Source organism: Balaenoptera musculus, chromosome 9 (genome assembly GCF_009873245.2).
Source record: "Balaenoptera musculus isolate JJ_BM4_2016_0621 chromosome 9, mBalMus1.pri.v3, whole genome shotgun sequence".
Lineage (NCBI taxonomy): Eukaryota > Metazoa > Chordata > Mammalia > Artiodactyla > Balaenopteridae > Balaenoptera > Balaenoptera musculus.
This window is the reverse complement of record NC_045793.1, coordinates 55,012,956-55,085,044: the sequence shown is the minus strand read 5'-3', so window position 1 is coordinate 55,085,044 and position 72,089 is coordinate 55,012,956. Positions and strand designations below refer to the sequence as shown.

Sequence of the window (72,089 nt, the reverse complement as noted above, 5' to 3'; positions counted from 1 at the left end):
TTCCCCTAGAAAGTATAGATACTAGTGAACATCCTTTTATACCAGTACAATTCCATAGTTCTCTTCCTACCGTATTTAAGTACAGTTACTACTTTGTGTTCTTATTGTTTTGTGTGTCTTAAAATGTACATAAATGCTGTCATATTATATATAAGCATTTCAGCTTTCCTTTGGCAATCACTTATATATTTAAGATTACCAAAAATACATATAGATCTAGTTTCTTCATTTTCCTGGTAAGTAACATTATATTGTTTGAGTCAAACACAATTAGTTTATTGATTTAATCTCTATTCACAGACTAATTTTTTTTTAACATTTATTTTTATTTATTTATTTTTATTTCTTTTTGGCTGTGTTGGGACTTCATTGAGGCATGTGGGATCTTCGTTGAGGCATGCGGGATCTTCGCTGAGGCATGCGGATCTTTTGTTCCAGCGCTCAGGCTTCTCTCTAGTTGTGGCATGCATGTTTTCTCTTGTCTAGTTGTGGTGCACAGGCTCCAGGGCACGTGGGCTCTGTAATTTGCGGCATGCAGGCTCTCTAGTTGAGGCACGTGAACTCAGTAGTTTTGGTGCACAAGCTTAGTTGCCCCGTGGCACGTGGGATCTTAGTTCCCTGACCAGGGATCGAACCTGCGTCCCCTGTGTGGTAAGGCAGATTCTTTACCAGTGGACCACCAGGAAAGTCCCAATAATGTTTTTTTATGCTTATAAAAAATACATTAGTGAATAATTTTTGATTCCCTCCACATGCACGTGTATTTAGGGAAAATCCTTCGAAGGGAAATAACTGAGTTAGAGGCCATGAATATTTTAAGCTTTTGTTAGATATTGCTAGATAATTGTCTGGTTAATCTACAAAGTGGTGGTCCCAATTTACTTTCTGTCTAGAAGTTCTTATGTTAGCACATCCCTGCCAAGACATATATTGTCAAAATTTTGTTTTTCCCAGTCTGATGAATATGGAATATTACGTGGATATAATCTCACAGATTAGTAGTGTTGGTAAGCATCTTTTCATATGCTTACTTGCCATTGTGGATTATTCTGTGAATTGCCCCTTTGTAACCTCTGCCCTCTTTTCTGTTTTTAAAAAAATATTGCTTTATAGTTATTCATTTTATATGATGGGTACTAACTAAGCTTTTACATACTGCAAATCTTTTCTCTATCTTTAGCTTGTTAATGAACTTTATTTATTATATGATGTATTTTGCTGAGAAAAGTATTTAACTTTGATATGGCCAACTTTTATCATCTATATTCTTTGAGTGGCTTTTTTAAAAAAAAATTAATTAATAATTAATTTATTTATTTATTAATTTATTTATTTATTTTTGGCTGCAATGGGTTTTTGTTGCTGCGCGTGGGCTTTCTCTAGTTGCGGCTAGCAGGGGGTCCTCTTCATTGCGGTGTGCAGGCTTCTCATTGCGGTGGCTTCTCATGTTGCAGAGCACGGGTTCTAGGCATGTGGACTTCAGTAGTTGTGGCATGCGGGCTCAGTAGTTGTGACTTGTGGGCTCTGGAGCGCAGGCTCAGTAGTTGTGGTGCAGGGGCTTAGTTGCTCCACGGCACGTGGGATCTTTCCAAAGCAGGGATCGAACCCATGTGCCCTGCATTGGCAGGCAGATTCTTAACCACTGGGCCACCAGGGAAGTCCTGAGTGGCTTTTTAAGGAAAAATTTACTATCTCCATATTATGCAGAAATCTTTTCCTAATACTCTATCATACTTTTTTTCAAAGCATGATAAACTTTAAAAAACTTACATTTAGATATTTATATGTTTGAAATACATTTTGTTTATAGTTTTTAGAACTTTTGCATATCTATTTGGAGTTCAACTTTCCATATGGATAGGCAGTTGTCCCAACACCATATATTGTATTAAGTAGTTCTAAGTATTAAGTACTTAGAATCAGAATCTTTTCTTTTCTGATTCTAAATGCTACCTCTGTGATATTAAGTTTCTCTGTGTATGTGTGTGCCCATATGTGTGTATGTATCTTGGCTTTCTGTTCAGTGTTCTATTTCTTTATGGTATTAAAATCACAATATTATATAATGAGTGTTAGTAGCTGGTAGGTTAAATCCATCTTCTTTATTGTTCTAGGAAATTTTCTTATCTATTCTTTTCTTTATACTTTTTTTTTAATGTGGGCATTTGAAAGATTTTTATTGTAGAAATAAAATAAAGATTCAGAAAACCACACACAACAAATTTTAGCTTAATGAGTTATTGAAAGGCCTTGTAACTGCCATTAGGGTCAAGAAATAGAAAATTTCCAAGTCCCCCCAGAAGCTTCTCTGTGTGTCCTTGCCTAATTGCAGTCTTCTTCCTCCCCTTCAAAATAACAACAATCCTGATTTTCATAGTAATCATTTTGGGGGAGGTTTCTTTTTGGTTTTAATCACCCAATTGTGGATTCTAGACAGAATAATTTAGTCTTGCCTGTTTTTATAAAAATGTAAGATTTCTTTAAGTTTCCTATTAAATTACATGTTTTCCCTTCATCCTTTATTTTCCTTACAATTTACAGTTGACCCTTGAACAACATGGGGTTAGGAGTGCTGACCCTCTGCACCGTTGAAAATCCGACCGTAACTTTACCTACCATTGGCCATCTGTATCTGTGGTTTGGATTAAACCAACCACAGGTCATGTAGTACTAGTAGTAGTTAGTGGAAGAAATCTGTGTATAAGTGGACCTGCGCAGTTCAAACCCATGTGGTTCAAAGGTTAGCTGTATTTGAAGAATCTTGGTGTTGGACCTATAGAATTTCCCATGGATTGGATTTTTAAAGTTGCATACTCATGTAAGGGCTCAACGTGTTTCTCCGTCCTCTGAATTTTTCACAAATTTGCAGCTGGATCCAGAGGCTGGATCAGACTATGTTTTATTCTTTCAGCACAACTACAAGTTATTGTGTTATTTCATCAGGAAGCACATAATGCCTGGTTTTGTCTCTGTTTAAGATATAAACAGCTGTTGGTTCTCAGAGCCTAGACACATTAATTTATTGGGGAATATAAAATGATGATATTCTATGTTTATTATTTCTTTTTTACTTATAGTTGAAATAGTTTTATGATATTTATCCTCATATACTATTTAGTTACCCAGTTTTACATTTAGATAGGAAAGGCAAAATATGTTTGATTCTTTCCCTTTATTTACTAGTTTTCAAGATATCTAATTGCTTTGCTATCATTCTCCAAAGAGGTAAATTAGTTTTACTTTTTTAGTGTCATAATAAATTCATAGACTTACACATATTTAATAGATTTCAACCCATTGCAATTATTAGTCTTTTAAAAGTTGAAATTGTCTCATTTTTGGCCAGTAGAAACCTCATAAAGTGAACTTCTGACTACGTTGATATGACCTTATATGTTTCTGATAGCTTTTTTGCTATTATACATATGATAAAATTCTTACACATTCATCTTTTACATTTTTTGGTTTCCTTTAATTGGAAATGGTATTTCAAGAACAGATTCTGGATTAAAGGGTTGTCTTTGCTCTTAGGCTGGTCATTGTTTCTAAGCCTCGTTAGTGGACAGAGCTATATATTAATATATAATATTTTAAAGATGAAATATTTATGAGTTCTTACTGATATTTCCAAGTCAAAATCAGAACTACAGAGTTATTTATTGACCCTATTTTGTATTACATTTGTATCCACTTTCTTCTACACTGAGAATCTTGAGTCTCAAGGACCAAGGAGGATGATGGAATATACCATAATTTACTTTAATCCACAACAAACATACAACAGTCTCAACAACAATGATAACACTTCCAAAAAAATTACTGATCATTTTTAATATGTTCTTCCCATTCTTCACCCACATTTTTTAATGGTTATACTACGTCTACATTCTGTGAGCATGTAGCCATTTCATACTGTACTCTCTTCTGTTTGGCACTAATTTAGTCTTAGTTTTGCAATTTATTATGTGTTTAATGCTCACTCTCAGGTTTTATGTTGATGCTTCTCTAGATACTTTGGTGCCTGAAGCTTTTTCTCTAGTAGATTCCTCAGGAAGAGTTCATGAGACCAGTATGGTTCTTGCATCCTGATAAGAGGTTGTCTGTGCTATTTATACTCCAAAGTCAATTTTTCATATGTAAGATCTTTGGCTCACTTTTTCTTTCCTTGAATATCTTAAATATTATTCCATTTTCTCCTGTCTTAAGGCATGACTGCCTTAAAGTCTAATCTAATCTTATTTCCCTTATAAGTCAAGTGCCTAAATAATTTTTTCTATTTCTTTAGAGTCCAGTGATATTACTGGACTATATCTTCGTGTTAGCCATTGGAGGGCAATATTTTCACATATAATTTCAAATTCTTATTTATTGTGGGTAAGCTTTCTGAGTTACAGTTTTTAGTATTTGTTTTGCTTCTTTGTTCTGCTTTTCTTCTTTGGGAACTCATTATCTATACGTAGGATTTTCTTTGCCTGTGGTCAATATTTCTCACTTTTTAGTGAATTATTTTTTCCCTTATTAATTTTTGATTAATAAAACTTTTCTCTCATGTTTCTCTTAAGGCATTATCTATTGTATTCTATACTGTTATGTTTCTTCTAGTTTGGTTTTCATTTCTTAAATTTAATTTTTTTCTTTATTGTTTTTTTCTAGGTTCTGTCAGTTCACTTCTGAATTATTGTAGTTCAAATTTTTGTTGTTTTTATGTGTCATATAATTTTAATACTATAGTTTACTCTGAAATAGAAGATTATACTTTTTATCTGTTCTGTGGGAATCTCTTTCTGGTATCTTTTCATTGTTGGTTGAGACGTTAATCTGCTTTTTATTCTCTTTCACCTTATATCAACTTTGTATGGAATTTGATCTTAATACTCATCTGTTAATTGTTATATGAATTTAGTTTTCATATACTTTTAAAAGGAAGCATGGTTAAAGGTGGCTTTTCCTAGCACAGAGATTTTTGAGCTCTGGCTTTCTTAGGTAATATTCCTATTTTTGAAAACATGCCTATAGTTTTATTTCTTGATGTTTTCCCATTATCTATACCTTTGAAGATGAAGATTTAGCTCTCTTTCACCACCACACCAACCCCTATCACATACTCACTTCTTGTCACCCATATCTCTGTGTCATTATAATTTTGATTAGTTCAGTATTTATGTTACAATTACTGTGAAAACCTTTTCACAGGTGAGCCATAAGGCAGAATATAATTTCTTTCCCTTTTATGCACACGCTCTGTTTTCCCTGAATTGGTATCTGTCTTTTCCCCCACTCACTTTGTTTTCTTTGTATCCCAAGCCCTCCCTAGTTGTCTACTTTTCCTCTCAATACATTAAAAACATATCAGATATTCTGTCAATTTCATCTCCTCATGCCCTTCTCCCAAAGCTCTCTGATCAACCTCCATCTGGACTGAGTGTTTTCTAAACTGACTGCATATCTGTCTTCCTAAGATCTCTCCTCACCACTTGTATTAGTTTCCTAGGGATGCTATAACAAAGTAACACAAGCTTGATGCCTTTAAAAACAGAAATTTATTCTTTCACAGTTCTGCAGGCTAGAAGTTCAAAATCAGTGTGTCGGCAGGAGACTCACAAATGAAGAATTTGTTCCGTGCCTCTCTCCTAGTTTCTGGAGGATGCAGGCAATCCTTGGTGTTCTTTGGTTTGTAAATGCATCACTTCAGTCTCTGCCTCCATCTTCATATGGCAGTCTCTGTACCTCTGTGTGTTCATAATTCCCCCTTATTATAAAGACATGATGCATATAAAACTTAGGGCCCACCCTAATTCAGTATGACCTCATCTTAACTTGATTGCATCTGCAAAGGCTCCATTTCCAAATAAGGTCATATTTAGAGGTTCCACTGATTAGGACTTCAACATATGTTTTGAGGGGGACACAATTCAACTCATAATACCATTTTCCTAGGATATCCTTTTGCCTCTCTCTTGAATTGAAGCCGTGGTTTCATGGATCCCGTGTCTTCCCCTTTCTTAGCATACCCCTGATATTTGTAGAATATATCCTCCATTAGATTCCTAAGAAAGGGATCAATGGAAGTTTTCATTTTTTATGTTTTTGAGATTTTCCATATCTTAAAGGGTCTTTATTCTTCTGCTTGAATTATTGTTTATCTGTTAAGGCATTCTGGGTTAAAAATAATTTTTCCTTAGTTTGGGAGCATGTCTTCATTGCCTTCCAGCTCTCAGTGTTGCTTTGAAAAATCCAAGGCCATTCTGACTCTTGATCTTTTGTATGAAAGCTGTTCTATTTTTCCTCTGGACACTTTTAGTATCTTCTCTTTATGCATAGTGTTCAGAAAATTGCCTGGTGATATGCCCCAATTTGTGTGACTCTGTTTTCATCTGTTGTACTGGGAGGTTGATGGGCCTTTTCAAAATAGAAACTTACTCTTTTTCCCATTCTCAGAATTATTTCCAATTCCTGAATTATTCTTTTAATCCTTTCCTTTTGTCTTTTCTATTCTTTCTTTCTGGAACTCCTTTCATTAGATGTTAAGTTTCTGGACCAAACCTTTAATAATCTTTTTTTTTTTTCCTCTGCTATTTTTTATCTCTTGGTCTTTTTGCTTTCCTCCAATTTTTCTTCTGTTGATATTTTTTCATTTCTGCTATCATATTTTTATTTTTACAGAAATCTTTCTTACTCTGATTGTTCCTTTTTTAAGATGCAGCCCAGCCTTCTCATTCATTTATTTATTTATTCTTTCAGAAAATATTTATTGAGTGCCCCCTGTGTACCAGGCACATGTAGTTATTTAAAAAAATTATTATGTACCTGTAATACATTAATAAACAAATATATTGCCCTTCTATAATGAGGCTTATATTCTAGCAAGGAGAGAAAGACAGTAAACAATAAAGATAACGACTAAGTTGTATAGTATGTTAGGTGACAATAAGTTCTATGGAAAAAATAAAGAAGAGTAGAATTGATTGAGATTGCTAGAAGAGTGGTGGGTTGCAGTTTGAAATAGCAAGTTGAAAAGGTGACTTTTTTTTTAACATCTTTATTGGAGTATAATTGCTTTACAATGGTGTGTTAGTTTCTGCTTTATAACAAAGTGAATCAGCTATACATATACATATATCCCCACATCTCCTCCCTCTTGCGTCTCCCTCCCACCCTCCCTATCCCACCCCTCTAGGTGGACACAAAGCACTGAGCTGATCTCCCTGTGCTATGCAGCTGCTACCCACTAGCTATCCATTTTACATTTGGCAGTGTATATATGTCCATGCCACTCTCACTTCGTCCCATCTTACCCTTCCCCCTCCCCGTGTCCTCAAGTCCATTCTCTACGTCTGTGTCTTTATTCCTGTCCTGCCTCTAGGTTCTTCATAAGAAAAGGTGACATTTTTAACAAGGATAAGAGTTGAAGGAATGAATTACATGGATAGGTGTGGGAAGAGCACTCCAAACAGACTAAACAACAGTACAAAAGCCCTTATGTGGGCGTGTGCTTTTTAGGAAGCAGCAAGGATGCTAGTGTGGCAGCAGGGAGTAAGTGAGGAGGAGAAACACGAGAGAGGGAACATGGGAAGGTGGGGCTTTGCAGGCTGTTGTCAAATTTTTATCTTTTACACTGAATGAGATAGGAAAGTTTTAAGCAGAGCAGTGACACAATTCACGGTTTTACTGTAGCAGCAGGACTACTTGGTTCCTTGTTGAAAAAGGAATGAGGAGTGAACAAGCATAGGAGCGGACAGATCTCTTTGAGGAATATATGTATATATATATATATATAAATATTATGTTAATATTATATATATGTAATATATATAATAAATACATGCCCAGTTGAAATTAGCCTTGAGTATGACAGAAAACATTTCATTCAACAACTTTTAATGGCTTGTCTTCATTAATCAATTAGAATAGTCTTGGGCTTCTGTGGGATAGTACATAGATACTGCTGGGTTTATCAAGGGATATATTATAGTGAAGAGTGTTAATGTTATTTTGTTATATTTTTGAATATTTTTGCAGCTCAGAAATTAGAATTTGTTGTCTCTGGAATTGTGATGCAGGTTCATCAGAAATATATAGTCAGAAATATAATTAGATAAACAGATTCCATTTTACACATAGGTTATGGACCTAATTACAGTTTTTAAAGCTTTCCATCTCCCTGCCTAAATGCTGGTTCTAACTAGTTGGATTTACTCTTTGTTTGGGTCTCTGCCTTTTGCATTAGAGACTTTCCACAGGTGTTTCTGCTGACTGCAAGCTCTGTATGCTTGGGAAAGGTTGGGAGATTGTGGGTGAACTATAGGGTATTTTGTGGTCTGGTTAATTGAGGAGCCTCTTGAGGTCTTTTCTCTTGATCTGGTCAGATTCAGTAGGAAGAACCTCCCGTTTGCCTGCCCAGAGTGTATAAGCTTGACTGCCAGTGTTTAGGGAGCTGAGTTAGAGACTAGAGCAGGGACTCCCAGTATTTTAATGAACTGTTTCCCGAATTTCCCTGATTTTATATGGCAACTTCACCCTCAACCATATCTGGCATCTCCCAAGTCCGAGATGCTCTTTTTGGCTCTTTGCAGAGAATAGAGCTCCATTCTTCTGCTGGAGGAGGAGAGTGGTAGTCTTCCAGTTAAGTGTCTAGGACCTAGCCTAGGACCTAATTACATCCTGAAAAAACTTTCAACTACTTCTTCATTTTTTTAATAGCCTCAATTTTACCTCCACCTCCACTCAATGTTGAACCATTTGAGCATTCTGCCATGCAAATTGGGTTACATGCCAACTTTCCACAATGCTCACTGAAGATTTAGCTTTCCCTTCTGCGCTAAATCATTTGCACTTATCCTTCTGCATAAGTTTTGTGAGCATTGTCTCCTTTCCCATTCCCTTTGTTTTTATGGTATAATTCCTTTAAATATACCCTTAATGTCATTATTGTCACTTAGGAGAGAGTGGAGTTATGCTGTATTTACCCTGCTGTTCCTCCTTTACTTTTTTCGAGTCATGTTGGCTACCCTCCCAAAATTCTGTGAGGTAGACCAGCAGGCATCCTCATCACTTAACAGGTGGGAAGACAGAAGCATGCAAGATCAACAGAACTGTCCAGTATTACAGAGCCTGACAGTAACAAAACTGAATAAGAATGAGGAGTTCTGGACTTTCAGAGATCGATTTACCCCCTTTTCCACAATGATTGTAAAACAGCTACTTGGGAAAGAACAAGGACAAAAAGCTAGATCTAGATTGTCATTCCTTTCTTACATTGTATTGATATCAGCTGTATCAATTCCCAAATATCTGTCCATGTATCCACTGCAAAAAACAACCCGAGGTGTTTATTAAAACTATATAATCCCAGATACCACAGCAGACCTACTGAATCAGAATCTTAGAGGGAGGGCACACAATATTTGTTTTATTTTGTAATATGTTTCCCAGGTGCTGATGTGCAGGAAGGTTTGGAGCCCACAGAACTAGACTTCCTTACTTCCTTAAATAATGACTTTCAAGGATTTTTTTTGTGAATTTGGACTTAAATGTTTCTTTGTGCTTCAGTTCTTTAATTCCGTTGTCAAATAGAGGGTAGACAATGTTTACAGTGTGTCACTTTAGCTTATCTTCTTTAGCTACCTATTAAGTATCACAGTATCAGTGGGTTCTAGGTTAGAATATTCTTCCAATTGAAGTTTGGAAGATAACCCAAAGATTTTTAGTCCCATACATGGAGTCAGCCAGTGCTTAGCACATATATGATTTCATAATCAAGAAGGGTTTACCAGTTAGGACATATTCAGTTTAGCAAGACCAGTTATGATTGCCAACACATAGGTGCTTATAGAATTGTATAAGGTAATAGCTTTTGACCATAGATTATTTTAGAAAGTTTTAAATCTAAATGTGTTAGATGTTGAGTAATTTGGTCTACCTCCCAGCCTTTGAAGGGGTCAAAATAAATTAAATTTTCCTTTATTTGGTACTGATGACTACAAATTTTAAGAAATACAAAATAATGTAAATGAAAATAAGGATAGGTGTGAGATACTGTCAGTGAAAAGGGTGCATATTTTAGTCAAAACGGTAATCAGGCTTGTGCAGTACATCACACTACAGGGCTAAGAAGAGGACTCATGTAGCGTCTGGGTCAGGTAAAGGGACAAGTGCCGAATGCAGAGGTGATTTATTTTTTATTTTTTTCTTAATTTTAATGCAATTGATTTAATCTGGGGACTATAACTTTTAGTTTTTATTAAATTTTTTCTCTCTTCCTGGAAGAGCATACCAAAACACTTGATGGAATGAAGGTGAGAGTTGGCCTGAAACTTTTTATGTAAACTAGGAGTTGGACTTTTTCTTAAAAGGCCAGATAGTAAATATTTTAGCCTGAAGGCTCTCAGGTCTTCTCTGTAGCAACTACTCAACTTCACCATTGTGAGAAGTCTGTTAGGAACAGTATACAAACAAGTGAGCATGGCTGTGTTCTGATAAAACTTTATTTACAAAAACAGACCATTGTCCATGTGTCCTAGTTTGCCCACTCTTGCTTAGATTCTTCTGAATGTAAGGATTTGTTTTTCATTTACATGTAATTTCTTTTAGTCCAATTTAATTATCTTTAAATACAAAAATTAATTAAATTGGACTAAAAGAAAACACTGGTATTTTAAATCAAATAGCAGAGGAGGTTAAAAAAAATCTGCATCTTTAATAACCAGGGTTGCCTTAAATTACTAACAAGTTCTGAAACTATTACGGAAGTCCTAAATTTTGTGATGGAGTTTAATGCAGGCAATGGTGATTAATTTTGCCTATTTACTTGGCTTTGGGATGATATGTTTTGAATTTTATCTCAAAAATAAAACACAAAAAGTTCACACCTAATTAATGTTTTCCAATATTAATAGTTTTATCTAATACATTATTCAAATGATTTAATGATAAAATAGCTTTAAAATATTTAACAATGAAGGTATATTTTCCATTCCTGACTTTTAATGTTATTTCAGTCCATTTAAAAATTTTGTGGGAAGAAAATATTGTCAGGAGAAAGCTAATCATCAATTTGCTACAGCTGAAACTGGCACAGCTGGTGGATGAGTGTCTTAATGTATTTCTAGATTAAGCCAGGCAGTTTAAAGAAAACATCATGCAAAAATTCAATCTGCTCTGGGTTTAAAATAAAGTCTTCATCTGTGTTGCCGCAGAAAGAGTAACTACCTTATGTTTTGTCATATTGTAGTGGATTATCTTTAATGAAACCTATATCCCCCACAGCATTATTGTGATATTTTGTTTGTCTTGGTCTACTCTAATGCAATGGTTTAGGTTTAGTGAACAGAAGAATGGATTTTACTCTTAGTAATGCCCTGGCTGGTTTTCTTTCCTGAAGTTGTAAATGAAAGCAATTCACACACATTTAGAAGGAGACCTATGCTATTGATTTCAGTGGGTTCCCACAGCAATGATAATGCTGATGTCTTGGTCTCTGAAAAATTCTAAGAGGTCTTCACAAAGGAAATCATTCATAATGTATTTCTTTAAAACCAGAATATAGTATGATTCAGTTTGAAAAGGAGAAAGAGAATCCTTCCATCCATCCATCCATCCATCCAACATTTCTCCATATATATATGTGTGTGTGTATATATATATATATATATATATATATATATAGCTATCCATTTATATATCACCATCCATTATTACCTCTCACTCATCCATATTTCCATCCATCCACCTGCCTACTTACTAACATACCTACCTACCTATCAACTTTCTGAACTGTGGGAGTTGTCTTTCCTCTTAATTTCCACCCTACACTTTCTGTACCTGGGGATTTCCATCTTTACTATCCCTCTTTCATCCTTTGAGTGCCTTCTCAGGATTTCACTTAGCTCTCCTACCCTTACTCACAGCTTGCCACAGCCTGCTGCCTTGCACTAGGAGAAGCCCCTGTGCATCTCAAAGGAGATCTCTCTCAGCTTTTCTTCCCTTTCCACAGTAATTGGTATTTTATCCTGTGTCCTGGGTGAAGATCTATGGGAAGAGGAAGCTGTTGGGACAGACTTACTCTGTGTATGGTGTTCCTAGTGATTCTAACTTGTTATATCTGCCAATACTTAGCCATTAAAAGATGGTAGAAGTTTGGCTGGCTTTTTCTTACTCTATCTATCTATCAATAGAATGGATTCCTCTTCATCCCACAGCTCCACCAGGAGGAAACAAAGCTCTGAATCTTTACTCTCCTAAGAAGAGATCATCCCTTGCTAGAATTTATTGTTTTAGATCTCTTCGCATCTTTAGCTCTGTAATAGATTTTTGAAAAATTATAATTTGTCTCATTTGTTCTCACTGTGAGGATCAGAGCAATGGTCTCTGTGTTAGTTTGCCAGATCTACCATAACAGTAACCAAAGACATACTGAATGGCTTAAACAGCACAAATTTATTTTCTCATTATTCTGGAACATAGAGGTCTGAGAACAAGGTGTTGGGAGGACTGATTTCTTCTGAGGCCTCTCTCCTTGGCTTGCAGGTGGTGTCTTCTTCCTGTTTCTTCTCTGGGTCCTAATTTCCTCTTCTCATAGAGACACCAGTCATACTAGATTAGGGCCCACACTAATGACCTCATTTTAACTTAATCACCTCTTTAAAGACTCTATCTCCAAATACAGTCACATTCTGAGGTATTGGGGTTTAGGACTTCAACAAATGAATTTTGGGGAGAACACAGTTCAGCCCATAACAGTCTCATTACAACCTTCTACTGATTCTTTAATTTTAAACTTTCTGAATCACTTCATTTAGGTGATTCTCTTATGTACACCGTAAAGTTGGGTTTTACTTTGAGTGCTAACATGACAATATTTTTATTTATTAGATGAGTTAACCACAATTTACATTTGTTGATATGACTGATACATTTGATTCAAGGTTTATAGTATCATACATATAATATGTATGTCAGTAAATTTGTACATATACATGAGAAGAGAGTGCTTTTCACAATCACAATGTTACCTACTTTCTTTTCTTTCCCTTTCTATTTCTGGAGTTTTGGATATGTTGGAAGGTTTGTATTTTGTTCTAGTACTTACTTTTACATTAATACCTTTAAATAATATAAGTAGTGCCCTCTTATTTACATTTTGTCTATGATGAACAATAAATTTAGACTAGAAACTTTTCCTTCCTCTTCCTTTTTCTCTCTTCTACCATCTAATTTTAGTCAATGGTGTTAACTTATTTAGTGTTGATATTTGTACTTTCAAATATGCTAAGCTTTATCAGTTTAAATAATATTTTATTCCAAGCCATAGCTTATGAGCCGACCACAGAATTTGTTTCCTTCTCCCTTTTTTCACTCAAGTTTTATTTTATCCTATTTTTCACAGACTTTTAAAATTTTATTTATTTTTTGACATACAAAAAGCTGGACATAATTAGTATATACAACTTGATGAGTTTGGAGTTAAGTATAAACCCATGAAGTCATCATATCAATCTATGCTGTAAACCTATTCATCATCTCTAGAAGTTTCCTCCTACCCTCTTATTTGTTGTGTTATTAGTATATATTATTCTGTGAAAAGAACACTTAACATAAGATCTAAACTCTTAGCAAATTTTAAGTATTCAATATAAATAGTATTGTTAACTATAGGCACCATGTTGTATAGTAGATCTCTAGGACTGACTTATCTTGTATAATTGAAACTTTGTACCCTTTGATTATATCTTCCAGTTTTCCACTCCTCCCAGCCCCTGACAACCACTGATCCACTCTCTGCTTCTATGAGTTTGACTGTTTTGGATTCATCATACAACTGGTATTTTACAATGTTTGTTCTGTGTCTGGCTTATTACATTTAACATAATGTCCTATGGGGTTGATCCATATTGTCACAAATGGCAGGATTTTCTTCTTGTTTAAGACTGTGTAGTATTCCATTATATGTATATACCACATTTTTTTTTATTTATTGAGGTAACATTGGTTTATAACATTATATGAGTTTTGTGTGTACTACATTATATTTTGACTTCTGTATACACTACAGTGTGCTCACCACTGAACATTTACTTTCCATCCATCACCATACTGTTGATCCCCTTTACCTATTTCGCTTCCCCCTCCACCCACCCAGACTTCCCCTCTGGTAGCCTCTACTCTGTTCTCCGTATCTATGTGCTTGTTTTCATTTTGATTGGTTTGTTCATTTATTTAATATTCAACATATGAGTGAAATCGTATGGTATTTGTCTTTCCCCATTTGACTTATTTCACTTAGCACAATAACCTCAAGGTCCATCCATGTTGTTGCAAATGACAAGATTTCATCTTTTTTATGGCTGAGTGGTATTTCATTGTATATATATATCACATCTTCTTTATCCATTCATCCATTGATGGGCATTTAGGTTGTTTACATGTCTTGGCTATTGTAAATAATGCTGCGATAAACATAGGTGTGCATTGCATATATCTTTTCAAATTAGTGTTTTTGTGTTCTTCAGATAAATAACCAGAAATGGAATAGCTGGATCATATGTTAGTTCCATTCTTAATTTTTAAAGGAATCTCCATATTCTTTTCCATAAGGGCTACACCAATTTACATTCCCACGACCATTGTATGAGGGCTCTCTTTTCTCCACATCCTCTCCAATACTGGTTATTTCTTGCCTTTCTGATAATACCCATTCTAATGGGTGTAAGGTGATACCTCATTGTGGTTTTGATTTGCATTTCCCTGATAATTAGTGATGTTGAACATCTTTTCATGTGCCTGTTAGACATCTTTATGTCTTTAGAAAAACGTTTATTCAGTTCCTCAGTCCATATTTGAATTGGTGGTATGTTTTTTGTTGCTGAGTTGTATGAGTTCTTTACATATTTTGGATCTTAACCCCGAATCAGATATATGATTTGCAAATATCTTCTCCCTTTTGGTAGGCTATCTTTTTGCTTTGTTCATGGTTTCCTTTGCTGTGCAGAAACATTTTAATGTGATGTAGTCGCATTTGTTTAGTTTAGCTTCTGCTTCCCTTGCCTGAGGACACAGGTCCAAAAAGGCATTGCTAAGACTGATGTCCAAGAACATACTGCCTATGTTTTCATCTGGGGGTTTTATGGTTTCAGGTCTTACATTCAAATCTTTAATCCGTTTTGAGTTGATTTTTGTGTGTGGTGTAAGATAGTGGTCTAGTTTCATTCTTTTGCATGTGTCTGTCCCGTTTTCCCAGCACCAGTTATTGAAGAGACTATTCTTTCTCCATTGCATGTTCTTTGCTTCTTTGCTGTAATGTGTGCTTATTTCTGGGCTCTCTATTCTGTTCTGTTGATCTCTGTATCTGTTTTTCTACCAATACCATGATGTTTTGATTATTATAGCTTTGTAATATAATTTGAACATCTGTGCATGTGTTACCACCAACTTTGTTCTTTTTTCTCAGGATTGCTTTGGCTCTTTGGGGTCTTTTGTGGTTCAATATCAATTTCAGGATTTTTTTTTTTTTTTCTGTGAAAAATGTCACTGGGATTTTGATAGAGATTGTACTGAATCTGTAGATTGCTTTAGGTAATATAGACATTTTAACACTTACTTTTTCCAGTCTATGATCATGGAACGTCTTTCCATTTCTTTGTGTTTTCTTTAATTTCTTTCAACAGTGTCTTATACTTTTCAGTGTACAGCCTTTTCACCTCCTTGGTTAAATTTATTTCTAGGTATTTTATTCTTTTTGTTGTAATTGTAAATGGGATTGTTTTCTTAATTTACTTTTCTGCTAGTTCACTGTTAATGTATAAAAACACAACTGATTCTGTGTATTGATTTTGTACCCTACAGCTTTACTGTATTTGGTTATTATTTCTGATAGATTTTTGGTGGAGTCTTCAAGGTTTTCCATATATATAAAATCATGTTATATCTGTAAACAGTGACAGTTTTACTTCATCTTTTCCAATCTGGATTCCTTTTATTTATTTTTCTTATTTGATTGCTGTGTCCAGGACTTCCAATACTATGTTGAATAAGAGTGGTGACAGTGGGCATCCTTGTCTTGTTCCTAATCTTAGAAAGATAGGTTTCAGATTTTCACTATTGAGAATGATGTTAGCAATGGGTTTGTCATATATGACCTTTATTATGTGGAGGTATGTTCTTTTTATGCCTATTTTATTGATTGTTTTTTTAAAAATCATACATGGATGTTGAATCTCGTCAAGTGCTTTTTCTGCATCTATTGAGATGATCACATGATTTTTATCTTCATTTTGTTAATGTGGTGTATCATGTTGATAGATTGGCAGATGTTGAACCATCCTTGAGTCTCTGAAAGAAGTCCCACTTGATCATGTGTATGATCCTTTTATTAGGTTTGATAATATTTTGTTGAAGATTTTTGTCTCTATGTTCATCAGATATTGGCCTGTAATTTTCTTTTTTTGTGTTGTCTGTTGCTGGTTTTTGTATCAGGGTAATGTTTGTCTAGTAAAATAAGTTAGGATGTGTTCCTTCCTCTTCAATTTTTTGGAAGAGTTTGAGAAGGATAGGTATTAAATCTTCTTTGAATGTTTGGTAGAATTCATCTGTAAAGCTGTCTGGTCCTGGACTTTTGTTTTGGGGAGTTTTTGATTACTGTGTCAATATCCTTACTAGTGATTGGTCTATTCACATTTTCTATTTCTTCATGATTCAGTCTTGGAAGGTTGTATGATTCTAAGAATTTGTCCACTTCTCCTACATTGTCCCAATTTCTTGGTGTATAGTTGTTCATAATACTCTTTTATAATTCTTGTATATCTGGGGTATCCATTGTTACTTATCCTCTTTTGTTTCTGATTATATTTATCAGACGCTTCTCTCTTTTTTTTCTTAGTGAGTCTAGCTAAAGGTTTGTCAATTTTGTTTATCTTTTCAAAGAACCAACTCAGTTTCGTTGATCTTTTCTATTTCTTTTAGTCTCCATTTCATTTATTTCCACTCTAACCTATCTGAGAATTTTCTTGTTTCTTGAGGTAGGTCTGTATTGCTGTTAACTTCCCTCTTAGTACCACTTTGCTGCATCCCACAGATTTTGGTGTGCTGTATTTTCATTTTCATTTGTCTTCAGGTTTTTAAAAACCATGATTTCTTTGTTGACCCAGTGGTTGTTCAGTAGCTTGTTGTTTAGTTTCCACATGTTCGCGATTTTTCCAACTTTCCTCTTGTAATTGATTTCTAGTTTTATATCATTGTGACTGGAAAAGAAGCTTGACATGATTTAAATCTTCTTAAATTTACTGAGACTTATTTTGTGTACCAATGTATGGTCTATCCTTGAGAATTTTCCATGTACCCTTGAGAAGAATGTGCCTTCTGCTGCATTTGTATAGAATGTTCTATATAAATCTATTAAATCTATCTGGCCTAATGTTTCATTTAAGCAGCTGTTTCCTTGTTGACTTTCTATCTGGATGACCAATCCATTGATGGTTGTGGGACCCTACTTTTATTGTGTTGCTATCAATATCTCCCTTTAAATCTATTGCTACTTACTTTATATATTTTGGTGCTCCAGTGTTAGTGCATATATATATTAATAACTATTATGTCTTTTTGAAAAATTGTCTCCTTTGCCTTTATATAATGTCCATCTTTGTCTTTTCTTACCTTTTTTGGTTTGAAATCTATTTTGTCTGATATAAGTATGGCTACACTGCTTTTTTTGACTACCATTTGCCTGGAGTATCATCTTCCATTGCTTCACCTGGAGCCTATGTTTGTCTTTAGAGTGGAGATTAGTCTTGTGAAAACAGCATATAGTTGGGTCTCGTTTTTTTATTCTTCCAGCCACTCTGTGTCTTTTGACTGATGAATTCTATCCATTGACATTTAGGGTGATTATTGATAAGTGAGAGCTTAGTACTGTCATTTTATTTTTTTTTTTAAAGATTGCTCTATACCTCCTTTGATTATTTTTCCTTGTGTTTGTCAGTTTGGTGGTGTTATATGATGTTTTTCTCAGTTTCCTATTTTTTATGTTTTGTGTCTCTGCTCTAGATTTATGTTTTGTGGTTACGATTAGGTTTGTATAAAATTTCTTATAGATAAAATAGTCCTTTTTCTGCTGATAGCATCTTATCTTCATTTGCCTGTATGGGTTCTGTCCTTTTCCTCTTCCCCCTTTTTTTTGTTGTCTCAGATTATCCCTTTTTATGTTATAAGTTGTTACCAAATTGAAATAGCTATAGTTATTTTTACTGCTTTCCCTCCTTTAACCTTTATGCTATAATAAAGTGTTTAAAAACTTATTCTGATATACAGTTGCAATTTTCTGATTTTTGTCTATTCATCACCGTACTCAAAGTTTTGTATACTTTTGCCTTTTTGTTTCTAGTAGAAGAGCTCCTTTCAATACTTTTTTTGTAAGGCAGGTCTAGTGTTGATGAATTCCCTCAGCTTTTATTTGTCTGGGGAAAACTTTATTTCTCCTTCACATCTGAATGATAACTTTGCTGGATAGATTATTCTTGGCTGACAGTTTTTTATCCTTCTGTATTTCTATAATGTCATTTCACTCCCTCCTGGCCTAGATTTTCTGCTAAGAAATCTGCTGATAGCCTAATGAAGATTTCTTTGTTTGTTACCATCCTTTTTTTTCCCTGACTGCTTTTAAAATTCTATCTTTGTCTTTGACTTTTGACAGTGTTAATATGTCTCAGAGAAGGTCTTTTTGCGTTGAGGTAATTAAGTGTTCTTTTAGTTTCATGGATTTGTATATCCAGTTCCTTCCCTTGGTTTGGGAAGTCCTTAGCTATTATTTCTTTAAATAGACTCTCTGCTCCCTTCTCCTTCTCTTTTCCTTCTGGGATACCTGTTATCTAATGTTGCTCTTCCTAATAGAGTCAGATAGTTCTCATAATATTTCTTTATTTTTTTAGATCTTAATTCTCTCTCCTCTTCTACCTGTATCATTGCTAGATTTCTGCCTTTGAGCTCACTGATTCTCTCTTCCATATGGCCTGCTCTGTTTCCAGTGCTTTCTAGTGTGTTCTTCATCTCATTTATTGACTTCTTCAGCTCCAGAATTTCTGTTTGGTTGAATCTTTTTTAGAGTTTCAATCTCTTTGGTAAAGTATTCCTTCTGTTCACTAATTTTATTCTTGAACTCTTGGCTCTCTGAGTTCTTGTAGCTCATTGAGTTTCTTCATGACAGCTATTTGAATTCTTGATCAGATAGGTTGCAGTATTCCATGATTTTAAGTGTAGTTTCTGGAGAATTGTCTTTTTCTTTTTGTGATATCATGTTACTGTGGTTCTTCCTGGTGCTTGATGAGTTGTTCCTCTGCTGGTGCATTTGAAATAGTGAACACCTTTCTTTAGGTAAAACCTTTTTTTTTTTTCCTTTACACTTGATTCTAATGATTCAACAGGTTAGTAGTTAGAGGCTTTTCTTTTGTCTTCCAGTAGGTGGTGGTATAGCACAAGTTTTTGATTCCTCTTACCTGAGCCTCTGGTTATATTTGGGAATCAGTACTTTCCACCTTTCACCGCCTCTGCCAGAGGTGTTGCCTAGTGCCCTGGTGTCCCTGCTTGTGCCTCCAGGGTTGATGGTGCTCTGCTACTGCCTATGTTGCTGGAGTCCTTGCCTGGGGCACCAAGATGGTGGGCACCTGTGTCATGTTGGGGGTCTCCTGGGTTGCAGGCTCTGTCACTGTAGGGGAGGGGGAAGGTGAGGAGGGATGCCAGGGTCACAGGTACCTTTGCCGTATCCAGGGTTGTTGGGTTTGTGGGAGCTGTTGCTTTTGGGGGGGGGATGGGAGTCACGGCTACCTTCACAGCTAGAGGGGTTGGGTTGCATGTGCTGTTGTCACTGCTGTCCAATTCCCCGTGGCTATGGGTGCCACTGCAGCCTAAAAGCCAGAGTCATGTGTGACACCTCCCCTGATGCTATTGGACTCTCTTTGGGCTGAGGGTTCAGCTGCTGCAGCTGGGGGTTTAAAATCTCAGACACTGCCTCCATTGTTCCCTTGGTTCCACCTCCTCTATATGTTCTAGTTCACGTACATTAAAAGTACAGATGTGTGGAATTCTTCAGTGTCATGATGTTTTGGGCAGAGGCACCTTGTTGAGTTATGGATATTTTATTGCTTGTAGATTGAAGGGGAGAGAAAAAGGGAGCATCTCACACCACCATGTTGTTGACATCACCCACATTTTCTTCATTCATTCTTCTGTCAATGGACATTTAAGTTGCTTCCATGTTTTGGCTATTGTTAATAATGTTTAAACAAATATGGGAATGTAGATACCTCTTTGAGATACTGATTTCAATTCCTTTGGATGTATACCCAGAAGTAGGATTGCTGGATAATATGCAGTGGTCTATTTCAAAATTTTTGATGAACGTCCATACTGTTTTCCATAGTGGCTGTACCAATTTTCATTCCTACCAACAATGTACAAGGGTTCCCTTTTTTTTCCCCCTACATCCTTGCCAACATTCGTTATTGCTTGTCCTTTTGATAATTGCCATCCTAACATGCATGCAGTGATATCTCAGTGTGGTTTTGATTCTCATTTCCTTGATGGTTAGTGATGTTGAACACCTTCTCATATACCTGTTATCCATTTGAATGTAATTTGAAAAATGTCTTTTCAGGTCCTTTGACCATTTTAAAATCAGGTTTTATTTGTTTATTTTGCTGTTTAGTTGTAGAAGTTTCTTATATATTTTGGACATTAACTCTGTAAGACATATGGTTTGCAAATATTTTCTCCTACTCTTAGATTGCCTTTTATTAACAAAAGTTTTATATTGGAGTATAGTTGATTAACAATGTTGTGTTAGTTTCAAGTGTACAGCACAGTGATTCAGTTATACATATACATGTATCTATTCTTTTTCAAATTCTTCTCCTATTTAGGTTGTTACAGAATACTGAGCAGAGTTCTCTGTGCTAAACAGTAGGTCCTTGATGGTTATCTATTTTAAATATAGTAGTGTGTATATGTCAGTCCCAAACTTCCAATTTATCCCTCCCCCCACCTTTCCTGTTTGGTAACCATAAGTTTGTTTTCTAAGTCTGTGAGTCTGTTTCTGTTTTGTAATTTTCTTAATTTTTTCATTTGCTGTGCAGAAGTTTTTTAGTTTGACATAATTCCACTTGTCTATTTTTGCTTTTGTTCCAGGTGTTTTTGGTGTTGTATCCAAGAAATAGTCGCCAAAGCCAATGTCAAGAAGATTTTACCCTACGTTTTCTTCTAGGAATTTTATAGCTTCATGAGTTACACTTAAGTCTTTAATTCATTTGGAGTTGATTTTTGTGTATGATGTAAGATAGGGGTCCAAATTCATTCCTTTGCATGTGGATATCCAGTTTCTCCACCACCATTTATTGAATAAACTATTCTTTCTCCATTGTATATTCTTGGCACTCTCTTCAAAGATGGGTTGGCTATATAGATGGGTTTATTTCTGAGTTCTCTATTCTGTTCTATTGGCCTATATATCTTTTATGTCAGTACTATTCTCTTTTGACTGCTCTAGTTTTGTTAAAATTTTGAAACCAGGAAGTGTGATGCCTTCAAACTTTGTTTTTCTTGCTCAAAATTGCTTTGGCTATTCAGGGTGTTTTTTGGTTCCATATGAATATTAGGATATTTTTTTCTGCTTCTGTGAGGAATGCCATTGACATTCTGATAGGAACTGCATTGAGTCTGTAGATTTCTTTGGATAGAATGGACATTTTAGCAATAATTCTTCTAATCCATGAACATGAGATGTCTTTCCATTTAGTTGTGTCTACTTTAATTTTTTTCATCGGTGTTTTATAATTTTTAGTGTGCAAGTTTTTCACTTCCTTGTTTAAGCTTACACACTTATTTATTTATTTATTTATTTATTTTTGGCTGCGTTGGGTCTTCGTTGCTGCAGGCAGGCTTTCTCTAGTTGTGACGAGCGGGGTCTACTCTTCGTTGCAGTGCACGGACTTCTCATTGTGGTGGCTTCTCGTTGCAGAGCACGGACTCTAGGCACACGGGCTTCAATAGTTGTGGTGTGCTGGCTCGGTAGTTGTAGCTCATGGGCTCAGTACAGGCTCAGTAGTTGTGGCACAGGCTCAGTAGTTGTGGCATATGGGCTTAGTTGCTCTGTAGCATGTGGGATCTTCCTGGACCAGGGATCGAACCCATGTCCCCTACATTGGCAAGCGGATTCTTAACCACTGTGTCACCAGGGAAGTCCCCACTTCCTTGTTTAAGCTTATTCCTTAGTTTATTCTTTCTTTTTTGGGTGCTATTATAAATGGAGTATTTTCTTACTTTTCTTTTTGGATACTTTGTTGTTGGTGTATAGCAGTGCAACTGATATTTGTACATTGATTTCATATCTTGCAACTTTGTTGAATTCATTATTCTAGCAGTATTTTTTGTGCTGTCTTTAGGGTTTTCACATGTTAGATCATGTCATCTGCAAAGAGAGATAATTTTACTTTTTCCTTTCTCAATTGGAGAACCTTTTTTTTTTTTTTTCTTGTCAAATTGCTCTGGCCAAAATGCCTAGTACTATGTTGAATGGAAGTGGTGAGAGTGAACATTCAATGCCTTGTTCCTGATCTTGGAGGAAGAGCTTTCAATTTTTACCATTAAGTATGATGTTAACTTTGGGCTTCTTATATATGGACTTTATTGTGTTGAGATAAGTTTATTCTATACTTAATTTGTTGAGGGTTTTTATCATAAAAGGATGTTGAATTTTGTTAAATGCCTTTTATGCATCTATTGAGATGATTATTTGGTTTTTATCTTTCATTCTGTTAAAGTATCATATTGATTATTTTGTGTATTTTGAACCATCTTTGCATCCCAGGAATAAATCCCACTGGGTCATGGTATATGATTTTTTTTTTTTAAACATCTTTATTGAAGTATAATTGCCTTACAATGGTGTGTTAGCTTCTGCTTTATAACAAAGTGAATCAGTTATACATATACAACATGTTCCCATTTCTCTTCCCTCTTGCATCTCCCTCCCTCCCACCCTCCCCATCCCACCCCTCTAGGTGGTCACAAAGCACCGAGCTGATCTCCCTGTGCTATGCGGCTGCTTCCCACTAGTTATCTATTTTACATTTGGTAGTGTATATATGTCCATGACACTCTCTTACCCTGTCACATCTCACCCCACCCCCTCTCCATATCCTCAAGTCCATTCTCTAGTAGGTCTGTGTCTTTATTCCGTCTTGCCACTAGGTTCTTCATGGCTTTTTTTTTTTTCCTTAGATTCCGTATATATGTGTTAGCATACTGTATTTGTTTTTCTCTTTCTGACTTACTTCACTCTGTATGACAGACTCTAACTCCATCCACCTCATTACAAATACCTCCATTTCATTTCTTTTTATGGCTGAGTAATATTCCATTGTATATATGTGCCACATCTTCTTTATCCATTCATCTGTCGATGGACATTTAGGTTGCCTCCATGTCCTGGCTATTGTAAATAGAGCTGCAATGAACATTTTGGTACATGACTCTTTTTGACCTATGGTTTTCTCAGGGTATATGCTCAGTATTGGGATTGCTGGGTCGTATGGTAGTTCTATTTGTAGTTTTTTAAGGAACCTCCATACTGTTCTCCATAGTGGCTGTATCAATTTACATTCCCACCAACAGTGCAAGAGTGTTCCCTTTCCTCCATATCCTCTCCAGCATTTATTGTTTCTAGATTTTTTGATGATGGCCATTCTGACCGGTGTGAGATGATATCTCATTGTAGTTTTGATTTGCATTTCTCTAATGATTAATGATGTTGAGCATTGTTTCATGTGTCTGTAGGCCATCTGTATATCTTCTTTGGAGAAATGTCTATTTAGGTCTTCTGCCCATTTTTGGATTGGGTTGTTCGTTTTTTTGTTATTGAGCTGCATGAGCTGCTTGTAAATCTTGGAGATTAATCCTTTGTCAGTTGCTTCATTTGCAAATATTTTCTCCCATTCTGATGGTTGTCTTTTGGTCTTGTTTATGGTTTCCTTTGCTGTGCAAAAGCTTTTAAGTTTCATTAGGTCCCATTTGTTTATTTGTGTTCTTATTTCCATTTCTCTGGGAGCTGGGTCAAAAAGAATCTTGCTGTGATGTATGTCATGGAGTGTTCTGCCTATGTTTTCCTCTAAGAGTTTGATAGTGTCTGCCCTTACACTTAGGTCTTTAATCCATTTTGAGTTTATTTTTGTGCATGGTGTCAGGGAGTGTTCTAATTTCATACTTTTACATGTACCTGTCCAATTTTCCCAGCACCACTTATTGAAGAGGCTGTCTTTTCTCCACTGTATATGCTTGCCTCCTTTATCAAAGATAAGTTGACCATATGTGTGTGGGTTTATCTCTGGGCTTTCTATCCTGTTCCATTGATCTATGTTTCTGTTTTTGTGCCAGTACCAAACTGTCTTGATTACTGAAGCTTTGTAATATAGTCTGAAGTCAGGGAGCCTGATTCCCCCAGCTCCATTTTTCGTTCTCAAGATTGCTTTGGCTATTCGGGGTCTTTTGTGTTTCCATACAAATTGTGAAATTTTTTGTTCTAGTTCTGTGAAAAATGCCAGTGGTAGTTTGATAGGGATTGCATTGAATCTGTAGATTGCTTTGGGTAGTAGAGTCATTTTCACAAGGTTGATGCTTCCAATCCAGGAACATGGTATATCTCTCCATCTATTTGTATCATCTTTAATTTCTTTCATCAGTGTCTTATAATTTTCTGCATACAGGTCTTTTGTCTCCTTAGGTAGGTTTATTCCTAGATATTTTATTCTTTTTGTTGCAATGGTAAATGGGAGTGTTTTCTTAATTTCACTTTCAGATTTTTCGTCATTAGTGTATAGAAATGCAAGAGATTTCTGTGCATTAATTTTGTATCCTGCTACTTTACCAAATTCATTGATTAGCTCTAGGAGTTTTCTGGTAGCATCTTTAGGATTCTCTATGTATAGTATCATGTCATCTGCAAATAGTGACAGCTTTACTTCTTTTCCGATTTGGATTCCTTTTATTTCTTTGTCTTCTCTGATTGCTGTGGCTAACACTTCCAAAACTATGTTGAATAATAGTGGTGAGAGTGGGCAACCTTGTCTTGTTCCTGATCTTAGTGGAAATGGTTTCAGTTTTTCACCATTGAGGACAATGTTGGCTGTGGGTTTGTCATATATGGCCTTTATTATGTTGAGGAAAGTTCCCTCTATGCCTACTTTCTGCAGGGCTTTTATCATAAATGGGTGTTGAATTTTGTCGAAAGCTTTCTCTGCATCTATTGAGATGATCATATGGTTTTTCTCCTTCAATTTGTTAATATGGTGTATCACATTGATTGATTTGCGTATATTGAAGAATCCTTGCATTCCTGGGATGAACCCCACTTGATCATGGTGTATGATCCTTTTAATGTGCTGTTGGATTCTGTTTGCTGGTATTTTGTTGAGGATTTTTGCATCTATGTTCATCAGTGATATTGGCCTGTAGTTTTCTTTCTTTGTGACATCTTTGTCTGGTTTTGGTATCAGGGTGATGGTGGCCTCGTAGAATGAGTTTGGGAGTGTTCCTCCCTCTGCAATATTTTGGAAGAGTTTGAGAAGGATAGGTGTTAGCTCTTCTCTAAATGTTTGATAGAATTCACCTGTGAAGCCATCTGGTCCTGGGCTTTTGTTTGTTGGAAGGTTTTTAATCACAGTTTCAATTTCAGTGCTTGTGATTGGTCTGTTCATATTTTCTATTTCTTCCTGGTTCAGTCTTGGCAGTTTGTGCATTTCTAAGAATCTGTCCATTTCTTCCAGGTTGTCCATTTTATTGGCATAGAGTTGCTTGTAGTAATCTCTCATGATTGTTTGTATTTCTGCAGTGTCAGTGGTTACTTCTCCTTTTTCATTTCTAATTCTATTGATCTGGGTCTTCTCCCTTTTTCTCTTGATGAGTCTGGCTAATGGTTTATCAATTTTGTTTATCTTCTCAAAGAACCAGCTTTTGGTTTCATTGATTTTTGCTATTGTTTCCTTCATTTCTTTTTCATTTATTTCTGACCTGATGTTTATAATTTCTTTCCTTCTGCTGGCTTTGGGGTTTTTTTGTTCTTCTTTCTCTAATTGCTTTAGGTGCAAGGTTAGGTTGTTTATTCGAGATGTTTCCTGTTTCTTGATGTAGGCTTGTATTGCTATAAACTTCCCTCTTAGCACTGCTTTTGCTGCGTCCCATAGGTTTTGGGTCGTCGTATCTCCATTGTCATTTGTTTCTAGGTATTTTTTGATTTCCCCTTTGATTTCTTCAGTAATCACTTCGTTATTAAGTAATGTATTGTGTAGCCTCCATGTGTTTGTATTTTTTACAGATCTTTTCCTGTAATTGATATCTAGTCTTATAGCGTTGTGGTCGGAAAAGATACTTGATACGATTTCAATTTTCTTAAATTTACCAAGGCTTGATTTGTGACCCAAGATATGATCTATCCTGGAGAATGTTCCATGAGCACTTGAGAAAAATGTGTATTCTGTTGTTTTTGGGTGGAATGTCCTATAAATATCAATTAAGTCCATCTTGCTTAATGTATCATTTAAGGCTTGTGTTTCCTTATTTATTTTCATTTTGGATGATCTGTCCATTGGTGAAAGTGGGGTGTTAAAGTCGCCTACTATGATTGTGTTGCTGTCGATTTCCCCTTTTATGGCTGTTAGTATTTGCCTTATGTATTGAGGTGCTCCTATGTTAGGTGCATAAATATTTACAATTGTTATACCTTCCTCTTGGATCGATCCCTTGATCATTATATAGTGTCCTTCTTTGTCTCTTGTAATAGTCTTTATTTTAAAGTCTATTTTGTCTGATATGAGAATTGCTACTCCAGCTTTCTTTTGATTTCCATTTGCATGGAATATCTTTTTCCATCCCCTCACTTTCAGTCTGTATGTGTCTCTAGGTCTGAAGTGGGTCTCTTGTAGACAGCATATATATGGGTCTTGTTTTTGTATCCATTCAGCCAGCCTGTGTCTTTTGGTGGGAGCATTTAATCCATTTACATTCAAGGTAATTATCGATATGTATGTTCCTATTCCCATTTTCTTAAATGTTTTGGGTTTGTTATTGTAGGTGTTTTCCTTCTCTTGTGTTTCTTGCCTAGAGAAGTTCCTTTAGCATTTGTTGTAAAGCTGGTTTGGTGGTGCTGAACTCTCTCAGCTTTTGCTTGTCTGTAAAGGTTTTAATTTCTCCATCAAATCTGAATGAGATCCTTGCTGGGTAGAGTAATCTTGGTTGTAGGTTTTTCTCCTTCATCACTTTAAGTATATCCTGCCACTCCCTTCTGGCTTGCAGAGTTTCTGCTGAAAGATCAGATGTTAACCTTATGGGGATTCCCTTGTGTGTTATTTGTTGTCTTTCCCTTGCTGCCTTTAATATGTTTTCCTTATATTTAATTTTTGACAGTTTGATTAATATGTGTCTTGGCAATTTTTTTTTTAAAGGTCTTAGTTTATTAATTCTCTCATGTAATATCTGCACAATCACCACAGATACAGTCACTGCAGAATCTTTACTCCTTCTTTTTGCCAACACCAACAATGGTCTTTGCAGTCCCCCTGACTTTCTTCATTCTGTTCTTGTGTTCCTTTTGCTGCTTTCTTGAGGTCTTTTTTTTCTCATTCAGGCCATGTCTTGCAAGCCTGTGTTTGGGCTCATTCTTCTTTGCATAATCCAAGGAATTGTAAATCATGCCAAAGCCAGTTGTCTTGCCACCACCAAAATGGGTTCTGAATCTAAATACAAAGATGACATCTGGTGTGGTCTTGTACATTTTGGCTAGTTTTTCCCTAATTTCTGTCTTAGGTACTGTTGCCTTCCCACAGTGAAGGACATCGATGACCATTTGTTTCTGCTGAAGTAGTCAGTTGGTCATGATCTTCCTGGTCTGGATAGTTACTTGTCATTCATGATGGTGGCTGATCATGATGTTTTTAATGTGCTAGTGAATCTGGTTTGCTTCACTGGGGAATTCTACCAAACATACAAAGAAGGACTTACACTTTTCCTGCTCAAACTATTCCAAAAGATTGAAAAGAAAGGAACACTCCCAAATTCATTCTATGAAGCCACCATCACCCTGATACCAAGGCCTGACAAAGACACTTCAAGAAAAGAAAATTGCAGGCCAATATCTTTGATGAATATAGTTGCAAAAATCCTCAACAAAATATTAGCAAACCGAATCCAAATACATAAAAAGGATAATCCACTGTGATCAAGTTGGGTTAATCCCAGGGTCACAAGGATGATTTAACATGTGCAAATCAACCATTGTGATACACCATTTTAGCAGAAGAAAAGCCAAAAACCATACAATCATCTCAATAGATGCAGAAAAAGCATTTGATAAAGTTCAACCTTCATTCATGATAAAAACTCTCACCAAAGTGAGTATAGAGGGAACATATCTCACCAAAATAAAAGCCATTTATGACAAACCCACAGCCAACATAATACTCAATGGTGAAAAGCTGAAAGCCTTCCTGCTAAATTCAGGGACAAGACAAGGATGCCCACTCTTACTGCTTGTATTCAACATAGTATTGGAAGTCCTAGCCATAGCAATCAGACAATAAAAAGAAATAAAAGATATGCAAATTGGAAAGGAAGAGGTAAAACTGTCACTATTTGCAGATGACATGATACTCTATGTAGAGAACTGTGAAGTCTCCACCCAAAAACTATTAGAACTAATAAATGAATTCAGCAAGGTTGTAGGATATAAGAGTAATATACAGAAATCTGTTGTATTTCTATACACTAATATTGAAATATCAGAAAGAGAAAGTAAAAAAACCCCAATCCTTTAAAATTGCATCAAAAAACCAAAATACCTAGGATAAACTTAACCAAGGAGGTGAAAGATCTATTTGCTGAAAACTATGAAACATTGATAAAAGGAAATTTTTTGTTTTCTGTATGTTTCATAGTTCTTTTGTTTCTCACTTCTTTTCTTGCTGTCCTTCCTTGTGTTTTGATGATCTGATTTTTTTTCTCATTACCTTTTTTGTATCTACTATAAGTTTTTTCATTGTGTTTACCATGAGGCTTATTGTTATCATAGCCTAATTTAAACTGATAACAACTTAATTTCAACTGCTTACAAAAACTGTACACATTCTCTCAAAGCAAAATCAATTTTTAGTAAATGAGTAGCCTCTATTTATTCAGCTAATAACATATTCTAAAATTAAAAAATTTAAATCTCACATCTTTCTCTTGCAAGGCAACAGAATTGAAGGTTAAAAAGTGTAAAATGAAGTTTGTGAAAGAAAGATACATGAACTGTCATCTGGTATGTAGAATAAAAATGAGTTTTTTGTTAGTTTTTAAATCTACACATGTATTCCTCCTTACACTTTATATATATATATATATATATATTTATAAATTTAGTTTCAGTTTTGTTTATTCTTCTCCTTTTTTTTTTTAAAGTTATACAATTTTTATTTATTTATTTATTTATTTATGGCTGTGTTGGGTCTTCGTTTCTGTGCGAGGGCTTTCTCCAGTTGTGGCAAGTGGGGGCCACTCTTCATCGCGGTGCGCGGGCCCCTCACCACTGCGGCCTCTCTTGTTGCGGAGCACAGGCTCCAGACGCGCAGGCTCAGCAATTGTGGCTCACGGGCCCAGCCGCTCCGCGGCATGTGGGATCCTCCCAGACCAGGGCTCGAACCCGCGTCCCCCGCACCAGCAGGCAGACTCTCAACCACTGCGCCACCAGGGAAGCCCCACACTTTATATTTTTGATGTCAGAATTTACTTCTTTTTATATGATGTATCCATTAACCAATTTTTGTGATTATAGTTATTCTTAATACTTTTGGCTTTTAACTTTTGTACTGGGGTTAAAAGTGATTTATTCACCACTCTTACAGTATTACATTATTCTGTACTTCTCTAAATATTTACCATTACCAGAGAGATATATACTTTCATGTGCTTTTGTGTTTCTGTTTAGTGGACTTTTCTTTCAACTTGAAGAACTCCCTTTAACCTTTTATTCAAGGCAGGTCTAGTGATGATGAACTCCCTCAGTTTTTGTTTTTCTGGGAAAGTCTTTATCTCTTCTTCAATTTTAAAGGATAAATTTCCATGTGTAATATTCTTGGTTGGCCATTTTTTCCTTTCAGCACTTTGAATATCATCCCACTCTTTTCCTGGACTGCAAGGTTTCTGCTGAGAAATCCACTGATAGTCTTTTGGGCGTTTCCTTGTATGTGATGAGTCACTTTTCCTGACTTCACAGTTCTCTGTGTTTGACTTTTGATGGTTTAATTTTAATGTTTCTCATTGTAGATTTCTTTCATTTTAACCTCTTTGGAGTCTTTTAGGCTTCATAAATTTTATTTCCATTTCTCTCCCCAGATTTGGGAATTTTTCAGTCTTTATTTCTTTAAATAAGATTATACCCTTGTGACTTTCTCGTCTCCATCTGGGACTTCCATAATGTGTACATTGATTGTTTTGATGGTATCCTATAATTCCCATAGGCTTTCTTCACTCTTTTTTATACTTTTTCTTTTTGTTCCTCTTATTGTGTAATTTCAGTTAATTTGCTTTTGAGCTAAGTGGTTCTTTCTTTGGCTTGATCAAGTCTGTGGTTGAAACTTTGTACTGAATTTTTCAATTTGGTCATTGTATTCTTCAGCTCACAATTTCTGTTTCTTTCTTTTTTATGATTTCTCTTTGTTGAACTTCTGATTTCATATATTGTTTCCTTGATTTTGTTTCATTGTCTATCTGTGTTTTCATCTAGCTCACTGAGCTTCCTTAAGACAATTATTTTTAATTCTCTTCAGGAAGTTCACAGATCTACTTTTTAAATTTTTTTTTAATTTTTAAAAAAATTATTTTTAATTTTTATTATCTATTTAAATTTTTTAATTTTTAATTTTTACTTATTTATTTATTATTAAAAAAACTTTTTTTTTAGGTTTGACTGTTAGAGCTTTATTTTGTTTCTTTGGTAGTTTCATGGTTCCCTGATTCTTTATGATCCTTTTAGCTTTGCTTTGGTACCTATACATTTGAAGGAGTAATGTCCTCTTCCAGTATGTATAGACTGGCTTTGGCAGGGAAAAACCTTAACCAGTCAGCTCAGCTGGAGATCCTTGGCAGTCTGGCAGGTAGAGTCCATGAGTGGGCCTGCTGTTGGGGTCTCTGGGTTGGTGGGCATGTGCCAGGGTTCACAGGTGGTCCTGGTGCTGGGGTCTGTGAGTGGGCCAGGTACCAAATTCCATGGGTAGGGCTTGTGCTGGTATCTGCAGTCAGGTTGGCTCTGTACTAGTATCTGCAGGTGGGTGGGCCTCGTATTGATATCTCTGGCTGTGGGCCTGGAGCCTGGGTCTATCATAAAGTTGGATGCCCGCTTTACTTTCTTTCCCCCATGAGAGACTTCCCAGGCTAAAGGGATCACTCTTGGCACTGCACTGTGCACTTTTGAAAAAGCAGTGATGCAGGTAAAGTGAAACTGTCCTTCCTACTATCTTGAGTGCATCTATTCTCATTTCTGTGCTCCACTTGTTTGCTGTAATCTCTCACCTGGATTCCATTGCTCTCATGAAGATATTTTTTTCCATGTCTGGTTGTTAAAATAGTGTTTCTGTGGGGGAATGAAAGCTGGACACTTCTGCCATTTGCTGACATCACTCTAGTTTGTGCTATTTTTATATTGCCAGATCATATTTAATATTTGCATGCTAGTCTTTCATTCTTATCCCCACATTTTAGTCTCAGTTTTTTAAAGTATAATTATTGTGCATGATCATTCCTTTCAGCAAAGTTTCTCCAATAAGTTCTTGATTGTCTAGAGATCATTCCATAATAGATTCCCCAGAAAGGGCAATTGGAGAAATATTCCCTGGGTTCTTTCATACCTCTATACTTAAAGGGAATCTTAGATGTAAATAAAATGCTCATCTTGTATTTTCCTTTTGAGCAACTTGTAGGTATTTGCTGTTTTTTGGTGTTGATGTTGCAGTGAGAAATTTGATGCTATTCTTTTTTTTTTTTTTGAAATGAATGAGTTACATAATTTTATTGTACCATATATTTTTGTCTGTGTTCACAGCTCTATTAATCTAGGTTAGGCAATATTCTATTATGGAAAAACAATGCTCTATAAAACACAACACTCCCGAAAGCAGTTAGTGTAAGGGCATTCAGATTGAAGGGCAGTTTTTAATACACACTTAAATGAGGATTATAATTTTACATATAAAAGATTAGTGAATCATTCATCCTTTCAGAGTAAAAGAAAAAGTCCTGTTTTATGGCTTAAATTTCCATCTATATACTGTTGACTTCCAAATTGTGTATCTGGCCTAGACTTCTCTCCTGCATTCCCTACACATCTGTCTAACTGCTTTCTTGAAACATATAATTGGATTTCTTTTTTCTTTTTTTGGATTTTATTTATTTTTTATTTTTTTTCACACACACACACACTGTATTTTATTTTTACAAGAGATAAATAAACTGACACCAAGCATTGTAAATGGATGACCACAACAAAAGCGACAATGATTGCAATACCAAACACGAAACACACTCATACTATGTCATAATATTGACATTCAGTCCAGTAATCCTCCACTGTAACAGCTCCTTTACTTTGCAGTGATAATTGATTTGTATATTTTTTGCCTCTGAGTCCTGTTCTGTTTTTCTATGTATTATGCATGTCTTGATCTGTTTGCTGAATGCCCAAACAATCTATCTTTCTGTTTGATTTCTAATACTTTTACTGGGAAATATTTGGTGTTGGCCTGGGTGTTTATCCAGGTACATAGTGTGCCATTTCAGGACATTTATTCTTCATTTAATGTCTTTTTTTAAACTGTCACAGATAATTTTCTTAATTAAACTTTTGAATATTACTTTATTCCCTTATCTTGGTCTTTTTTTCAGGGATTCAAATACATGTTGGATTTCCTTCTCTTCTATGTCTATCTGCTTCTCTCCAGACCTTTCTTCTCTTTTTCAATATCTGTTTCATTTTATTCACATTTAACTTAAAAAAAAATACTCTGTTACTGATCATTCTGTAGTGTCTACTTTCTGTTGTGGCTCTTATAACTTTGTCTTTATTTCTAAAATTGTATTTTTTTCAGATTTTTCTTGAATTCTGCATATGCTTCTATTTTCTGGTTCTTTTTCCTATGAATTCTCCCATTTCTGTTTTATGTTCTTTCATAACTGCTGTTGCTTCCTGAAGGAGTGTGTTTTAAAAAGTTCACTTGGGAATGTTATGTTAAAATTTTCATCTGCTTCAAAACAAAAATTTTTGATGAGTTTTCATTAGTTGTTGAAAAATTTAGTTACTCATTTTCATCCTTTGCTTATAGGGAACCAGACCAAATTTATTTTATGTTATGTATTTTGAATCAGATGGATTTTCCTGAACTAGTGATAGGAGATTATTTTAGGGTGGATTTAATCGAAAAAGGACTTTCCAGGTTTCATTATTCAAGGCTTCTCTCCTCTGCAGCCTGAGTCAGGTATTGAAAATATAGCCCTTCTTTCTGGGTGCCACGTCTCCTCTCAGCCTTTGACTTACAAGGCGAGGGGTTCACTTTACCAGTTGTTCGGCATCATCCATCAAGATTTTCTCTCTTCCCTGCTTTCACTGCCTCGGCAGTTCTGTTTTGTTTATTCAGGAGGCTGCTCTACAAGTTTCCTTTTAGTGTAAGGCTCTCTCCTTCTGGAACTGGTTATTTGTGGGAAATTTCTGAAATCTTTCTGGCCCAAGACCTAGAACTTCCTGTTTTATCCTGATGCCCATTTGCCTCTTTCTCTGGTTCTGTTCTGGTTGGTTGTATCTTGAGTAGTATTTACCCAGAATCTGGAGTTTATTGATATTCTATGTTTTCTAGTTTATTTTTTGTTTGACCAACTTATAGCGTTTCCCATTCGTGTGAGGTTCTGTCTATCTTGGGTTGAATATTTGCTGAGGATTTTTTTGATCTTTAGCCACCTTTTACAACCCTAACTTTTCATTAGTCTCTCTACATATGTTAACTTTATACTTCCTTTTCTACCCTTATATTTTCTGATTGTTCTGTCTTAGGTCCCCCAGTCAATTTTGCTATTTTGAGGAGTGTTTGGCCATGCTTACAGATACCTAGTGAATTTTGGATTTTTCTCTGTCTCCTACTTTTGCTAAAAGGTAATAATTTTTCAACTTTATTATTCCCTTTGCTGCATGTGAGTTTTAGGAGGAGAACTGGAAAGATTTGATACTAGAAGGCTATCATATATCTTTTGGAACCAAAATTCTTGACCTCAACTTCAATAATGAGAGACACAAATATTTATACGATGTGAGTGATGGCAAATTGTACACAATCATATTCAAAATCACCAAATTGCCTGTAAACATTCATACATTTGGGTATAGGCCTATGGGAAGAGCTACCCACTAATATTAGTCAACTTTTTACTACTTTTAAGTGATGTCCTAAATCTAATCTTCCATTAGTGGCCAAGAACATTCTTTGTATGTAATTTAGCTTTCAGTGTATTCTTTTATTTTAGTGCTTAGAAAATGGCTTGACATGTATATGATCCAGGGGACTTGTTATGAACTGAATGTTTGTGTCCCCTCAAAATTTTTATATTGAAATTGTAACGTCCAATGTGATGGTATTAGGTTTGGCGGCCTTTGGGAGCCCTCGTGAATGGTATTAGTTCCCTCATAAGAAGAGACACCAGAGCTTGCTTACTCTCTCTCTCTCTCCCATGTAAGGATACAACAAAAAAGTGGCCATCAGTAAAAGGGGTTGCAGGCTTTCATCTGACACTGGATCTGCCAACACCTTAATCATGGACTTCCCAGCCTCCAGAACTGTGAGAAATAAATGTTTGCTATTTAAGCTCTCCAGTCTATGGTATTCTATTATAGCAGCTAAAATTGATTAAGATAGGCTTAAACAGCAAGTGGTGAATATTGTCATCTATTTACAGCCTTTTTATTCTTGCTGCTTGATTTGGTACAAGTCGTTTGACCTTTAGTTCTTTGAAATTTTTATTTAAAAATAAAAATTTGGGTTAAAGTTGCTCTGTTGTGTCAAATGACTAATGACATTGATAAAAAATATTCTTAAAATAAAATAATATAGTATTGTAATTACAGAGACACATGTAGACATTAGAGTCAGACAGAACACCTGAGATTCAATCCCCACTCCATCGTTTACTGTATGACCTTGGGCAAATTAATTAGCCTCTCTGAGTTCAATTTCCTCATTTGTGAAATGAGGATAATAATGACTATCTCCTGTGTTGTCAAGATGAATGAGATAACAGATAGCAGTGCGTGGTAGTGCTTTTGGGCTGTGTGATTTACATCAGTGACAGTGATCTTGGCTTGACTTTCTTTGCACTTTTTAACCATGGTGACTTAGACACCATGGACACTGGATCCTTTATTTCAAATGTTTATTGATTGCCTTCTAGATGATAAGGTACCATTGTAGATGCTGGTGATATAGCAGTGAATCAAAATCTCAACATTTATAGAGCTTACACTTGTAGTACTATATTTATCAGAGCTTTTCTTGTTAATGTTCTTAAATAAAAAAACATACTTATTGACCCATGTAATTGAACATCTGAAATTCAGGCACAACTGGATCTGGACCCTCAAGGTATATTATTAGGTTTCTCATTCTCCCATTTTTCAGTTTTTCTCTCTACTAAAATGACTTTGTTTATAGGCTAGTTCTCTCCACATGATTGAAAAGATCGTTGCCAGCAGCTTCAACTGTTTGGGTTCTTATACTTACTGGCCTTAGAGGAACCTCATAGATGGCCTCTGATCAGCCCTACTCAGGCCGTATAGCTTCTTTGAAACAATTTCTGGAGTACTTTGCATGACTTGTTCTGAGTGTGGTCCCCTCCCTGCTCCCAGGGTGCAAAAGGGAATGTAGAAGTTTGAGTACTTTTTCCATTTCCACCTCATGAAATGAATTTCCAATAGGAAAGCAGGGTTATTGTTGGAGAAAACTTGCGATCAAGCTATTACAGTTTAGTTTAAGTTCTAAACTATGTGTATCAAAGTTAGGCAGTGTAGGTTGATAGAGTAATTTATTTATATTAGGACTCAAACTCCTTGTACTAATTTGCAGTTGTCAGTGGAGTTCTAGTTATTATACCTTTGTTCTAAAATACCAAGGCTGTCTTTTTATTTTTATTTTTTTAATTTAAAAAAACTTTATTTTACAAATTTATTTTTATTTTTATTTATGTATTTTTGGCTGTGTTGATCTTTGTTGCTGTGTGCGGGCTTTCTCTAGTTGCAGCGAGCAGGGGTTACTCTTCCGTGCAGTGCACACGCTTCTCATTGGGGTGGCTTCTCTTGTAGCGGAGCATGGGCTCTAGGTGTGTGGGCTTCATTAGTTGTGGCACACAGACTCAGTAGTTGTGGCTGGAGGGCTCCAGAGTGCAGGCTCAGTAGTTGTGGTGCACGGGCTTAGTTGCTCCGTGGCATGTGGGATCTTCCTGGACCAGGGCTTGAACCTGTGTCCCTGCATTGGCAGGCAGATTCTTAACCACTGTGCCACCAGGGAAGTCCCAAGGCTATATTTTTAAATTCAAGATTGAAGAAAGTGGTCAAATAGACATTAAATTAGTGGAGGAAGGAATATGATGAAAAATGAATGATACTCTTGGACTAATTCATCAGCGTAATTGCTCTTTGTTGGGACCATTATTTTCATAAATCAACATGGTTTTTACAAATGTTTATTGAATGTACCTTTTATATGTGTGGTTTATTGAAAGATATTTGAGCCTGGATATTTGTGACCTATTCCTGGTTGAATAATTAAAATTGTATGACTTTAAATAAGTCAACTTCTCTGGGTCTTTGATTTATCATCTGCAAGATGTACTGGACCATTCATTAATTCATTTAGCACATGTCTTGATTACCTATTATCTACCTGAAACTGGATGTGCTGGGCATAAAGCAATAAAAAAAAACCCAGATAATGTCCCCAGCTTATTGATATTGATATTACTGTGAGGTTAAAATAATAAATAAGCAAGTAGATATAAAGTATAATATTGAGTGGTAGTAACTACTCTAAACAAGATAAATATAAGGTCCATGATGACAAGGGCCTTGTCTAGCTTCTGCATTTCTTTTTTTCTTTTTTTTAATACAGCAGGTTTTTATTAGTTATCTATTTTACACATACTAGTGTATATATGTCAATCCCAGTTGCCCAGTTCATCCCACCCCCACCCCCCCACTTTCCCCCCTTAGTGTCCATACGTTTGTTCTCTACATCTGTGTCTCTATTTCTGCCTTGCAAACCAGTTCATCTGTACTATTTTTCTAGATTCCACATATACGTGTTAATATATGACATTTTTCCCTTTCTGACTTACCTCTTGGCCATCTGTATGTCTTCTTTGGAGAAATGTCTATTTAGATCTTCTGCCCATTTTTTGATTAGGTTGTTTGTTTTTTTAATATTGAGCTGCATGAGCTGTTTATATATTTTGGTGATAATCCTTTGTCCATTGATTTATTTGCAAATATTTTCTCCTGTTCTGAGGGTTGCCTTTTCTTCTTGTTTATACTTTCCTTTGCTATGCAAAAGTTTTTAAGTTTCATTAGGTCCCATTTGTTTATTTTTGTTTTATTTCCATTATTCTAGGAGGTGGGTCAAAAAAGATCTTGCTGTGATTTATGTCAAAGACTGTTCTTTCTATGTTTTCCTCTAAGAGTTTTAGAGTATCCGGTCTCACATTCAGGTCTTTAATCCATTTTGAGTTTATTTTTGTGTATGGTGTTAGGGAGTGTTCTAATTTCATTATTTTACATGTAGCTATCCAGTTTTCCCAGCACCACTTATTGAAGAGGCTGTCTTTTCTCCGTTGTATATTCTTGCCTCCTTTGTCATAGATTAGTTGACCGTAGGTGCGTCGGTTTATCTCTGGGCTTTCTATCCTTTTCCACTGATCTATATTTCTGTTTTTGTGCCAGTACCATATTGTCTTGATTACTGTAGCTTTGTAGTATAGTCTGAAGTCAGGGAGTCTGATTCCTCCAGCTCCATTTTTTTCCCCTCAAGATTGCTTTGGCTATTCGGGGTCTTTTGTGTTTCCATACAAATTGTGAAATTTTTTGTTATAGTTCTGTAAAAAATGCCATTGGTAATTTGATAGGGATTGCATTGTATCTGTAGATTGCTTTGGGTAGTATAGTCATTTTCACAATGTTGATTCTTCTAATCCAAGAACATGGCATATCTCACCATCTGTTTGTGTCATCTTTGATTTCTTTCATCAGTGTCTTATAGTTTTCTGAGTACAGGTCTTTTACCTCCTTAGGTAGGTTTATTCCTAGGTATTTTAGTCTTTTTGTTGCAGTAGTGAATGGGATTGTTTCCTTAGTTTCTTTTTCTGATCTCTCTTTGTTAGTGTATAGGAATGCAAGAGATTTCTGTGCATTAATTTTGTATCCTGCAACTTTACCAAATTCATTGATCAGCTCTAGTAGTTTTCTGGTGGCATCTTTAGGATTCTCTATTTATAGTATCATGTCATCTGCAAACAGTGACAGTTTTACTTCTTCTTTTCCAATTTGTATTCCTTTTCTTTCTTTTTCTTCTCTGATTGCCATGGCTAGGACTTCCAAAACTATGTTGAATAATTGTGGAGAGAGTGGACATCCTTGTCTTGTTCCTGATCTTAGAGGAAATGCTTTCAGTTTTTCACCATTGAGAATGATGTTTGTCATATATGGCCTTTATTATGTTAAGGCAGGTTCCCTCTATGCCCACTTTCTGGAGAGTTTTTATCATAAATGGCTATTGAATTTTGTCAAAAGCTTTTTCTGCATCTATTGAGATGATCATATGGTTTTATTCTTCAGTTTGTTAATATGGTGTATCACATTGATCGATTTGTGTATATTGAAGAATCCTTACATACCTGGGATAAATCCCACTTAATCATGGTGTATGATCCTTTTAATGTGTTGTTGGATTCTGTTTGCTAGTATTTTGTTGAGGATTTTTGCATCTATATTCATCAGTGATATTGGTCTGTAATTTTCTTTTTTTGTAGTATCTTTGTCTGATTTTGGTACCAAGGTGATGGTGGCCTCATAGAATGAGTTTGGGAGTGTTCCTTCCTCTGCAATTTTTTTTGGAAGAGTTTGAGAAGGATGGGTGTTAGCTCTGCTCTAAATGTTTGATAGAATTCACCTGTGAAGCCATCTGGTCCTGAACTTTTGTTTGTTGGAAGATTTTTAATCACAGTTTCAATTTCATTACTTGTGATTGGTCTGTTCATATTTTCTATTTCTTCCTGGTTCAGTCTTGGAAAATTGTATCTTTCCAAGAATTTGTCCATTTCTTCCAGGTTGTCCATTTTATTGGCATAGAGTTGCTTATAGTAGTCTCTTAGGATACTTTGTATTTCTGTGGTGTCTGTTGTAACTACTCCTTTTTCATTTCTAATTCTGTTGATTTGAGTTCTTCCTTTTTTTCTTGATGAGTCTGGGTAAAGGTTTATCAGTTTTGTTTATCTTCTCAAAGAACCAGCTTTTAGTTTTATTGATCTTTGCTATTGTTTTTTTTGTTTCTATTTCATTTATTTCTGTTCTGATCTTTATGATTTCTTTCCTTCTGCTATCTTTGGGTTTTGTTTGTTCTTCTTTCTCTAGTTCGTTTAAGTGTAAGATTAGATTGTTTGAGATTTTTCTTGTTTTTTGACATAGGATTGTATTGCTATAAACTTCCCTCTTAGAACTGCTTTTGCTGCATCCCATAGGTTTTGGATCACCGTGTTTTCATTGTCATTTGTCTCTAGGTATTTTTCTGATTTCCTCTTTGATTTCTTCAGTTATCTCTTGGTTATTTAGTAATGTATTGTTTAGCCTCCATGTGCTTGTGTTTTTTACATTTTTTTCCCTGGAATTTATTTCTAATCTCATAGCATTGTGGTCAGAAAAGATGCTTGATATGATTTCAATTTTCTTAAATTTGCCAAGGCTTGATTTGTGACCCTGGTTGTGATCTATCCTGGAGAATGTTCTGTGTGCACTTGAGAAGAAAGTGTAATCTGCTGTTTTCACTTGGAATGTCCTATAAATATCAATTAAATCTATGTGGTCTATTGTGTCATTTAAAGCTTGTGTTTCCTTATTAATTTTCTGTCTGGATGATCTGTCCATTGGTGTACGTGAGGTGTTAAAGTCCCCCACTATTATTGTGTTACTGTCGATTTCCTCTTTTATAGCTGTTAGCATTTGCCTTATGTATTGAGGTGCTCCTATGTTGGGTGTGTATATATTTATAATTGTTATGTCTTCTTCTTGGATTGATCCCTTGGGCATTATGTAGTGTCCTTCCTTGTCTCTTGTAACATTCTTTATTTTAAAGTTTATTTTATCTGACATGAGTATTGCTACTCCAGCTTTCTTTTGATTTCCATTTGCATGGAATATCTTTTTCCATCCCCTCACTTTCAGTCTGTATGTGTCCCTAGGTCTGAAGTGCGTGTCTTGTAGACAGCATATATATGGGTCTTGTTTTTGTATCCATTCAGTGAGCTGTGTCTTTTGGTTGGAGCATTTAATCCATTCACATTTAAGGTAATTATCAATATGTATGTTCCTATGACCATTTTCTTAATTGTTTTTGGTTTGTTTTTGTAGGTCCTTTTTTTCTCTTGTGTTTCCCACTTAGAGAAGTTCCTTTAACATTTGTTGTAGAGCTGGTTTGGTGGTGTTGAATTCTCTTAGCTTTTGCTTGTCTGTAAAGCTTTTGATTTCTCCCTCGAATCTAGCTTCTGAATTCTATATCCCTAGCACGTAGGACAGTGCCAGGCCATAGAATGCTCAATAAACATTTGCTGACTAAATGAATGAATACACAAAGAATGAATATACAAATTGAATTGCTTGCAAATCACCTACACTTATTATCATGGATGAGTTCATTGCAGAGATTCAGGGACTTCAGAACAAAGAAAGCCAGTGAAAACTCCTACTTGTTTAAAAACAAGAAACCCATTTGTGTTGGTTAAATTTTAATGCATCCGCTTAGCTACGCTATGTACCCAGTTGTTTGGTCAAACACTAGTCTAGATTTTTCTGTGAAGATGTAATTAGCATCTTGTAATTTTGTAGATATAATTAGCACCTAAAATCTGTTGAGTTTAAATGAAGGAGACCACTTTTGATGAGTGGGCCTCATCCAATCAGTTGAAGTCCTTAGGAATAAAAACTGAGATTTCCTGAAGAAGAAGGAATTGTGCCTCAAGACTGTAACACAGAAATGCTCCCTGAATTTCCAGCCAGCGAGCCTGCTCTACAAATTTGTGACCAAGACTGCACCATCAACTCCTGTCTGAATTACCAGCCAGCTGACCTGATACACACATTTGCCAGCCCACACAATCTTGTGAGCCAATTCCTTAAAATCTATCTCTCTGTGTATCTCCTATTTTTCTGGAGAACTTTGACTGATACACTGATAAAATTATTTTAACAACTCTTTAACTTCCTTGAATTGAATACATTGTTTGTATATAGAGATTTTTAGGAAAAAATCTAGTTTTCTTTAAATTCTGAGACTTTCATCATACTTGATTAGTTTCCTCTGCTAAAATGGAGGTAGTTGAAAACAAATAGAAATGTTAATGTAAGATGTAACATGGTTAACCTTGAGGCTCGTTGTGTCATGGCTATCTCCACACTATTTTCATCTCTCCGTTTATTAATTTTTTTGATCTGTATCAACGTTACACACAAGCTTGTGCGAAGTAACACAGAGGCAGAAGGGGTTCTTTGATCCAAATGTAAGCCAACTTTGGGGTATGGGAGAAGGTAGAGCTATGGAGGTGGAGGAGTCATGCTTTGCTAGAATATTCTTGGGTATGAAGAGGGTGAGCAAGAGCATATGTAATATAAATTTTGTCATATATTATATTTAGCTCTTTTATCAAGAATATATGTTGCTCTTTTATCAAGTATCAATATATAGTTCTTTTATCAAGAACTATAATATAGAGGAAGCTAACTATAGTATATTTCAAAATTTATATTGCGTATGTTCTTGCTCACCTTCTCCCAATGTTTAACACTCAAATAGATGCCAGAAAGTAATCATCAAAATGGCAGAACTTTAAGATGGATGTGGGAGAAAATTGGAATATAACCAAGTCCTAAAATTATTCTTTCAATACAGTTTTTCGTAGGCGAAACAGGGAATCTTAAAAAACAGTAAGATTTTCTAAGAGAGAAATAAATTTAAAAATTCTGACTCCAGACATTGAAAAAGACTTTGAAAGGTTATCTCATGCATTCTTTTACCTCTGGGCAGGTTGTGTGCTTTGAGCCACATTTTAAAGCCCTCTCACATGCAGCAAGAGTGCACAACTCTCCTTAGCTCTCCATTTTAGTATTAAATGATTTTACTTTCAAGAATTCTTCCCTTTATCTAACATAATTTTTCTCTTGTTCTGGTCCAAATTGGAGTTGGAGAGTAGCTGGTGATTATTCCTTGTGTGAGAGCCCTTCATGTATTTATAGATTGTTATTAAATTGTCCCAAATCAACCTTTAATCTTCAAACTGAATAATATCCATTTTCTTGACCTCCTTTAATAGATCTTTTTCCAAACCCTTCAATCACCATTTGTAGCTTTCTGCTAAAGCAGCTCTATCTTTTTCCCTCCTTGTTTACTTGTAGATCACAGAGCCAGAGAGGATATTTTTGGAAGAGTAGGAGTTTGATGAAAGGATTTCATCCTTTGTGTTTATGTATATGTGCACCTTTCTTTATACAATAGATATTTAAAATAACATATTTTTGCAAGTCAAATGATATTTTAATACTCCTAGCAAGTTTACCTTTTAAAGGTTTTAAGTAAATCTTTTTTAAACTGAACACCTTTGTTAGGTAAATATATAAAGAGAGAGAGTTTCATAAATTCAGATTTATATGTTTACATCAAGCTTTCTTAAAGTAGAGGCCATTTCTATTATTATAACATCCTTGTCTTTTTGTTCCATAGCAATTTAGTAACCAATTTCTGCTTGTGAAGTATTATGTTTTAGGTCTGCTTTTGAGTACTACATTTGCGCTATCAGTCCGCATTTATTTGGCACCTATATTAAAGATATTTGTAAAAACATGAAAAATAAATCGTACTCTGTTCTTAAAGAGGTTGCAATCTAGAGGGAGAGATAGAATGCATGCAAATAATTAAAATATAAATTAGGAAGAATGTAAGTGTAATAAGTTGGGACCACAGAGAGATTATCTGGAAACAAGGAAGATTTTTGAAAGAGGTTGCATTTGCTAGGGGAGGCCTTGCAGGTGGTGTAACTTTTGTACAGGTAGAAATAAGGAAGGATCGTTACTAGCAGAAGGAACTATCTGAAAGGTGCAATGGGACTGAAGAGTGGTCAGTGAAGAATCAATTAAAAGAAGAAAAAGCCAAAAGGGAGTTTGGGAGATGGAGTGATTATTGCCTTGATTTTTTTTTTAACTATGAAAATGTATTACTATTGTATGAAAAGAAGGGAAAGAGGGAGGGGGGAAAGTAAAAGAATACATGGCTGGCTGGCATCCTGTAATGAACTAGAAGTAGGAGCAAAACCAGCTAAATAATGTCCAATAATCATTCATCTTCCCTCTACCAGTTCCTCTGGTAAGGAATGTGAATTCAAAGGTAAGGGTTTCCTTTAAAGAAGATGGTGGTTAACATTACTGGGTTTTTTTTTTGGCTACCCAGAATCTAATCACCATTCCTATTTTGGGGGAAGTCCCTGTTATGAGGTATTAGTTGGAGGCTGAGGTCTGTTTTCCACTATGAAAACCAAAGAGGGGGCAGACATTTCTTCTCTCCACTTGAAGCCAGAGCCACATGGCCTTGACTCAGCCAATTTTAAACTCCCACGAATTTTTTTTAACTTTAGGGATTAACAGAATGATGTAGTGACATAAAGCAAACTATCATGTTGACAGTGTATCCAGCTGGGGCAGTGAGGAGTGTCCAGTGGTATGGCATCAATGGCTGAGTCCTCCCCTGTCTCTTCTCAAAACGTGATCTTGACTATATTCCCCACTTTCTGGCCTTCTTTGATTCTTCCCAATTTCCTGAACTTGTTTCTTTAGCTTTCCACCTGACTTTGAGGACTTCTGATATTCTGTGTACAATACTGTTTCTGTTTAAGTTAGCCCAAGTCAGTTTTGGTGGCTTACAATCTAGAATCATGACTGAAACAAATATTAACCTAGAATCTTCACACAGAATGGAGTGAAGTGAGTAGAGATGACATGCCAGAATATTTAGTAGGCATCTACCATTGTCTAGGTAAGAAGGTTCATCATCCAGGTGATACCAGTTGAATGAGGACAGTGGCAATCAGAATAGAGAGGAGGGGCTGCATGTAGGAGATATGATATGTAGGATTGGATATGAGGTTGAACAGCCTGCATTATATGTTACCATTTCATTACCAAGGTTGCTTATGCCTGATCTGGCTGGTTAGGTGAACATCTCACCTCTTTTTCCATAGAACTTGTACTTTCCTTCTGAAGATCTGAGGTGAAGAGGATGCCTTTTTTTAGATGAAAGAGGATTTTAATTTTCAATCAAGGTTGATACATCAGGTCATTGCAACTAATTGAAGTGAAGAAGAATGTAGGGTTGGAGAATGAAAAATGATTGCAAAGTTTAAGGTGAAGTGATTGGTTAAGCAGCAGTATCATTAACTGAAATGGGGACGTTGAAGGAGGAACTCGTAGAGGGAAGGTGAATGATAATTGGACATTATTTAGCTAGGTTTACTCCTAGTTCTAGTTCATTACTGGATGCCAGCTATCCATGTATTTTTTTCCTTTTTTTCCTCCTCCTCCCTCCTTCCTCCCCTCCTCCTTCCCTCCCTCCTTTCTCTTTATACAGTAGTAATACATTTTCATAGTTTAAAAAAATCAAGCAATCCAAAAGCACATACAATCAAATGTTGCCTGGGTTCTCCTGGACCATTGAGAGCTGTACAAAAGGATCTAAAACTTTACCCCATGCAATGTTTCCACCTCTTTCAATAAGATTTCTCTGGATGCCTGGGGGCTTCTTATTGTCTTACTGTTCTTATTGTCACTTTATTTTCAGGGGTCTTCTTTATACATGGCTATTTTATGTTGTATTCCCCAGAGGTTACATAAGCCCCCGTTTACTGTTGTTGTTGTTTTTTTTTTTTACAATAACTTGCCCACATAGAACATTTATGCTATGTCAGATTTCTTTGGATGATGTACATCACCAGTAAGGATCCCTTTGAGCAATGCTACGAACATCTCAGAATCTCATTTTAGAGATTCTCTCTTCTCTAAAGTATTTCTTAATCACTTCACCACTTATGTTTGGCCACCCTCCTCTGTTTCTCATCTTTCTTGGATTCTTTCTTCTCATTCCTCACCCTCTCTCATCTGTTCTGCCACCTCCTGCCTCCTCTGGAATATTGCTCTCCTGGGTCATGCACAGGGATATTGCCCCATTCTTCGAAACCTTGCTATAAACCAACATCCATTCTCTGGGTTTTGCTATTTATTTCAAGTGCTTATCAGGTTATTGTTCCAAAAATAATTGCTTTCTCTGTAAAACAAATCCTTCTGCTAGCTATTAGTTATTTCTCTTCTTGTCACATACACTACACAGAGATGCTATCTATTCATATCTACATATGACAGAAACTGAGTCCTCATGTATATATATCCATAGAGTATGTGCAATATTTGCATATTTTTGCATATATGTCTTAAAAAATAAATTGGCTCATACCATACATAGTCTATGCTATAAATATCTCATTAAATCAGTATACATATATCTTCTTTTTATTATAAATGTACAACAGATTTTTGACCATTTACATATCAATGGACAATGAAGTTGTTTAGAAGTTTTCATTATAATAAGCAATGCTTTAATGACTATTCCTTTACATATATCATTTTGCCTCTGTGTTTCTAATGGTTAGATGACTAGAAATGAAACTACTGTGCCATAAAGATTCAACATTTTAAAAAATTTTTATTTTAATTTAATTTTTTTGGCTGCATTGGGTCTTCATTGCTGCGTGCAGGCTTTCTCTAGTTGTGGTGAGCGGGGGCTACTCTTCGTTGTGGTGCGCGGGCTTCTTATTGTGGTGGCTTCTCTTGTTGCAGAGCACGAGCTCTAGGCAAGTGGGCTTCAGTAGCTGTGGCTCATGGGCTCAGTAGTTGTGGCTCGTGGGCTCTAGAGCACAGGCTCAGTAGTTGTTGCTCATGAGCTTAGTTGCTCCGTGGCATGTTCAACCTTCCCAGAGCAGGGATCAAACCCATGTCCCCTGAATTGGCAAGTGCAGTCTTAACCACTGTGCCACCAGGGAAGTCCCAAGATTCAACATTTTGATTGATTAACACACTGCCCTTCAAAAAAGATGTTCCAATTTACAGTTCCACCATAACTTTTTTAGAATTTCTACTTCCTGCACCCTTGCTAACATTGAATCATTTTAATTTTTGTCAGTATCTTTGCCAAAAATGGTATCTTGCTTTTATTTTAGCTTGTTTTTTCTTCAATATTAGTGCAGCTGACCATCTTTTCAGATATTTGTTTTTTTTTAGTAAGTTACATGTCCACATCTTTCCATTTTAAATTCAAGTTTTGTCTTTAAAAATTAATTTATAAGAATTCTTCCTTATCATATAATGATATAATGTGTTTGAAAATATTTTCTCACAGTATCCTGTATCTTATACCTTTGTTTCGAGTAGTCTTTAATCTTTTCCTTTTTTGAATCTGGATTTTACATCTTGTTTAGGAAAGCATTCCTTTCTCTAAGATTGGAAGTGTCTTTAATATATTGTATTATTATACTTTAGCTTTTGAATCCAGGTGAAATTTATTTTTGTATATGTTTGACAGAGTAACAGATTTTTTCTGAGTGTGGCTGACCGTATGTATACCATTTATTAGATGTTCTCATATTCAGTGCTTGTCATAGACTGAATGTTTGTGTCCCCTGCAAAATTCATATGTTGACATCCTAACCACCAAGGTTATGGTAGGTGATCGGTCATGAGGGAAGAGTCCTTATAAAAAGAGGCCCAAGAGAGCTCCCTTGCCCCCTTCCCATGTGAGGTTATAGTGAGAAGACCACTGTCTATGACCCAGGAAGTAGACCCTCACCAGACACTGAATCTGCCCACACCTAGGTCTTGAACTTCTAACCTCCAGAACTATGAGAAATAAATTTCTGTTGCTTAAAAGCTACATAATCGATGGTATTCTATTATAGCACCATGAATGGACTAAACCCCCCTGGTTTGAAATGCCTCTTTTATCTTTCTTAAATCTTAATTTTCTTTCATTGATCTGTATTTAATAATTCTGGGCTGATACCATTTGGTCTTATAACTATACCTTGTAGTGACATATTCTAAGGATTTAAAAACTATGATTTTTTCACTCAGTGTATTAATTTTACTTAGTTGTTTTAACTTTAATAGCAGTATTACTTAACTTCTTATGTAGGCAAAAAGAAATCAGTATAAAATAAAACAATCTGAATAAAAATTTAATGTTCAATGTGTTTTGGAAATAATCATATGAACTCATGATTTTTATTAATTAAAAATTATATTTTCTAGCTCTGTTCAGGAAAGGGAGAATAAACTACCCCTAGCAGTGAACCTTTTCAGTACTCTGATATGGGTCTCTAAATATAATTCACCACAGATAACAAGGTTCCTTAAAGGCTACGGCAGTTTCCAAGTATGAAACAGGTAATGCAAAAAAGTGAGCCAAGGGACTTCCCTGGTGGTGCAGTGGTTAAGAATCTGCCTGCAATGCAGGGGACACGGGTTCAGTCCCTGGTCGGGGAAGATCCCACATGCCGCCGAGCAACTATACCCATGTGCCACAACTACTGAGCCTGTGCGCCACAACTACCGAGCCCGTGTACCACAACTACTGAGCCTGCACGCCTACAGCCCGTGCTCCTCAATGAGAGAAGCCACCGCAATGAGAAGCCTGCACACCACAACGAAGAGTAGCCCCCACTCGCTACAACTAGAGAAAGCCTGTGTGCAGCAATGAAGACCCAATGCAGCCAAAAATAAAATAAATGAATAAACAAATTATAAAAAAAGAAAAGAAAAGAAAAGAAAAGTGAGCCAAGGAGAGCTTGTTGCACCAAAAAGCAAAGAGGCTTTCAAGGACTGATGGAGTCTTATGAAAACAGCATAGAAGCCAAGGGCTCCTTGGCTGAAGGTGGGACAATTTTATCATTGAAAGAAAAATGGCTATAATTGATTTGAAACGCATGGATACAGTCCATAATGATATCATAAAGAAAACAAAATAAGCCTTATTTCTTATCAGCAGAGATGACCATTATACTAACTTTTAAACATATACATTGGTAATTAAAAAGAAAGTATTAAGCATTTATTCTTCCATTTATTCTAACTGGAAATGAATTTCAGAGAAGCCAAAGTGTCTCAGTTAAAAACAGATTTTTTTTTTTGAAGAATGGCAACTAATCAATGTGGAATAAATAATACAATTAGAAAAATCTTTTTAAAAAATCCATATTGAAATAATTGATTCAGGCAAAGATTATTAGTGCATGCTAAACCATTAAGTGAGAGGTGCTGGAAAACTCAAAATTTCATGGTGACAAATTACGAGCCTAAGGATTTCTTTAAGGTTGGAAAAGGAAAGAATCTAACTTGGCAGTGGAGTAATCAGGCTCTCCCCATGCAAACCCAATGATCAACCATACCAACACTAGCAGTGGACAACCAGATGTTCTGTATCTCTAAATACGATGCTATAAGTAGAACCAGTGTCACCTATTAAACATTTCTACTAAAAAAATTAAACCTGAGTCTAAACAAGGCTATACATCTAACTTCTATTCTTCAGGAAATAGTGGGCATAAAAAAAGAAAATGCTAAACAAGACCATGAAAAAACAGTCAGAAAAATCTCAAACATAGTTCATAACATAGGACAACTTATATAATTTTCCTTTTTTGTTCTTTAAGTCAATGACAAGAAAAGAAAAAGTGTGTCTGTATGTATGTGTGTGTGTGTGCAGTAATATGAGTCCTACTCTATATTAAAAGAGATAAAATATACAACAACCAAATGCCACATGCAGATCCTGCAGGGATCCTTGTTTGAACCTATTAGCAATGAAAATTATCTTTAGGATAATTAAGAATATTTGAATATGAACTGAGTAATAGAATTATTATTAATTTTGTTAAATATTATACTTTTATTGTGGTTGTATAGAAAAATATTCCTAGTTTTTAGAAATTCATCCCAAACTACTTTGGACCAGAGTGTCATAAAGTCCTTAATTTTTAAATTATATTACAGTAAATAAATATATAAACAGATATGGTTAAATATTAATTGTTATGTCTAAGTGTTAAGCTTATGGCTATTTATTTTATAATGTGCCTGTATATATCTGCTTTTCTTTGTATTTGAAAAATTTTATAATAAGTTGAATAAGTAAAAGCAAATATTATGTATATAACATATATCATAAGTTATTTATTTTTAGGATTCAAATAAAAAGGTCTTAGGATATTTAAATTAAGGTTTTATTTTATATATGTGTTTATTATATTGTGTCTTGCTATTCAGTAGTACACCTCTCCATTTATTCAGAATCTTAAAGAAATGTTATTCAGTACTTTTATGGTTTTCTTCATGTAAGGCTTGAATATTTCCTGTTAGATGCTTTTCTAAGTATCTTAAGTGTATAGTTGCTCTTGTCTAGTTGCAGTTGCTATTGACCAGAAAAGTAATGGCCCATAGGGAAGTTGATCTTATTTTTTGGCCATCTTGCTGGACTCTTATTAGTGGTAATAGATAGTTTTACAATTTTATATTTTCCTTTCTAATAGTCCCTTTTAATTGTAGAAAGTAAAATGCATACAAAGACCTATATAAAACATAAATATACAGGGCAATGGAATATAATTAATCAATCACAAATATAATCACCTCCCAAATTAAAAAAAAACTGAAAATTTCCAGCACTCCCTGCCTTGTGTCCATTCTATTTCACATGTTTTGACTGATGTATTAGCCATTCTGAAATTTAATTTTCTAGGTCATAATTATTTTATAATATATTCTTACTTTTTTGAGTTTTATCCAAGAAATTCTGAATTCAAAGAATACAAAATGTGGTCATCAGCATAAAATAGACTATTATATCTATAAGATGTTTTATGTAGGCCTTATACAAGCCACAAAGCAAAAAGCTACAGTAGATTCACAAAAGATAAAGAGAAGAGAATCAAAGCATACCACTATGGAAAATCATCAATTCAAGAAGGAAGGCAGCAAGTGAGGAAGAAAGGAACAAGGAAATTACATAACGGCCAGAAAAGAATAAGATGGCAATAGTAAGTTTTTAACTATGAATAATTACTCTAAATGTAAATTGATTGAATTCTCCAATCAAAAGACATAAAGTGGATGGATGGGTAAAACAAACAAGACCCAACTATATGCTGCCTGCAAGAGGCTCACTTCAGCTTTAAGGACACACATAGGCTCAATGTGAAGAGATGGAAAAAGATATCCCATACAAGTGGAAACCAAAAGAGAGCAGGGATAGCTATACTTTGTCAGACAAAATAGACTTTAAGCCAAAAATGGTAACAAGAGACAAAGACATCATTATATAAAAATAAAGGGGTTAATGCATCAAGAAGATATCACATTCATAAATATATATGCATCCAACATTGGAGCACCTAACAATATGAAGCAAATACTAACAGCACTGAATGGACAAATAAACAATACAATAACAGTAGGGAACTTCAACATACCACTTTCCACAGCTCGTAGGTTAATCAGACAGAAAATCAACAAGGAAACATTGGACTTGACCCATACTTTAGAGCAAACCTGACAGACATATACAGAATATTCCATCTACCAGCAGCAGAATACACATTCTTCTTAAGTGCACATGGAACATTCTCTAGGATAGATTATGTGATAGGTCACAAACAAGTCTTAGCAAATTTAAGAAGATTGAAATCATATCTAGCATCTTTTCTGACCACAGTGGTGTCAAACTAAAAATCAATAACAAGAGGAAAGACAAGTACTGTATGACATCACTTATATGTGGAATCAAAAAAAGCCAAACTCATAGAAACAGAGAGTATAGTGGTGGTTACCAGGGGCTGGGTGGAGTGGGGGCAATGGGGAGATGTTGGTCAAATGATTCAAACCTAAGATGCATAAATTTGGGGGATCTAATGTACAATGTAGTGATTATAGTTATTAATACTGTATTGTATACTTGACAGTTGCTAAGAGAATAGACCTTAAATATTTACACCATGAAGAAATGATAATTATGTGATGTGATGGAGGTGTTAGCTGATGCTATGGTGGTACTTATTTGCAATATATATGTGTAACAAATTAATAAGTTATACATCTTAAACTTTCAAAATGTTATATGTTACTTATAGCTCAAAAAAACCGGAAAAAAAAACATATGAAGTGAGGACAAAGGTGGAGAATAGAAGGGGAAATTGTCTTCTAAATTTGAACAGTGTCGGCAGTTATTGGGAAAGCAGGATGCCATTTTTTTTTTTTTTTTTTTTTTTAGATTTACTGATGGAAGAGAAAAATGTTAAAGAAAAATGAAAACAAAGCCGTACTTTCTTACCATATTGCCACACTAAAAAAAAATCTATTAAGTGAAATAACAGAAAAGTGTGTGCAGTCTAAACTGGAGTTACTGACAGGTATTTAAAGTATCTACAACAGGTATGAAACCCCCAAACCCCAGCAGTGTTTTCATAGGAATTAAAGAAAGGGAGTTGCTGTCTCCCTCCATGATTTTTTGGCCTGCATAAAATGATAAGCACATTTAAGACAGATTTGACACTAGATCGTGAAACTGTCCAACCCAATTTTATATCTGAGGACAGAAAAGGTGTCACTTGTAGAAAATCAAATGTTCCTTACAATGCCGGGAAGCTTACTTTTCACCTTCCTGTCCTGAGTTCTGAAGGGTTTGAGGTTGGCATGCGCTACTGGCAGGTAGAAGTGAGACACAGGTGACTGGCTGTACGTGTGTGGAAGGAATCTTTCCCCAGTGATGCTCTTACATGAGCATCCTCCAAGGATGGCTGCTGGCAGATCCAGCACTAGACTAGTCTCTGTGGTATAGGGAATACAGGAAGACTCATATGGGTTGGCATTCTTCTGGATTATGAGTTGGGAGAGGTTTCACTTTATAATATGAATAGATCTCGACATTTATAGCTTCAGTGATACGTTTACAGAAAAAACTTAGGCCTTATTTCTCTACTGGGCTTACTTCAAACTCTCTTACAATCTGTAAAATCACAAATGAATGGTGAAGGATCTAGAAGACTATTCACATCTGTTTTATTTCCTTTCTGTGTTCATGAAATTTTTTAAGGATGTATAATCCTAGCTTAATTTTGGGGGATAATCTGCTTTCCACAGTTAGGGAGATTTTTTTCTTCAATAAGACAAAGTAACTAATTTTTTGGTATTTCTGCTTCCATAACTAATTGTAATGTATGTAATACGTATTCTACAGGGATGATATGTGAATCAAGTACAAAATGCTTTAGCACTTCCAAATGTGAGGACATCAGAATTACCACTTCTTCTTGCCCATCTTGTTTTCTCAATGCCAATAAATGTATTTTATCATATTAAAAAAAGATAGCAAATATAAGACATTATCTCTCTTGCTTCAGCTTATTTATTAGTTTCATCTGTTGGGAATATATTACATTAATCTACAATTTTTTTTGTTACAGTTATACGACTTTGTCTCTGTGTGTGTGTGTGTGTGTGTGTGTGTATATATATATATATATATATATAAAATACATGTATATAGAATACAATTAAGTATACATATACAGTACTAATAAGTTAATTTGAAAAATTATTTTTTTCCTAGAACACATATTCAGGTTTTGGTATTAATTAGGTGTACTCATGAAAGGATGCTCGACATGCTAATCATTAGAGAAATGCAAATCAAAACCACAATGAGGCACCACCTCTCACCGGTCAGAATGGCCATCATCAAAAAATCTACAAACAATAAATGCTGGAGAGGGTGTGGAGAAAAGGGAACCCTCCTGCACTGTTGGTGGGAATATAAATTGATACAGCCACTATGGAGAACAGTATGGAGGTATCTTAAAAAACTAAAAATAGAACTATAATATGACCCAGCAATCCCACTAGTGGGCATATACCCTGAGAAAACCATAATGCAAAAAGATACATGTATCCCAGTGTTCATTGCAGCACTATTTACAATAGCCAGGACATGGAAATGACCTAAAGGTCCATCAACAGAAGAATGGATAAAGAAGATGTGGTACATATCTACAATGGAATATTACTCAGCCATAAAAAGGAATGAAACTGAATCATTTGTAGTGATGTGGATGGACCTAGAGTTTGTCATACAGAGTGAAGAGAAAAACAAATACCATATATTAACGCATATATATAGAATCTAGAAAAATGGTACTGATGAACCTAGTGGCAGGGCAGGAAAAGAGATGCAGACATAGATAATGGAGTTGTGGACACAGGCTGGGGAGGGGAGGGTGGGATGAACTGAGAGAGTAGCATTGACATATATACACTACCATGTGTAAAATAGATAGCTAGTGGGAAGCTGCTTTGTGAGAGATGGATATTCAAAAAATTTTCAACTCAGTGTAGAAAGCTGTAAATATACCACCTTTGAGTATAATTCTCAGATATTTAGCCTCCCTAAAAGTTATGTTTTACTTTCCTAGGACACAAGTATTTTGAACTTAAAATTTTCTTTTTCATTAGTAATTTCCAAAAATAAATCACAGTAAACCACCCACTGTTAGAACAAGTTCATCTGGATTAATCAGATTTAAATGGGAGGCAGAGCTGAGGGACATCTTGTGAATTGTGAAGAGGCTTTGTAATCAAGATGTAAACATTAAGATCTATAGAACTTCTTAAGAACAGGAGAAATCATTATTTTGATTTCCTCCTTTCCAATTTTCTCATCAAAATGCAAACATATGGTACTTAGTATTTCCTAATTATAATTTATTAATCAAGTATTAAAAAGCAGCTGCATTTTAGAAATTTGCAGGTAGGTATTAGTCAGTCTTGGTTCTACAGTGCTCAAAATAAAAGGGAGAGCAATTGTAGACATGAGGATTAGCTCAGGTTTGCTTCTACATGTCCAGGATATAAAGCCTTCCTGGGGAGGAGGACAAGGAAAAATATTGGCCCATGAAAAGGTAGATAGAGCAAGGTGTTGAGTTCACTCTTCATCTACATGGAAAGTGACGGTATACACATAGTATTTGTTTATCTACAGGCACAAAGAGGTTGTTTCATAAAGCAGAGCTTGTTGAAGATTTTTTTCTGCCAAAATATCCCAAGAGGAAGAGATTGACCTGGGTCTGTGGATGTAGCCCAAATCTCTCTTCCATGAATGGAAAAACTTCTTTAAAATCTAGCTTATTATTTAAAGTATTCATTTGAATGCTGTATTCAACTGTATTGTATATCCATGCTTATATCTTAACAAAAAAAGTTTTAAATTATTTGCTTTCAGGTAAAATTGATATTCTAAAAAGATATGCATTTGTCTCAAAAACTCACCCTGAAATATCAATCTATGTGTGGTGTGCGTTTTCTAATTTGTAATACTACTACTCTCATTGCCCCAAACAGCAATAACCAACATTTATTGAATGCTTAATATGTACTTGATACTGTTCTAAGCCCATTAAATATATTAATTTATCCCATGCTAGGAGTGATGGATAAGGTGCTTAAATTTTGATTTAGTTGGGGGTATGGAGAATTGTTATTATATAATGGAAATTTGCACAAATAAACAATAATGATGAGATATCTTGATGACTTTGGTAACCATATTTTTAAAATTCTGGCCTTGGTCCTATCCTAAAAAAAGAGGGTTTGTACTGTTTAAAGCAATTCAAATTGCTCTATACCAGCAACAATTCTGGAATAGATATAGGTACAAATTTAATCTTATCTGGCAATTTTGATTTAAGATTTCGTATTAATTTTATATCTTCTCCTCTTTACTAAACATTTAATTTCTGTTACTTATATATAAAATATCTGATTAGGTATAAATTTAGTAACTAAATATTGACACTTGGTGAATTTTTGCCTCTGAATTGCTTTCTTATGGTGCTATTTTATCTTTATTTTTTTAAAATCTGGGGTCAAATGGATGGGATAGGAAATGTTGGAGATAAGTTAAACTTTATGTAATTGAAATGTTATTCAATTACTGAGGTCTGCCATCACAAGAAGTGTACAACTAATGAAACCAAACGATTTAACATGAATTTTACATATGTGGCAAAAACTTTGCTACATAAAAGCACTAACTTGCTTGATTACTGTTGGTTTAGTCCAGGTTGAACACAGCTCTTTTTTCAGGGTCAATGGCTATATATGCCCTGCTGGTAGTAAAGTGGCTTTCTTGCTAACTGAACTTTTAAAAAGCATACTCAAGAGATACTAAATGAGGGTGTAGTTTGATTAAAGACTTGTATGGGTAACTATTTTTTAAGACTGATTTGAATACAGAAGAAATCCGAGTTGAGATTTTAGATTATAGCAGAGAAATTATGCCAAAGAAAGTAATAGTTTGTAACCTAAATGAATACTTTCATCCCTTTACAGTCATTAAAATGCATCTTACACTTTAATTTTGGCTTAAATATGTAAAAGCAAGTATTTTTTTATGCCTCTGATATCTGAACACCTCCTTAGAAGGCCCTAAAAATTTAATACTAGTATTCATGGCAAAGTCTGTACTGAAGTAGAGTCCAATGTAAGTTTTTGATATGGCCATGCCAAATTTCAGCATATATTTCCTTGATTTTAATGGGTGTCTTATAATGATAAATTTTGAAGGGACTCAGAGCATGGAGATGTTTAATAAGGATTTGGCATTGAAGGTTTAGTAGTAGAATGTGGCACAAAGTACATAATCAACAAATTTACCAAGTTCTAGGCACTGTTTGAGGCACTAGAGTTTCTTCAGTTAACTAACAGGCTCAATTTCCTGACCTCTTGCAGCATGAATTCTGGTGGGGAGAGATAGATGATAAACCAAAAAGCATAACACATTGTATGTCGAATAATATAAGTGTGATGGAGAAAATGAACCAGGAAAGAGGATATGAAGGCTTTGGGGTGGTAGAGTTTGAAATTTTAAAGTGTGTTTAGAAATGGCCTCTGAGAATTTGCCATTTCAGCAAAAACCTGAAGCAGATGAGCGATCCTTGCAAACATCTGTAGGAAGAGCATTTCGGGCGTGAAGAACAGCAAGTGAGAACGTCCCGAGGTGAGAACTTGTCAGCATGTTCCAGGAATAGCCAGGCAACCCTGTGGCAGGAGTGGGATGAGTAGAGATTTTTATAATAAATGGGGATTTTTAGGTAGAGATTTTAGGCTTTGAGGGAACATTGTTTTTACTTTGAGTGCAATAGGTCATTGGAGGGTTTTGAGCAGAAGAATAATATAACCTGACTTATATTTTAATAGAATCCCTCTGACTTCTATGTTGAAAACTACTCTGGCTTCTGTGTTCTCTTCTCCCTTCTCTGGGAGAGAGGTTCAGACAGGGCAGGTGAGAGATAACGATGTCACAGACTGTCATGAAGAGAAGGTTTGGGGATGTATTTTGAAGAGAGTGCTGGAAAGATTCGCTCATGGGTTAGATGTGAGATGTGAGAGAAAGAGTCAACCATGGGTTGAGTGGCTTAAGTCAGTAAGCGGTTGAAGCTGCCATTTATCAGGATGGGAAGATTGTCGGAAAAGATTTGGGGAAGGGTACGATATGCGAGCAAGCTTTGATGGGCCTATAGGAATTCTCCAGGAGAGAGCAAGGGTGTGGAAGTAAAGACGTACTAGGCAAAGGGATCATTGTGTGCAGTGTCACTGAACCTTGGAAATACTTCAATTGCTTGGCAAGTGGTGAGATATTCAGTGTGGTGTAAGCAGTGTACATTAGGGGCTGGCAGACTATAGCTCACAGGCCAAATCCAGCACACTGCCTTCTCTTTTTTATGTCCCATGAGCTGCACAAATGGTTGAGAAAAAATTAAAAGAACAATATATTTTGTGGCATGTGAAAATTAGACGAAATTCACATTTCAGTGTCCGCAGGTTAAGTTTGATTGGAATTCAACCATACTCATTCATTTATCTATTGCCTGTGGCTGTTTTTGCACTAAAATGGCATATTAAATTGTTGTGACAGAGACTAAATGGCCTGCAAAGGTGAAAATACTTACCCTCTTGCCCTTTATAGAAAAAGTTTGCTGGAGTCAAAACGGAGAATTATTTGGGGGCAGATCGTGAAGTACCTCGTGTGCCTTGCTAAGGAGTTGGGCCTTGATTGTAGGCAACAGAAAGACATCAAGGATGGCTATCTTCCTAAAATATTACAAATAATACAGGAAAAATCCTAGCCTAACCTTATTCCCAGATGGAGGAACAAACATGGAGACAACAATGATTTGCCCAGAGGTTCCCAGCACTTCAGTGCAAAGACTAGGCAAGGACTGTAGTGTGTCAGTGCCCAGAATCATAGTTTTACTCCTGTTCCTCATCATCTACTGTGGAGCTTCTGCATACAGGAAAGTTCCTCCAAAGATCTCATAGAATGTGTATGTCTGCTATAGAATGTCAGGAGAGATAATTACTAGAGTTTAATGTTTTATCCTAACTTACCTACATGTTTAGTTCATAATCAATAAAATTTGAGAAAAGAACCTTCATAAACTTTGAATGAAATTATAATGAAAATTGAGCCATTATTTTAATAAAGTTTGATCCAGAGCAAAGCTGAATTAGGCTAAAATTCGGCACTTCTTCCTCCTCTTATTGGAATATTCTCATTTGACTCATTATCCCTTCATCCCATCCTATTTCCCTTAAGCTATGAAAAGGCAAGTGTTAGCAACAGGCCTGTAACCGGGTCTCTCATTATTGTCATGGATTCCTAAAATTAATGATTGGAGGCATATCACTAATTCTAGCTACTGTTGAATGGAGGAGCTTTTATGGATTTACAGCTTATTGCAGGGAGTTGAACCAAGAAGAAGCGTTAGGAAGGATTCTGTTATTGCCAGTGCTATGGTTGAACAGTGTATCTGAGCTGGAAAACCCAACCACAGGGAAAATGATGGGGGTGTAAACAGATAACAGATGGAAATGGGAATGTCATAGCAAACAGAGGTGGGACACATCCCAGGGAAGAATGCAGTAAGAGCAAGAGAATAATACTCTAAGCTATCTCAGGTCTAAGGCTGACAAATGGTGGATGCTGGGAGAAACTTCTTGATCTCTTTTTTCTGAAGAAAGGGAATTGGACTGTACTTGAATAATTTGAGAAAAGAAGTGATGCAGCATCCTCTCATGAATGAACTTACTGCAGCTAACTACGGCTCTCTTTCAGGTCGTTATTTACAGGCTGTATTTAGCATTCTGGTTATTTCTCAGTTGACCTGAGAGAAATGCTGTTGCTGAATCCTGCTGGATAGAGATGCCAAACAGCATCAGCATTCTGTGTGGGCATAAGTCATGATGATGCATTGCTGCAGCAGCTGCCTGGATATGATGGAAAGCAGATTGCTGCCTTCTGCCAAGTATTTTAGAGCTTGATTTGTCCCTTTGAATATATCAAATGTAAATGTGCATGGAACACATTTAAAGAAAGCTGAAATGGAACCCAGTGATCCAATATTACCAGTAAGTCTCTTTTGGAGGTACACAAAGGATGACTATGGGAAGCATTATGGTGCACTCAGATGGAGTTGTGTTTGAGGGTAGAAACTATCCAATTGACAGCCTCATGTGGCACACAGTATTTTTCATTGTAGCCTATATTTCCAGATTGCATAAATCCCATACATGTTAAATGGCAGCAACATATGTGGTAGCTTGATAAGCAATGACCTTGTCACGCCAGATGTTCTTTGGAGACGGCTTTGGGTATTGAGTCAGTTTGAAATGTTTCTGGATGATCATCAGTGGTAATAAGAGAGACTTGTTAACCCAAACAGTGACACTAGAGGGAGCTCTCTTTCAGAAATCACCATAGAGAAGCTAGTAAAGCTATACATAAATGAATGAAGTGAATAGCTATTCAACTGGAGCACTCTAATCATCAACAACAATAGGAGAGGGTGTGTATCCTCCCCAAGGAAGGACTATTGGATATTCTAGTTACTCCTGAATATGAAGTTTTTAAAGACCAGTGGCCAAGAGTGTTCCAAAGGCTAGGTTGGGTGGATACACTTATGGGAACAATATGGTAAGCCTAAATTATACCACTGGACAGTGAAGTTTTTATCATTGTCGTCTAATGACCCAAGTGTCATGGCTAGAAAATAAATGTCTTCCCTTTGTAACCGATTTGGGTGCACAGACGATGAACCCACTGTGCTGTACCTATGGGAGGTAGAGGAGTGGCATTAGAAAATGATGCACAGGGACCTAACCTGTGTCTGTAACCCTGTCCATTGGTGTCTGGGATATGGTTATATTAAACACCAGTAGAATCTAGAATGTCCCAAACAATACCTTCTAAGTCACCGTTCCAGTCATTGGGAATGTGTGGTACATGTGAAAATTTCATTTGTGTTGGAAGGAATGCAGAATGACACCATAATTTTGACTAATTTCATGGTGTGTTAAGTGTTACTTTAATCTTTCTGCCAAAGCTGTGTAGTGTAACACGTGGCTTGTTAATCAACGAAATTACACAATAATTAGAAAATATTTTGGGAGGTTGATTTGAAGCTCACAAATAATATATGCATGGAAACTAATTGGCCAGAAATAGGAGTGAATTTGGCCTTATTTTAGAAATAATTGCATACACTATTAAACACCTCCATCAAAACATATAAATGGTTCAAATAACTATAGGTGAGAAAGAGAAAAGAGTAACCAAACTTGTAAGAGAATATCAAAAGATACATGAAGGGATGTGACCATAATTGAGTCCATTGGGTAGGCTCGATTTTGGTAGTTGTCAGGATGTTGTTGGACTTATTCTTCTGTATAAAATATTGTAAGACAAATAATGAAAAGAAACTCAAGAAATAAGTGTCAAGGAGGTATTGACTAATGTCAGAATGTGGATTGGAGAGGAAAATGCTAGACACAGACCTGCAAGTCATTTTCTCCGTTTGCTACGGGATGCCCCTGGAAAGAAAAATATACCAAAACCTCTTGTAAAAATCTAAAAGGTAGAAATGGCAAACACAGCAATGGTATTTTCTAGCAAGAGTATTCTTATACATGGAGTATTTATAGTATATGTATCTAATCTGTCTAGGACTGCTTGTGTTAAACCTGTGAGAATTTAACGGTCCTGGCTAACTGGAAAATATCACATAAGCTATGTTAACATCTGTGTACAAAGTGGAGATATTTCATGACAGAAACACCTCTCTTTTATTAAAGTAATGCTTCCGCATATAACACTTAAAACTCATGTATTAAATCTAGACGACAGCAGGCACTAATGCAGCATTAAACAACCTGGGGAGTGGCATTGGCTATCCCAGACTTCTCCATCCTTCCCTTTTCTCATGATTTCCTGTCTTCTTGAAATTATTTGTACAGCTTAATTCTAGATAACATCTCTGATCCTTTGAATCTGATTTGACAATTCATGCCTTTTGATCATTTCAAGCTATAGCCCTCAATGCCCAAGACTGACCACTCTAACGCTTTAAATTGGCTTCCTAGGTTTTTCCACATCCAAGCCTTTCCTCTCTAAAGCCATATCAAAACTTGCCTGCTCCTTGATCCAGGTCTTCTAGATCTTGCTCTCAATTCATAAATTAATCATTAATAATTAATATATACTTATCATTATTATTATTATTATCTTTCTTAGTGTTCTCTGGTTAAAGAAATGGATCTGGGGTCACATGTCTTAACACAGAAGTATGGTGACAGGATACGTTATTTTATGGTTTTCTAATTTATTTATTTATTTATTTACATCTTTATTGGAGTATAATTGCTTTACAATGTTGTGTTAGTTTCTGCTTTATAACAAAGTGAATCAGCTATACATATACATATAGCCCCATATCCCCTCCCTCTTGCGTCTCCCTCCCACCCTCCCTATCCCACCCCTCTAGGGGGTCACAAAGCACCGAGCTGATCTCCCTGTGCTATGCAGCTGCTTCCCACTAGCTATCTGTTTTATATTTGGTAGTGTATATATTTCAATGCCACTCTCTTACTTGGTCCCAGCTTACCCTTCCCCCTCCCCATGTCCTCAAGTCCATTCTCTACATCTGCATCTTTATTCCTGTCCTGCCCCTAGGTTCATCAGAACCTTTTTTTTTTTTTTTTTTTAGATTCCATATATATGTGTTAGCATGCAGTATTTGTTTTTCTCTTTCTGACTTACTTCGCTCTGTATGACAGACTCTAGGTCCATCCACCTCACTACAAATAACTCAATTTCGTTTCTTTTTATGGCTGAGTAATATTCCATTGTACATATGAGCCACATCTTCTTTATCCATTCATCTGTCAATGGACACTTAGGTTGCTTCCATGTCCTGGCTATTGTGCATAGAGCTGCAATGAACATTGTGGTACATGACTCTTTTTGAATTATGGTTTTTTCAGGGTATATGCCCAGTAGTGGGATTGCTGGGTCGTATGTAGTTCTATTTTTAGTTTTTCGAGGAACCTCCATACTGCTCTCCATAGTGGCTGTATCAATTTACATTCCCACCAGCAGTGCAAGAGGGTTCACTTTTCTCCACACCCTCTCCAGCATTTATTGTTTGTATTTTTGATGATGGCCATTCTGAGCAGTGTGAGGTAATACCTCATTGTAGTTTTGATTTGCATTTCTCTAATGATTAGTGATTTTGAGCATCCTTTCATGTGTTTTTTGGCAATCCATATATCTTCTTTGGAGAAATGTCTATTTAGGTCTTCTGCCCATTTTTGGATTGGGTTTTTTGTTTTTTTGATATTGAGCTGCATGAGCTGTTTCTATATTTTGGAGATTAATCCTTTGTCCGTTGCTTCATTTGCAAATATTTTCTCCCATTCTGAGGGTTTATTTTGTCTTATTTATGTCTTTTTGTCTTATTTATGTTTTCTTTTGCTATGCAAAAGCTTTTAAGTTTCATTAGGTCCCATTTGTTTATTTTTGTTTTTATCTCCATTTCCCTACGAGGTGGGTCAAAAAGGATCTTTCTGTGATTTATGTCATAGAGTGTTCTGCCTATGTTTTCCTCTAAGAGTTTTATAGTGTCTGGCCTTACATTTAGGTCTTTAATCCATTTTGAGTTTATTTTTGTGCATGGTGTTAGGGAGTGTTTTAATTTCATTCTTTTACATGTAGCTGTCCAGTTTTCCCAGCACTACTTATTAAAGAGGCTGGCTTTTCTCCATTGTATATTCTTGCCTCTTGTATCAAAAATAAGGTGACCATATGTGCGTGAGATTATCTCTGGGCTTTCTATCCTGTTCCATTGATCTATATTTCTGTTTTTTTGCCAGTAGCGTACTGTCTTGATTACTGTAGGTTTGTAGTATAGTCTGAAGTCAGGGAGCCTGATTCCTCCAGCTCCGTTTTTCTTTCTCAAGATTGCTTTGGCTATTCGGGGTCTTTTGTGTTTCCATACAAACTGTGAAAGTTTTTGTTCTAGTTCTGTGAAAAATGCCATTGGTAGTTTGATAGGGATTGCATTGATTCTGTAGATTGCTTTGGGTAGTATAGTCATTTTCGCAATATTGATTTGTCCAACCCAAGAACATGATATATCTCTTCATTTGTTTGTATCATCTTTAATTTCTTCCATCAGTGTCTTATAGTTTTCTGCATACAGGTCTTTTGTCTCCTTAGGTAGGTTTATTCCTAGGTATTTTATTGTTTTTGTTGCAATGGTAAATTGGATTGTTTCCTTAATTTCTCTTTCTGATCTCTCTTTGTTAGTGTATAGGAATGCAAGAGATTTCTGTGCATTAATTTTGTATCCTGCTGCTTTACCAAATTCATTAATTAGCTCTAGTACTTTTCTGGTAGCATCTTTAGGATTCTCTATGTATAGTATCATGTCATCTGCAAACAGTGACAGTTTTACTTCTTTTCCGATTTGGATTCCTTTTATTTCTTTTTGTTCTCTGATTGCCGTGACTAAAACTTCCAAAACTATGTTGAATAATAGTGGTGAGAGTGGGCAAGCTTGTCTTGTTCCTGATCTTAGAGGAAATGGTTTCAGTTTTTCACCATTGAGAATGATGTTGGCTGTGGGTTTGTCATATATGGCTTTTATTATGTTGAGGTAGGTTCCCTCTATGGTAAATTTCATAAATTGGTAAATTTCATAAATTTACCAAGGCTTGATTTGTGACTCAAGATACGATCTATCCTGGAGAATGTTCCATGAGCACTTGAGAAGAAAGTGTTTTCTGTTGTTTTTGGATATCAGTTAAGTCCATCTTGTTTAATGTATCATTTAAAGCTTGTGTTTCCTTATTTATTTTCATTTTGGATGATCTGTCCATTGGTGAAAGTGGGGTGTTAAGGTCCCCTACTATGATTGTGTTACTGTCAATTTCCCCTTTTATGGCTGTTAGCATTTGCCATATGTATTGTGGTGCTCCTATGTTGTGTGCATAAATATTTACAGTTGTTATATCTCTTCTTGGATTGATCCCTTGATCATTATGTAGTGTCCTTCCTTGTCTCTTGTAATAGCCTTTGTTTTAAAGTCTATTTTGTGTGATATGAGAATTGCTACTCTAGCTTTCTTTTGATTTCCATTTGCATGGAATATCTTTTTCCATTCCCTCACTTTCAGTCTGTATGTGTCCCTAAGTCCGAAATTGGTCTCTTGTAGAGAGCATATATACGGATCTTGTTTTTGTATCCATTCAGCCAGTCAATGTCTTTTGGTTAGAGCATTTAATCCATTTACATTTAAGGTAATTATCAATATGTATGTTCCTATTACCATTTTCTTAATTGTTTTGGGTTTGTTTTTGTAGGTCTTTTCCTTCTCTTGTCTTTCCTGCTTAGAGAAGTACGTTTAGCATTTGTTGTAAAGCTGGTTTGGTGTTGCTGAATTCTCTTAGCTTTTGCTTGTCTGTAAAGGTTTTAATTTTTCTGTCAAATCTGAATGAGATTCTTGCTGGGTAGAGTAATCTTGGTTGTAGGTTCTTCCCTTTCATCACTTTAAATATGTCCTACCACTCCCTTCTGGCTTGCAGAGTTTCTGCTGAAAGATCAGCTGTTAACCTTGTGGGGATTCCCTTTTATGTTATTTGTTGCCTTTCCCTTGCTGCTTTTAATATTTTTTCTTTGTATTTACTGTTTGATAGTTTGATTAATATGTGTCGTAGTGTTTCTCCTTGGATTTATCCTGTATGGGATTCTCTGCACTTCGTGGACTTGACTATTTCCTTTCCCATATTAAGGAAGTTTTCCACTATAATCTCTTCAGATATTTTCTCAGACCCTTTCTTTTCTCTTCCTCTTCTGGTTCCCCTATAATTCGAATGTTGATGCATTTAATGTTGTCCCAGAGGTCTCTGAGACTGTCCTCAATTATTTTCATTCCTTTTTCTTTATTCTGCTCTGTGGCAGTTATTTCCACTATATTATCTTCCAGGTCACTTATCCGTTCTTCTGGCTCAGTTATTCTGCTATTTATTCCTTCTAGAGTATTTTTTATTTCATTTATTGTGTTGTTCATCATTGTTTGTTTGCTCTGTAGTTCTTCTAGGTCCTTGTTAAACGTTTCCTGTATTTTCTCCATTCTATTTCCAAGATTTTGCATCACCTTTACTATCATTACTCTGAATTCTTTTTCAGGTAGACTGCTTATTTCCTCTTCATTTGTTTGGTCTCATGGGTTTTTACCTTGCTCCTTCATCTGCTGCATATTTCTCTGTATTTTCATTTTGCTTAACTTACTGTGTTTGGGGTCCCTTTTTCACAGGCTGCGGGTTTGTAGTTCTCATTAGTTTTGGTGTCTGTCCCCAGTGCTTGAGGTTGGTTCAGTGGCTTGTGTAGGCTTCCTGGTGGAGGGGGCTGGTGCCTCTGTTCTGGTGGGTGGGGCTCTATCTTGTCCTTCTGGTGGGCAGGGCCACATACGATGGTGTTTTGGAGTGTCTGTGAAGTTAATATGACTTCAGGCAGCCTCTCTGCTAATGGGTGGGGGGTTGTGTTCCTGTCTTGCTAGTTGTTTGGCATGGGGCATCCAGCACTGGGCTTGCTGGCCATTGGGTGGAGCTGGGTCTTAGTGTTGAGACAGAGATCTCTGGGAGAGCTCTCGCCAATTGATATTACATGGGACCGGGAGGTCTCCGGTGGTCCAATGTCCTGGACTTGGCTCTCCCACCTTGGAGGCTCAGACATGACACCCGGCCAGAGCACCAAGACCCTGTCACCCACACGGCTCAGAAGAAAAGGAAGAAAAACAAGGAAGAGAAAAAAATAAATAAAAGAGAGCAACCAAACCAGTTAAGAATCCACCAATGGTAATAAGCACTAAAAACTAATATAAATATAAAAATCAGAAAAAAATCAGCTGCAGACAGCAAACCCCAAATCTACAATTGCTCCCAAAGTCCACCACCTCAATTTTTGGTGATTTGTTGTCTATTCAGGTATTCCACAGGTGCAGGGTACCTCAAGTTGATTGTGGGGATTTAATCAGCTGCTCCGGGGGCTGCATGGAGAAATTTCCCTTTCTCTTCTTTGTTCTCACAACTGCTGAGGTCCAGCTTTGGTTTTGGCCCCACCTCTGTGTGTAGGTTGCCCTCAGGTGTCTGTTCCCCATTGAGACAGGAGGTGGTTAAAGCAGAGGCTGATTAGGGCTCTCTTGCTCTCTCAGGCTGGGGAGAGGGAAGGGTACGGTAGTCATAATTGGAATGCAGGGTGGGCCTGCGGTGGCAGAGGCCAGCATGACAGTGCAACAACCTGTGGCACACCGTGTGTGTTCTCCTGGGGAACTTGTCCCTGGAGTTTGGGACCCTGGCAGTGGTGTGTTGCACAGGCTCCCTTGGGGGCTGTGGGTAGTGACCTGTGCTTGCATGCAGGACTGTTGGTGGCAGTGGCAGCAGCATTAGCATTTCATCCCCGTCTCTGGGGTCTGAGGTGATAGCCGCAGCTTGCACCTGTCTCTGGAGTCACTTAGGCGGTGCTCTGCCTTCTGTGGGCACATGGGGAAGGAATCCCCTCTCCCTGTGCTCCCCAAAATAATGGTCTCTTGCCTATTAGGCAGGTCCAGACATTTTCCCTGACTCTCTCCCTGCTAATTGTGGCACGCTAGCCCCCTTCAGGCTGTGTTCACGCAGTCAACCCCAGTCCTCTCCCTGGGATCTGACCTCTGAAGCCTGAGCCTCAGCTCCCAGCCCCCACCTGCCCTGGTGGGTGAGCAGACAAGCCTCTCAAGCTGGTGAGTGCTGGTTGGCAGTGATCCTCTGTGCGGGAATCTCTCCACTTTGCCCTCTGCACCCCTGTTGCTGCGCTCTCCTCCGTGGCTCTGAAGCTTCCCCGTCTCTACCAGTGAAGGGGCTTCCTAGTGTGTGGGAGCTTTTCCTACTTCACAGCTCCCTCCCAGAGGTGCAGGTCCCATCCCTATTCTTTTGTCACTGTTTTTTCTTTTACCCTACCCAGGTACATGGGGATTTTCTTGCCTTTTGGGAAGTCTGAGGTCTTCTGCCTGTGTTCAGTAGGTGTTCTGTAGGAGTTGTTCCACATGTAGATGTATTTTTGATGTATTTGTGCAGAGGAAGGGGATCTCCACGTCTTACTCTGCCATCTTGAAGGTTCCCCTCTTTTTTTTTTAAATTAATTTTTACTGGAGTATAGTTGACTTACAATGTTGTGTTAGTTTCTGCTGTACCGCAAAGTGAATCAGTTAACAGCAAAGTGAATCAGTTATACATATACATATATTCACTCTTTTTTAGATTCTATTCCCATATAGGTCATTACAGAATATTGAGTTGAGTTCCCTGTGCCATACATTAGGTCCTTATTAGTTATCTATTTCATATATAGTAGTGTGTATATGTCAATACCAATGTCTCAATTTATCCAATTCAAAAGGAGGTGACGTCTTTTACCTTTTGAACCATCCATGTGACTTTTTCTTACTGCCTTTCTTGACATATTCAGCCTTGAAATAAATTTTTTGTAAACATGTCTTATTTCTAGAATTAGGACAGAAATGTATGTCACTATTTTCTAAATCTCCCACAGTGTTTGGCAGAATGTATTTTCTCTAAAGGCAGTTCATGAATATTTGACAAATTAAATTGAGTGGACAGATAAGCCTTTTTGTTTTCCTCACAACAGGGGATATTGTGATGATAACATTATTAGCATAAATAAAGAAATTCTACTCCAGTTTATTTTCTAATATCCCGCCCTTAGAAAAAAGAGATGAAACATCTTTCATTTTTTATGTTTTCTTTATTGTGAGGAAAAAAACAAAGATTTATTTTTTTTTTGGTGGGGGTGGGAAGCACCTTCAAGGAATTTTATTCAATTTATCCAGCAGATTTCAGAAAATTCCTGAATTTGCCAGCAATCAAATATATGGGAGAAATGAAAAATCAGAGAATTAGGGAAATTAGGAAGCCTATTATGTATTACTGATCTGAGTTATCAGTATCTGAGGTTTAATGAACAGTCACTGAAAAGGAAAAAATAGAGAAAATTGGCATTTAGAGAAACTTGTAATTTGTTTGTTCCTAAGAAATGTTCACATTGAGGTCCAATTAAGATCAAAATAGTTTTTATTGGTAGTTCATTAAACCCAACAGATGGCCAGTGATTTCTACTGAGGGAATTATAGTTTACAAATGATGATTTTGAGAAGTATTTAGATACTTGAATGCTTTGAGGGCACGTTCTCTTAAGGACACCTCCTACCATTCCCCATCCATTGATGTGCAGAGAGCCTGATCTGTCACCCAGAGGAGCAAGGGCTGTGGGAAGTTCAGAGGCTGGACCTTTGCACGTTAGGGTCTTCACATAAGGCACTCAGAGAAAACAGTCAGTCTTTAGTATTTTCTTGCTTCAGTCACTTTTCTCCTGCAATTAGGCCAAGGTCAGGGATCTTTTGATATTTTATCTATGTGTAAGCGGATAGCCAAGTGAGGGAAAAAAAGATGACAATTCTCTTCAGAGGGTTGTCTTTAACTGTCTCATCTGAAACTGTTAATAAAACTCTACAAGTCTAAAATCAACTTTGCTAAGAAAATGACATGATATGGCCTTATGCACTTAAAATAAAAACTTTCTTTGTTTTTCTAAGAACTTAATAGTATTCTTATGAAGTAGATGCATATAAAATATTGCACATCTTCATTAAACAGAGACATTGGTGTGGGCTGTAGTTTAAATGGGTCACCTTCTCACTGTTTTACTGGCCACAGAGGAAGTTGTCAGTATGTTTGTGTTTTGTCTATGTGGATACAATAGCAATACTATTTATTAAATTTTGCTTTCTTGACTTACAGAAAAAACATCCAATATGAAGACTTTCTTTGTCAACATATCTCAGATAAAAAATTTTCCTTTCTTTAGAAAATAATTTTCTGTTAGGATTATTTCTAGGAGGCTTATCAAAGTTTAGTGTGATATGCTAGTCTTTATTCTGGAAGTTGGTATTTAAGTGCTATAGTGTAATACTCAAAAAGTCTTAAAATTTAGTCTCAGATCAGTGGTGTGATAAAAAATCTATAACCAATAAATAATTTCATAGAAACTCAAAAATTTCCTTGCATTTCTCAAATACCCTGAAAAGCAATAACTTTTGCTCATGCTAGAAATAACTCAAAAATTTTTTTCTCAATAATTAACTTTTGTTCCTTCATATAAATTTTAACGCTGTCTAGTTGATAAAACTCTCCATGTAAGATTGCTTCAGGAATTGGCTCATACTTAAAGGAAGGAAGGAAAGATCATTTTCCAGTCATGTCCCAGAACTTGATAGCTGAGGGACACCAAGAACTTGACTAGTTTCCTCATCTCCAATCTTACTAATTCACTATTTTCTTAAAAACAAGTGGATGAAACAAACAAGCAAACAACAAACAGACAAAAACAGGCTTGCTTACTGCTTCTAGCTCAGAAACTTTCAATGACCCTATTTCATGTTCTGTTAGAACCAAATTTCTCTGCGTGGCTTTTGCCTCTTTTTACATTCTGGCTACGTTGCTAGCTCTCAAATTCACTTCCTCCAGCCTGGTCTCTTTATGGTTTCATGAACATGGCATATATATTCATTCTTACACATCATTAATAATGGTGTTTCTTTGTCCGGAAATTCCATCTCCTCACCTACTTATTCCCACCTAGTCCAAGGAGAATGCAGGCACTACCAGCTTTTTGAAATCTTCCCTGACAACCTCAGCAGTTTTTGAATCGATTCTCCTAGTACATTTACATTGTATTACATAAAATGCTTTATATAATTAGTGCAACATTTCATTTATCTGTTAGTGTTGCAAATGATTGCTTTCACAAGAGTGAGTTTTCTGGAATATGAAAGCACTGAAATGTCTTCATTTTTATATAATTTTGTATGAAATATTTCTGTCAAGTACTACAAGCATCTCTGCCTAATTAAATAAAGAATACAGAGCATACTTAAAACTACTGATGGTTCAGGATCATTACTGTGAACGTCAATTATTATATTATGCTATAATATAGTAAATACCAAGGCATTTGCTCTATGTAAACATTCTTCTGAGTTCATATTTTCTTTAGTTTCTTTCCTTGATCATAGACTTTCAGGTGTCATCTCCTCTGTAACCCATGTTCCCACCTTTATAATAAGACTGCATTTTCCATCTGTCTATTCTACCCCTTTTAGATGGACTGGACCTTCCTTGTTGGTGACAAGTGCACTGCAGAGCAATAAAGGCAGCGCGCCATCTTAATTTCTAGGGGCTTGTGCTAATTTATTTGAGCCTACGCCACATCAGGAGAATGATTTCTAACTCTTCCCAGTCCTGGGGAGTCCTTTTACACCATTGTGACAACCAGATAGATTGGGCAAGTGGATATAGGAGTATTGAGTTGATTGACATCAACATATGTATCTTTGAGGTCTTTGCCTGATCTCAAACTGAATCTGGACTTGCTATAAATGTACTATTGGGTTTTTTTTCTTCTTTAAAAAAAAAAAATATTTATTTATTTTTGGCTGTGTTGGGTCTTTGTTGCTGTGCACAGGCTTTCTCTAGTTACGGCGAGCGGGGGCTACTCTTCGTTGTGGTGTGCAGGCTTCTCATTGCGGTGGCTTCTCTTGTTGTGGAGCACAGGCTCTAGGCGGGTGGGCTTCTGTAGTCATGGCTCGTGGGCTCTAGAGCGCAGGCTCAGTAGTTGTGGCTCGCGGGCTCTAGAGTGCAGGCTCAGTAGTTGTGTGGTGCATGGGCTTAGTTGCTCCGCAGCATGTGGGATCTTCCCGGACCAGGGCTCGAACCCATGTCCCCTGCATTGGCAGGTGCATTCTTAACCACTGTGCCACCAGGGAAGCTCTGTACTATTGTTTTATAGTATTTCATGTCTTCCTTTCCTCAATGTGATAAAATTAGAAAAATGTCTTTTGTACATTTACCATAAAATAGGTACGTTTTAGATGATGAAAAATAATAATTATTTATGTTTATATCTGCTTTATATTATAGAAGATTTCTCATACATTACCAGTTTAAACCTCATAAACATACTGCATTGTAATTTATGACACATTGATTTTACAGATGAATAAAGGGAAGTTTAGAGAGAGAAAGAGGTTATGCTGTTGGTACATGGGTTTCAAACTCAAGTCTTCTGACCCCTATTCCAGTGTATCCTCAAGTACTACTTTACCCTCTGAGCAAGGCATTGCACTAGCCTTCAAGAAGCTTCTTGCTCACTCAGGATGAATAAAATGAACACAGAATAACTACATAATTAGGATGTGATAAGTGCTCTGCAGAGGTGTGGCAGTGCAGTGGAAATTTGAAGGTGTGGTGTGGTGTGTAATTTGTGTCTGAGTGCTTGCTCAAAGCAAAACATAAGAAAGTCATTGATATTTATAAGGAAGAAACATCCTAAGAAATAGGCTTTGGTATGTGTAGTGTTTGGAAAATAGATACTGAATGGAATATGATGGCAGACAGAGGCATAGGTTGCAGAAACACAGACTTGTACAGTTTGATACAAAGTACACATAGGAGATTTGTACAGGATTAGTGGAGATTTATGGTATATATCAAGGAGAGCTGTGATTACCATGCTGAGGATTATGTCCTTAAAACTGTTTCTTGTTTATGGGGGTCTTGGTTTAATGGTGAGAGATGGAATTAGATATCATGTTATAATGAATTCATTTTTTTCCTTGGTTGAAGAAATGGTGAGATCGACATGTAAGCTTCTTGGCTAAGAGGCTGATATTAATTAATTTGCTCTTGATTATGATGTTCCAGACAGCATTTGTTTGTATGCTGGTGCATAGGAAATTTGGAGATTTCTACTTGTTTGTGTCATCCAATACTCTTGTTTCCACTCCAGATACAGATTCTTTAGTAGTCACTGGAGAAGAGATCAGTAGTGCTATAAAGACCCCTCACTGGGATTTTAATTAAAGGTAGTGTATTTATGCACCAAGAAGAAGGTCATTAGAAATTATTAACACAATTATTGACACAATTTAAACTCCATAGGAAGAATTTTATATTTTTCAATAACTTGTCTTTAATATGGGTGCAATTTACATCATTTTCACTTTCATTTTACCTAAAGCTTTGGTAATGCTCTTTTGTTTTTCTAAACAATGATTGTATTGACCAACTGCTTACTTTAAAAATGTGTCTCTTTAAGACAAATCATTAAGATCAGTTACTTGACTAGCTGCTTGGTTGATCTGTTAACTCAGGT

General features: G+C 36.1%; 1 pseudogene; it reads right to left on the bottom strand.

Annotated features, from left to right (window-relative positions):
* Window positions 1-27,513: 27,513 nt before the first annotated feature.
* LOC118900540 lies at window positions 27,514-56,507 on the bottom strand (annotated as a pseudogene).
* Window positions 56,508-72,089: the final 15,582 nt, after the last annotated feature.